The sequence below is a fragment of the Typopeltis vanoorti genome, chromosome 2, assembly GCF_054136105.1.
Source record: "Typopeltis vanoorti isolate ZY-2024b chromosome 2, IOZ_Tvanoo_1.0, whole genome shotgun sequence".
Taxonomy (NCBI): Eukaryota; Metazoa; Arthropoda; class Arachnida; order Uropygi; family Thelyphonidae; genus Typopeltis; species Typopeltis vanoorti.
In genome coordinates this window covers 8,643,959-8,716,047 of record NC_143550.1, presented here as the reverse complement: position 1 = coordinate 8,716,047, position 72,089 = coordinate 8,643,959, and the positions used below count along the sequence as shown (strand labels likewise).

General features: G+C 35.5%; 1 protein-coding gene across 1 annotated transcript; it reads right to left on the bottom strand.

The window, feature by feature from the left end:
* Positions 1-34,412: 34,412 nt before the first annotated feature.
* Positions 34,413-60,914, bottom strand: LOC150108808 (prolactin-releasing peptide receptor-like). Its single transcript, XM_090414277.1, has 2 exons — positions 59,279-60,914; positions 34,413-34,563 (listed from the first exon to the last, which is right to left on the bottom strand). Exon 1 carries the CDS (start codon positions 60,912-60,914, stop codon positions 59,655-59,657), a length of 1,260 nt encoding a protein of 419 aa, XP_090270403.1. The 3' UTR covers positions 34,413-34,563; positions 59,279-59,654.
* Positions 60,915-72,089: the final 11,175 nt, after the last annotated feature.

Sequence of the window (72,089 nt, the reverse complement as noted above, 5' to 3'; positions counted from 1 at the left end):
TGGCTAAGCGGCATCGAACCGCGTACAGCACACAGGCTCATCCTAATAGGAGACATTAACATAAATACTCTTGACCACGCTTCTTCAACCACTAACACATATCTTGATATACTAAGTCAGTACCACATAAACCCTACCATTAACTGCCCCAACAAGAGAAGAAATACTCAATAACTCACTAACACAATCATGCATTGATCATATCAACATACGGGCTCCCATCCATACATATACATCATCAGTAATTAACGTAAAAATTGCCGATCACTACTTTGTCTCAACTTAGTTTTATTACTTTTCCTACCCCTCCCCCCGTCCCACCACCACAAAAGTCGACAAAACTCGATCATACTAAAGAGCATTGTCGATAACCAAGTAAAAAATTCAGATTGGAATTCTCTACTTAAAATAAACGATCCTGTAACATTATATGAGAATTTTCAACTAACGTTCACAGAAATATACAAAAAAGCAACAAAACCTACACAAACGAGGTGACAAACAGACAATAATCCATGGATAAATGACGACATACTAAATACTATTACTGTAGAAGAAAATCTATGAAAAAAAACTTAAAAAGTCACCCAGTAACACACATTTGCAAACCTTATACAAAAACACAAGAAATAAACTAACAACAAAAATTCGTAGGGCAAAAAGACGCTACTACTTCCAAAAATTCATGGAATATAACGACAACATTAAGCAAACATGGGCTACACTCAACAAATTAGTAACCCGAAAAAAGAAAACTTCAGCCCAAGATTTTATTGCAAAAAGCTTCGGTCGGGACACAAACCAAGAGGAACTAGCAGACTCATTCAACCATGCTTTCACAAACAACATCACACAACTCAAAAAAGACAAACTACCAACGATCAACAAGAAACTACCAACGATCAACAAGAAACTACCGACACAAATTCAACAACAAACGATGTATTTTTCCCCCATAACAAAACAGGAACTGAAAGGATCAATCATACAACTAAATTATTTTGTCTATTCCACTCCAGGAATAGACAAAATAAGATTCACAGACCTTATAACACACTTTGAACAAATAAATGTAATAATTTTAAAACTCGTGAACATGATATTCCACACAGGCCTTATTCCACAACAACTAAAAACTGCAGTAATTACGCTAATATACAAACACGGCAAAAGAAACGATGCTCAGAACTACAGACCAATAGCTATACTACCAGTCATCTCAAAAATTCTAGAAAAAATAACACAAACCAGACTACAGAACTATTTATAGAAGTACACCATCATCTCACAAAACCAATACGGCTTTCAGAAAACCAAAAGCACCGTTACTTTATTAGAAGATTAGAAGACATCGCCGACACAATAAACAAAGCTCTCGACAAAAACAAGTACGCCGTCCTTATACTGCTGGACCTAACCAAAGCATTAGACACACTTGAACATGACATACTACTCACCAAACTATACTCAATAGGTATTAGAGGAACAATGCATACATGATTCAAGAACTACCTCTCAAACAGGACACAAGTAACAAAAATAGGTACATGTTACAGTCGGAGTATACAGGCAAAACACGATGTACCTCAAGGTGGCATATTATCACCCACTCTATTCAACATATACATTAAAGATGTTCATTACATATCCATAAGAAGTCAAATATTTCAATACGCAGATGACACTGCACTACCAGCAATCCACACAGACATTAACACAGCTCTTTGCAAAGCACAACAAGACCTAAACGAAATCACAACATACTTCCACCAAAACCCAATTCTAATCAACGGCACCAAAACACAGACGTTGATAATACACAAACCAAGAATCATACACCCTGCAACACTATCGATACATTGTCACACATACCGCTGCATTAACAATAAAAATACCTGCCAATGTTCCGAAATCAAACCTGTAACACACGCAAAATACCTCGGTCTCTATATAGATTCCCACCTTAAATGGACAAAACATATAGAATACCTACACACCAAATTCCGGATCATCGCAGCAAAACTTTTCCAAGTTAAAGACATTATTCCACCCAACATAAAAAAAAAACTCCTATATCACGGTATCTGCGAATCCCTACTCAGATACGGAATAACAGTCTATGCAAATACATCAAACAGCCACCTAACAAAATTAGAAACACTACTCAGGAAAATCGTGTCAACAGCGATCTGAACACCTTACACGCAATAACCAACATCCGTCAAGCACATGGCGATACACACAATTCTGAGCATTAAATACCTGAAACACTACATGCCATTAACAAGGAATTACTTCAACATTACCTATCGAAACAACAGAGACACATATCGTATAACACGACCTACAACAAGTCTCTACAACCCCACACCCTTCAACAACTCATACGGTTCTTTTGTGAGATCACATCAGATACCCTCGCAACTCAACAACCTACCAAGAAAGTTAAAACACGTAGATAACTACAGAACATTAAAAAACAAACTCTGGAAAATATACCAACAAAGTTAAGAAACCGTTAACACTAATATACACATCACAAATCACTAGCATTCAATGCCTACATCCCATACATAAACAGTAGCAACAACACAAATATTGAAGGCTAAATCCCACTCTCTTCATAAAAGCTAACCCAAGCTTCGAAGTAGGTGGGATTAACTTGCCTCACTCATCTACAAGTAATCCTTATAAGCAAATACAGAAATTTGTATGTATAATCACTCTTTCTCGAACTTTAAAAAAATAAAATTAAAATAAAATAAAAATTATATAAAAAATTCTGCATAATCTTCATTGTTAACATTAGAAGAACATGTGTTGTAAATACATAATATAAAGGCAAAAAAGTATTATTAAAAATTTTAATTAAAATCCAATGTAGGAATTGCAGCACTTAATGCTGAACTCTGTAAAATTATCAGGTGCAATGTCACACAAGATGTTTATTGTATGTATAATTATTTTAGCAATCAATAAAATATATTTTTATTATAAAAAAATTTATTAAAAACCTGACTCCATACAAGAACTACACAGAAATATTCCCCAATCACAAACATTATGGTTCCCAATCATAAAAGAAGCAGAACCTCTGTCTGCAATACATCAAATCAAACCAAACAAAGGCCCAGGAATTGATGGTATAAGACCTATGGATGGGGTGCAATCCTAGCTCGCCTCCCCGTGGTACATCCTGGATAACGCTAAAGAGCTAGAGTGACTTGGAAACCAGACTATCTTTTTGATCCCCTGGATATAGCACATATGAACTGAAACACACGAATTAGCTCTCTTAAGGGCAAGATGACCAGGAATATTGGACCTGTAGTTCGAATTTGCCAAATCAACATTGAGGGTATATGTAGATCAAAATGTGAATACCGCTCAAAGATTTTATATGACAACAATGTCGACGTTGTTCTTATTCAAGAGACTCACTGCAAGGATGAGGATCAGCTCCACCGCTGGGGCCGAATTCCTGGTTACATTATCATTGGAGCCACTTCCCATCATGCACATGGCCTTGCCACCTATGTACGTAATACCCTAGAAGATTCCCACCTCGTTACAACCAGCATTGTCGGCGGCGTGCATCTTATAACAACTATGATAGGGAACATAGCCATTAACAACGTGTATAAAACCCCCTGCCCTCTTGTGGCCTCCACAAGTTCTACCAGTGCACAACCACCCTGCGATGCATATAGGCGACTTTAGCTGCCACTACACGCTATGGAAATATACTTCCAACAATGAATGCAGAGAGACTTTGACTGAATGGGCAGAAATTCACAACATGCACCTAATTTTCGATGCAAAAGATAGATCTTCCTTCAGGTCAGCAGCTTGGAACAGGGAGTACAACCCCGACCTCTGCTTCGTCACTCACGACAAGAGTGGACCACCGTTACTGCATCGAGAAGAGTTCTCTCCAACTTTCCCAGAAGCCAACATAGACCAATTATATTAGAGGTAGGTCTGCGGGTACCCCTTGTCAGATCCATCCAACTTCCCCGTTGGGACTTCCAGAAAGCCGCCTGGGATACATTTGCTGCCTGTCTTGAAAAATATGTCTGTTGGATCCCTCCAACAAGAAGTAATTACAAGAGATTTGCGGGAGCTCTCTTAGCTGTAGGTAAGAATACCATACCAAGAGGCTTCCGGAAGGAGTATATCCCTGGATGGGATGATGATGGTAATAAACTGTATCAAAAATATCTAGAGTGTGGCGATCCTGAAATTGCAGATGAACTCATTCACAGCCTTGACACCAACCGACAGAAGAAATGGACTAAAGCAGTAGAAAGACTCGATTTTCGGCATTCCAGTAGAAAAGCATGGAGCCTTCTAAGAAAACTAGGTAGTGGCACCCTGACTGTGCGGAACAATCAGCTATTTCTCCTAACCAATATGCATTATATATTGTCAACACTTCAAGATATACCACCAAAGACAAACAACACACTCTTTAAATAAAAAGGGAACTTACATATTTGAAAAATAACAGACCATCAGACCCTCTATATTCACTACCCTTCACTCTTGAAGATATCAACACTGCTCTAATGGATTTGAAACAAGGCAAGGCTCCAGGTTTCGACGGAATTCATCCTGATTTCCTGTTGAAGACAGGCCAAAAAGCTGGACAGTGGTTGGCTTGCTTTTTCTCTGACATCCTTCAGACTGGTAGACTTCCAAAAGAGTTTAAGAGGACAAAAATTATCCCTATCTTAAAACCATGAAAAACCAACAACAAACCAGAAAACTACCGACCAATCGCCCTGCTTAGCACCTGTTATAAGTTCCCAGAAAGGCTCATCCTTAATAGAATTACCCCTAAGGTAATAGAACAAGTCCCAGTGGAACAGGCCGGATTCAGACATAAACGAAACTGCTGTGATCAGGTTCTGTCACTCTTCGCACATATAGAGGCAGGCTACCAACAATGCAGGAAAACAGCTGTAACTTTTGTAGATCTTGCCGCAGCTTATGACACAGTCTGGAGTCATCGCGCAGTTTGCAAGTTGCTCCGTGCAGTCCCATGCAAAACAATAGCAAAGCTAATGGATAACATGCTAAGCAACCGCCTGTTTCAAGTGTGTATGGACAAGAACAAATGTAATCAAAGAACACTGGATAATGGATTACCACAAGGGTCAGTTCTGGCTCCCCCTCCTTTTTAACTTATACATCGCGGATATGCCTTATACAGCCTCTAAGAAGTTTTGCTATGCTGACATCATTGCTCTAGCCACCAGAAACACCAATTTTACTACAATGGAAGATACACTAACAAACGACCTTGCAGTTCTAATGCACAAATGGAGATTACGCCCAAATCCTAGCAAAACACAAGTTTCATGCTTCCACCTGAACAATAACCAGGCTAACAAAGAACTCATGGTCTACTTCAACCACAAACTGCTACACTACAACAGATTCCCGAAATATGTGGGCCTCATTCTAGACAGAACACTATCTTTTAAACCACATCTCATTAACACAGCATCCAAGCTAAAAACAAGAAACAATATACTGCAAAAACTATGTGGAACAACTTGGGATGCCTCAGCAACAACGCTTCGCTGCACTGCTCTTGGCCTCGTTTATGCTACAGCTGAATACTGCTCACCCATATGGCGGAACAGCGCCCATGTGTATTTGGTTGATGCCCAGCTTAACACCACTATGCGCCTTATTTCTGGAACTGTAAAATTAACCCCAACCTACTGGCTCCCAGTGCTAAGCAACATCTCGCCTCCACACATCTGCAGATCCAACTTTCTTCTACATGAATACAGCAAAATCATGGAAATCCAAAATCTTCCGATCCATGAAGACATCTCACCCCTAGAAATAAATAGGCTAAAGTGAAGGCATCCTCCAATCTTAACAGCAAAAACTTTTGCAGAGACAAGTTTCAACATGAAGGAGGAGTGGAAAGAGTCCTGCTGTAACACTTCAACGGGGATCTTCCATGAATTAGTGGACCGAACTCAAATACCTTCGGGTTTTGACCTACCTCGGAAAACTTGGTCTGCCCTTAACCGAATCCGCGCCAACCATGGCAGATGTGCAGACCACCTTTACAAATGGGGCATGATTGCTTCACCCAGGTGCGACTGTGGATCACCCCGCCAGACAATTAATCATATTATAGCAGAATGTGTCCTACGTGCATATTGTGGAAACCTCTCAGACTTCATCCATGCTACACCAAGTGCAGTCGACTGGATAATTAACTTAGACATTCAGTTGTAGCCTATTCTTGATTCATGAGTGCCTCTTTTATGACTGTATTATGTCTTATTATTGTACATATGCCTATTACAATGTCCATATATAATAAGGATTACTGTAATGTAATCCTTATTATATATGACCATACATGTGTGAGCCATACGCTAAATAAATAAGGAATATCAAGCAACATGCAACTAGCTTAGGAACTATCCTACTAAAATTAATAAATAAAATATTTAAAACAGGACAGATACCAAGTATGCTAAAGACCGCCATAATCACACCCATATACAAACATGGAAAAAGAAATTTAATCAGCAATTACAGACCCATAGCAACATTACCAATTATCAATCAAATTATGGAGCGGATCGTACTGAACCAACTCACAGCATATACAGAGACCTTTAATATTATCCCCAAAACACAAAATGGTTTTCAGAAAAATAAGGGAACAACATCTCTCTCTTGGAAGACTTTACAGACGTAATTAATACCGCCTTAGACAAAAACAAAATTGCCATGGTAGTCTTTATTGATCTAACTAAAGCATTTGATACACACATCAAACCTTATTAGAAAAGCTGAGGCATTTTGGAATAGACAGGCATCTGCACAGGTAGTTTACAAACTACCTCCAAAATAGAAAGCATATCACACGTATCGGATCAAACCGAAGTGGAGAGCTACCAGTAACCTGTGGAGTACCACAGGGAGCTGTACTCTCCCCAGCCCTATAAAACATTTACACGCACGATAATAATCAGCTACCCCTCAAAGGTAAGATACTCCAATTTGCAGACGATACAGCTATAATATCTATCCATAATAACGCAAGCATAGGCCAAACACATATGCAACATGACCATAAATCCGATCACAGAGTGTCTCACAAAAAAACTCCATACACCTAAACTCAGATAAGACAAAATTAATGATATTCAGAAATCCACTGAATCGACCAGTTGACAACAAATATATAACCATCCAAAATCCACTTTCCAACATAAAAAACACACAGAACAGCAAAAGCAATACAGTCACTCAGGTTGAAACAATACGATACCTTGGAATTTACTTCGATGCAGATATGAACTGGAATAGCCACATAAACCATCTACACAACAAACCGTGAACAATAACTGGCAAACTCTTCAAGTTAAAAGACAGTTCCCCCCCCCCCCCCCACATACAAAAACAGTAATATACAAAGCAATATGCCAAAATATACTAAGATACGCTATAACAACGTATGCTTTCTGTGCACCCTACAAACTAAATAGATTAATGTCATTATAGTACAAAATGATAAACTGATGTTTTGGGACCAAAGAGACAATAACGACTTTATATACACTGCGATGTCAGAACACAAAATAATGACACGAAAACATTATGTCACTATGCAGATTTGCTAAAACATTATTCCAATGCCAACTACAGGACAGTCAGAAATACATACCGTATAACAAGACCACAGTGAACTAATTATATCACATATAAATGCAATAATCACTACGGAAAGGCCAAGCAAAACTTCTACATCCCAGTTATGATAAACAAATTACCTTTTGAATACATAAACCTTACAGACTACAATAGCCTGAAAAGATCTCTAAGGACATACTATGAACAAGAAACACGCACCCAAAATACCATACAAACTTAATGAAACACAATATCTTCGTCGTTCAGGCCTTCAGTTGCGTGCGCGTGCGTGCGTGCGTGTGTGTGTGTGTGTGTGTGTGTGTGTGTGTGTGTGTGTGTGTGTGTGTGTGTGTGTGTGTGTGTGTGTGTGTGTGTGTGTGTGTGTGTGTGTGTGTGTGTGTGTGTGTGTGTGTGTGTGTGTGTGTGTGTGTGTGTGTGTGTGTGTGTGTGTGTGTGTGTGTGTGTGTGTGTGTGTGTGTGTGTGTGTGTGTGCGTGCGTGCGCGAATTTCTCAATAATAGACTTCCTAGCTTCCCAACACAGCAAACAAACCAATAACCAACTGGTGTCATCCTCAGATAAGTTTACAAATAAGCTTCGAGGATCAAAGCTGAGAAATTACATCTCATTGAAGACAAAAAAATAAATAAATAAATATATATATATATATATTTCTTATATATATTGGAGATGTGTTTTGGCATTAAGGGTAAATATAAAGATTAGTGATCAGAGCTCATGCCACCTTTACCACGAGTTGCCTTGGTCTTGCACTACCTGTAGGATCAGCTAGACTTGCATCACTTGCAGGTGCAAACTTGACTTATTTGTCTGTTTGTTTACTTGGGAAATGGAGTAAAACCAGGTTTAAAAATTGCTTGGTTTTCTTAACATTTATTATGCCCAAGGTAAAATACTTTCTATATATATATATATATATATATATATATAACTAAATAAAGAAAAAAAAGTGTTTATCATAAGTAACCAAATGCATGTAAAGTACGTATCACATGAAAACCAATGTATGTAATGTAAGTATCTATTGTAAACAAACGTAAGTAATGTTGTATCGTATGTAATCAAAAGTATGTAATTTAATATTAATAAAATGTAAAAAAAAATATTATTATTATTATTATTATTATTATTATTATTATTATTATTATTATTATTAGAGGGCGCTGTGTAAGCATACGAACGATTGCATGGTCGTATCGCTGGTCCCGTTTTTATAGTTTTAATGTGGTGCTAATTCCTGTTTTTTAATTTATAAGTGTCATAAAGAAACGCTACTTGTCAAGCTGAAGACAGTGACATATAATTCATCGACATCGGCCAAGTGGAATGCATAATCTGAGTGTGCTGAAAATTGAAGCGTACACCACGGTTGCTAACGAGTATAGAACAAAGGACGTCGCCATCTTTGCAACTGTCCAAAGGAAGAAAGGTGAGTCATGAAGTGCAACAAGTGCCTGAAGGAATTACCGTCCGACGGAAGTCATATAACCTGCAGGAAATGCCATAGGAATCGTCACTTTACATGTTCCGGACTTTCAGAAACAACTTGGCAAAGTAAATCCAATGCCAAACGAGAAGAATGGAAGTGCCTAAACTGTAGAGAGAGAGAACAAAGAAACGCCGCCACCCACGGCACAACTGATTACACCGGAGGCAGAATCGGACGATGAACTGAACAGACAACAAAATACCGGTGAGTCTTATAATTTGAATTCCATAAATTTATTGCTAGAAAAAGGTTTCGAAAATATAAAAGCCAGCTTGGTAGATCTTGTCCAAGAACTATTTGATAAACAATATAAAGAAATGACAAAAAAAATTAGCTAATATGAAGAGTTTGTTACATTTAATAATTCAAAAGTCGAAGAAGTCTTACAAACGGTAAAAGACATTAAAACTAGCATTAACGCATTAACTGACAGGCAGCACAAATTGATAAAAGACACATCGGAACTCCGTCAAGAATTTAATTCCCTGAAACTACAATACGAAGTTTTAAACCAACAACAATATAAAGAAGATCTTGTCATAAATGGTCTTCCAGAAACCGAATCCACAGAAAATCTCAGAGACGTAGTTTTAAAGTTAGGCCATGCAATTGACATCCCCCTAGAGCATAATGATATTTAAACCATAAATCGGTTTCCCAGGAAGAACAGAAAACAAGGCTCACCATCACCTACACCAGTCAAAGTTCGTCTGGCAAAAAAGGCTACAAGAGACAATCTCATAAAAGCCAGCAGACTGAAAAAACCAGTAGTTAAGGATTTAAATGCATCGCAAGACAATACGTCAATCTTTCTCTCTGAGTATTTAACACCTTTCAATCAGATAGACAGGTTGCCAGAGTGAAACAAAAGACTCCAACTTAGTTCAATAAGAAGATCTCAACACAACAAAAATGAATGTGAACCTTCAGATAGATGTAATTACACCAGAATACATCAGTAATTGTACTTTCGAATCGCTTGATGCATGAAAACAAAACACAGTACAAGCGAGAGGTCTCTCAATCTTGCATATTAACATCAGAAGCATCCGAAAACATTGGTTATTGTTACAGCCTTATCTGAGGAATTACACTGATATTATAGATATATAGGTTCTTACAGAAGTATACATAACTAATGACGAAGCGATTGCTTTCCAATTTCCAGGCTTCCAACAAAATAGATCATGCCACCAAACAAAAAGAGGGGATGGAATATTAATATTTATAAAACAAATATTAATAGCAAAAGAAACGGCCAATCAGTTTGAGCATGCTGAAACCCTTTGCGTCGAAATCACTAATACCAATAACACACAGCATCCCATAATACTAAATGCTATTTACAGGCCACGAAACCAAAACATGATAAAATTTTTGAACGAACTCAATTGCTGGCTTTCAAGCCAAGAAATATGCTCAACCGAACATGAAATGATAATTGGTGACTTAAACATAAATATTGCAAACAAAAACCAGAACAACACTGTACAATACCTAGACACACTATCAATGTATAATCTGATACCAACAATAACATCATGTACTAGAGAAGAAATATTCGGAAATACTATCACTGCCTCCTGTCTAGATCATATAAACGTCCGAGCACCACCAAATAGTTACACTGCATGAGTCATTAAGTGCAAAGTAGCAGACCATTACTTCACTGCTCTAAACCTGCACACCAAGACAATACCCATGTAATGTCCCACAGAAGAAAAGCGACAGAAAACAATAATAGACGAAGAAATAATCAACCACGAAATAAGAAAAACAAACTGGGAACACCTGACATCAGATGCAGCAGACATCTTATACAACAACATTAAACGCACACTGGAGGAAATATATAAGAAAGCTACAAAGAAAATCCGAATTCGTTCAGAAACAATACAAAATACTTGGATAACACAAAACTTAATCCTAGAAATACACAGAAAGGACGCTTTATGGAAAGAATTAAAGCGATATCCAAATAACACAGCTTTAAAAACTGAATATAAGATAACAAGGAATCGCCTTAAAACACAAATCAGAAAAGCAAAAAGAAGCTACTACAGAGACAAACTAACCTCTGCACAAAACAACATGAAACAAACCTGGCATCTGATCAATGAGATGCTAGATTTTGTTCCCAACACCACTGCCTCCGAAACCATAAAACACAGCTTCATGAAAGACGCAAAACCTATCCATCAACTAGCAAATGACTTTAACCAATACTTTGCAGACTCCATCCAAGAACTACAGAAATATTCCCCCAATCACAAAACGAGACCCTCCACTTGGACCACAATCAAAACAGGCATTATGGTTCCCAACCATAAAAGAAGCAGACCTTCTCTCTGCAATAAATCAAATCAAACCAAATAAAGGCCCAGGAATAGATGGTATCAGACCTAAAGATATAAAGCAACATGCAACTAGTTTAAGTCCTATCCTACTAAAACTAATAAATAAAATATTTAAAACAGGACAGATACCAAGTATGCTAAAGACCGCCATAATTACACCCATATACAAACAAGGAAAAAGAAATTTAATCAGCAATTACAGACCCATAGCAACATTACCAATTATCAATCAAATTATGGAGCGGATCATACTGAAGAAACTCACAGCATACACTGAGATCTTTCATATTATCCCCAAAACACAATATGGTTTTCAGAAAAATAAGGGAACAACATCTCTATTGGAAGACTTCAAAGACGTAATTCATACCGCCTTAGACAAAAACAAAATTGCCATGGTAGTCTTTATCGATATAACTAAAGCATTCGATACACTTACACATCAAACCTTGTTAGAAAAGCTGAGGCATATTGGAATAGACGGGCCTCTTCACAGGTGGTTTACAAACTACCTTCAAAATAGAAAGCATAGCAGACGTATCGGATCAAACCGAAGCAGAGAGCTACCAGTAACCTGTGGAGTACCACAGGGAGCTGTACTCCCCCAACTCTATTCAACATTTACACACACACGATATTAATCAGCTACCACTCAAAGATAAGATATTCCAATACGCAGACGATACAGCAATAATACCCATCCATAATAACGCAAGCATAGCCCAAACAAATATGCAACATGACATAAATCTGATCATAGACTGGCTCACGAAAAACTCCATACACCTAAACTCAGAAAAGACAAAATTAATGATATTCAGAAATCAACTGATTCGACCAGTTGATAACAAATATATAACCATCCAACATCCACTTTCCAACATACAAAACACACAGAACAGCAAAACCACTACAATCACTCAGGTTGAAACAATACGATACCTCGGAGTTTACTTCAATGCAGATATAAACTGGAATAGCCACATAAACCATCTACACAACAAACTCCGAACAATAAGTGGCAAACTCTACAGGTTAAAAGGCATAGTTCCTATACGCCTAAAAACACTAATATACAAAGCACTATGCCAAAATATACTAAGATACGCTATAACAACGCATGCTTTCTGCGCACCCTACAAATTAAATAGATTAATGTCGCTACAATACAAAATGACAAAACTAATCTTTTGGGAACAAAGAGAAAATCACGACCTTATAAACATTGCAATGTCAGAACAAAAAATACTGACAGCAAAACATTTATGTCACTATGCAGCTTTGCTAAAACATTATTTCGATGCCAACTACAGGATAGTTAGAAATACATACCCTATAACAAGACCTCAGACTACTAATTATATCACATATAAATGCAATAATCACTACGGAAAGGCCATGCGAAACTTCTACATCCCAGACATCATAAACAAATTACCTTTTGAATACAGAAACCTTACAAATTACAATAGCCTGAAAAGAGCTCTAATGACATACTATGAACAAGAAGCACGCACCCAAAATACCATACAAATTTAATGAAACACAATATATTCGTTCAGGCTTCCAGTTCAGCGATGCATCAATGCATTCAAAGTTATTGTGCGTGCGTGTATGTGTGTATGTGTGAATGCGTGCGCGCGAATTTCTCAATCACAGATTTCGCAGCTTCCCAACACAGCAAAAAAAAAAAAACAATTCATAATAACCAACTGGTGTCGTCCTCAGATAAGCTTACATATAAGCTTCTAGGATGAAAGAAAAGAAATTAGTTCTCATCCAAGATGTATCATATGCAACCAAATGCATGTAATGTACGTATCACATGAAAACCAATGTATGTAATGTATGTATTATATGGAAACCAATGTACTTAATGTAAGTAACACATGAAAACAAATGTAAGTAATGTATCATATGTAATCAAATGTATATTACATACATTTGATATATAATTTGGTATATAATAACTGTAAGAAATGTATGCAATGTAATATAAAAAAAAATTATTATTTGTTGTTAATTTTGAAATATAAATGTAATAGGTAGAATATAGAAAAAAAATACTATATATATTTATACAAGTTTAATCCATAACCAATATTGTCATAATGAAAGAGATTATTCTTAGCATATTGTATTAATCATTGTAAATATGTATGTGAAAAAAAAAACGTAAAATAGAGTGTTATCGTTAATAAAATATATTATTAATATTATTATTAATATTATTTTTCAATTTAAAAATAGCATTATGAAAAAGTGAAATGAATCCATTTATCATTCTCTGCTGATACCAAAAAAAGAAACTATGAAAATATAAATGCAAATAACAAAATGCTGGAAAAGAAATTGTGTATATTTATCTAAAAAAAATTATTCCATAACCAATATCGTTAATATGAAAAATCTCTCTCTTTTAACACACGAAATGAATAACTGTAAATATGCATGGAAAAATGGAAAATACATTGTTAGTTATTATTATTTATGTATTTACATAAGATATTCACTTTACATTAAATACAGAATATTTGTAGTGAACAAAAATGTAATAGTAATACTTCAATTGTATATTTGTAAATATTTTGTATATTTGAAGAGGATAATAAACTTTGTCAAAAAAAAATGTTACTGTTACCTCCATGGAGTCTGAAGACTCATCACGAGAGACCCAAGCTATCCACACAGTATCTGTCATATCTCTCATTGAAGCCATCAACAATCACTCACAACTGTCTCTGGAGAAGCATTCCCGCAGACCACTCAACATCTTGGTCACTCAGCTTTGGATCCTCTCCACCACTTACTCATCCTAAAGAAACCCAGGAAACCAGACCTGAACACAGTAATCCAGGTGTGGATGTATCGAAGTCTTATAAAGAGGAACAACAACTTCCTTGTCTCCAATTGTTGAGTTCTTCAATAGCCAAGGAATCCTATGAGCTACCTTGGCAATCTTAGCAATATGGCCTCTGAACTTCAACTCTCCATGAATTACCACCTCCAAATCTACTTTCATATATTTCGTGGAGAACAGTTCCAAAAATGTGGTACTCATCTTGTAATCCATTTATCTCAAAATGCATAACTTTATATTTTGTCACATTAAACTGATATGAGTTATGTTTTGCTCATACTAACAGCCCATTTAAATCATTCTGCAAGTTCTCCGCATCGTCATACTTAACTATTACTCTGCCCAAATTGGTATCATCAGAAACAACTGAATATTTCCCTTCAAATCACTTCCTATACGCTTGGCAAACAGATCAACAATTTTGAAAAAGTAAAGACGTCTACAAAATGAAGAATACTTCTTCAGGAAGAGGAGTCTTTTGTCTTTAGATTACTTCTAACATTCTACTTGAATATTTTTTGGCCATAGTGTTCAACGGTATATGTAGTTCAGCTACCGTACAGTACTTTGGCTATAATTAGTTAATACATAATGCATAGTAGTTTAGCTACTGTGAAGCCTAATAGCTACTATAAATTACAAACAGAAGTGCTAAGCAATTAGAATATTTTTAATGCGGCTTATAATACTTCTATTACAAAATTAACTTAGCTGCAACACAGTTAGCTCCTCTCAACTTTGAGATACATGATCACCGTAATTTTACTTGTGTGCAACTTATTAGTGTTACATGACATAACACTTTCATAAGTAGAAGACAAATTTTTACCACCCGATACAATGTACCGGGTGATAAAAATGGGACAGTTCCACTGTCTACTACGAAAAACAAATACCGGAGGGAAAGTAAAGAAACTCCTACGCCTGTTAAATATGTCAGTTGTATGCATAAAGAGAGAGAAAGAGAGAGAGAGAGAGAGAGATGTTTTTCAGCAGCGAAACTTGAAGGTTAAAAAGAACAGAAATAGTTGGAATTGATGCCTGTGTCAATGACCTGAGACTAGTCAGAAACTCCTTTGAGAAGATAAATCGATTGACCTGAGATACTTCGAAAATGGCGTTCGTCTCAAGTAATAGAAGAAAGACCATTCCAAGTTGTGTGCTAAATATCTCTGGCTATTTTTCTTTCGGTTCCGAAAACCTCCGCTAAGAGACTCACGTTTCTCAAGCCTTGTTCTGTTACCTAAGATGATTAATGGTTCGCAGTTAGCCGATGCACAGACGAGAGGTTTATCGATCAGCATTAGAGTATTGCCTAGAGTGAGGATACACGCATTTACACAACGAACAAAATGCTTCGGAAAGGAATGCTATATAGACATCTAAAATATGAAAAAAAATGGCGATCCAAACACTCTTCAGTAGAGGAAATTACATCCTGTTTCAAAGCGAGATGAAAATTACTTCGCCTAGGAGGGAGCTTTTGAACTGCGAAACATTTTTCCCCCCTTAGATTTCAAACTAGAAGATTCATAAAACATACAGGTGAAATGAATAATCATCGGTCATTAGAGATTTATACCAAAACAAAATATTTTTGTTATAATTACTTAATTAAAACTTAGTCTTATGACATTTCAGTTTTCCATTAAGATTCAATTCTATTGCTTAGCTCTCTTATCTTCCTATTTCATGATGAGTAGTGTAGCAGCTATAATTTCTATAATTTTATGATAATATTAATAATTATAATTATAATAATAATGATTATTATAATTATAATTATTATTATTATTATTTTTTTTTTTTTATTATAGTAAGCAAGCTTAGTTTTTATGTGGACCCATCCAAGCTGTCTCGCATTAGTACCGTATGTACGAAGAATTTAATAACGGGGAACCTGGCTCGGTTGCCTAAACATAGCGGTGCTTTTTAAAGTCGCATCATTCCTCCATTAAGTGGGATTACGGTCTCGCACCGAGTGACGAAATTTATCTTCCACCTGAAGGCATTAATACACATTCACGTAGTAGTGGGATTCGATTCCAAGCGCTCTGCGAAGATGCCATCCATTAGTACAATCAGGCAGGTGTTGTAGTTTTATTTTCGTTAATCATCAACGTCCCCCAATATTCGTCCAAAATTTCTGGAAAAAAAAATGTAATAACCACAACATCATCAGATACTTCCGATTCTGCTTTACTGCATGTATACAAGCAAGTACACTGTTTGAATATTAATTCAAGTGTTTGCCACCATAAGTAACGCTTGGGAATTTATGAGTATTCTGTACGGAAGAATACTCATAAATTTACCCATAATATGAAACCCAGCTCCTAGGAGCTGTATTACTGTTGTACATTATGAGAGAAGGTCATTATCCAGACCGGTTTCAACCTTTATTCAGGTCTCATCAGTGAGTAGGTAGACCCAAATAATACCAAGTTTGTAGCGAACGGAACTTACATGACCTTCATGTCGCCAAATTGAAGACTTTTGGCTCTTCATATAATTAGTAATTTATTAGGACACCTTCTTGGCAATTCTCATAGTAGGGTATGTAAGTTCTGTTCGCTACAAATTTGGTATTATTTAGGTCTACCTACTCACTGTTCATTAAATGTGTCTAACTGTTCATTAAATTGAATGTCCGAATGTAGATTCAGTGCAATGCTAAGTTTGAACAATGCTGGATGCTATCACGTTCATATATTCCGAGGTCTGACTTGGGTATATTTTTTATCAATGCTGACCAAACTTGGTGTAGTATTAGGCCCTGGTTTTTGTTGCATTGCGTTGGAATTCTAAGCATGTTTGCAGCTTCTTTAAATTTCCTCATGTAACATTTATTTTCAATGTGAGACATGTTTGTTTTTTGCCAGAGTACATTATGGCCGGTGGAAGGTGTATGGTAAGCTAGGCCTGATTTGTGTTCCCTTCTTTTTTGCACGTCTTTTTGGTGTTCGTTCATGCGAATTTCCCCTGATCTCCACGTCTAGCCTTCATAGAAGATGCCACAGTAACAATGAATTTTATGAAAACCTCTACATCATCCTTTAAAAAAACCAGGTGTAGAGGTTTTGGGGGATGTAGAAATCTTGAAATTTTTTACAGCTGTTGAAAAGCCACTTTGATGTTATATTTGTTTAGTAATTTGGCCATTTTGTCTGTAACATTCTTGATGTACGGAAGCGTGATTGCGTTCTTGAAATCTTGCTTTTGTGAGATGCTTGTAGAGGATCTTTTTGATTGTCTTAGGTTCATAACCATTTTTTTTTTTGAGGATCTGTGTTAAATATCGAAATTCTTCATTTCTTTGGTTTTCTGTGCTGGAATTATTATAAGCTCTGTCCCTCAAGGTTTTAATTAAACCTACTTTTTGCGAAGGGTGGTGGTGTGAGGCCGCATTTAGAAATCTTCCGGTGTTGGTGGGTTTTCTATAGATGAAGAAGGATAATTTATTATATTTTTCATTCACTTCTATTATGGTATAAGAAAAATAAGTTTTTTATGTTCTTCTTGTTCCAAAGTAAATTTTATGTTGTGTGTATATTATTCAGGTAATCTGTAAAAGCAGTTAGTTCCTCTGTTTTTCTTGGCCATGTGATGAAAATATCGTCTACATAGCGTAGCCAAATTTTCGGATTTTTATGATAATTGTTTAAAGCATTGTCTATTCGGTCTGCAATGTTACACTGCAGACCGAATAGACAATGCTTTAAACAATTAGGTAAATCAGGTAAATTCCTGTGTCTTAACACAGTCCTCTTCACTAGAAATGCCCGTCATTCCTCAGCGAAGGTATTAGATATTAGATATTAGAGCAAACTGTACATTCAATATGGATATAAATTCAGTCAAGCGACACTATCCACAATGTATCGGTTGATGAATTTAAAAAAAATAAAATTTTGAAAATCATTATCACAGAAGAATTCTTGGGACTTAACATGACTGCAGCTTAAAGACATCCATATAACTCTGGAAAAACGATATCTTTAGGTAGGAGATGATTTTCATCGCCCAGTGTGAGACCATTTCCCGGCTTATTATAGGCCTGCAATTAAAAAAAAAAACACCACAACAACTAGAAGGTGCCTCTGCAGTCACTAAGTAATGATAACGCATTGGCTAGAAAGAATGAGTCTGAATCGCGCGTAGGTCAGAAAATAAAGTTTGTAACGATTTTGCCAACAATTAAAGTGGGTGATCTAGCCATTTATGGAGGTGGCGGAGCTTTCCCTATCAAGGCTTTTTTTTTTCCATTCACTTTGCAAAACAACAAATCCGCAGAAATTAACAGGTGTAATATGTACTGGTCTCGTAGTCTTAATTGCTTAAGCCATATTTCCAAACAGAGCAGAACAAAACTCCGTTTCTATGACGTCGTATCTTATCAGGTTGATCTCAGAGAGATGCGTATTCTGCAGAGAGCATATTTTTGGCGGAATAATAACTGTAGATTAAATAGAAGACTCGCTAAGAGGTTTTCCTCTTTACGTATTTGCTATTAGCTTACGTATATACTTCTTCATCTAGTGAATGACTGTAGTAACGAAAAGACCTGACATTCGAATGTATCCTGGAATGAATACTTCAGCAAATGCAATTTGTGTTACCTTTTGATGCAGATAGGAAACGTACACAGCTTTTGTGTTCGTCAAAAAGATTAACATATTGTTTTTCCAAACTGAACAAAAGATTCCTTGATTATTTCATTTCAGTGCAACAAGAAAATGTTTATGGCATCAAAATAATCTTTTGTCCTGGCTGAGAAAAACGACCACAGTTGAAAAACCTTTGCATTGAATCTTTGCGTTTGATTCCTCCATTGTAAACGCAAGCAGGTCTACTTAAAACAATCCTGAGTATGATGCACATCATAATCCCTGCAACGTACAAATGTGTTATAGAGTCCACACCACGCCGCATTGCGGCAGTTCTGGTAGCAAGAGGGACAGGCCTACAGACTATTTGGTGGGCAGTCGCTGTATTTTGAATTCTGTCCACATATGGACTCAGTATTAGTCTTCAGCCTTTTCGGATAATCAAGAATTCCAGGTAGCCTCTAGGGAGATGTAAAAAAAAAAAAGGAAACAGTGCTGACAGGATAGTGAAACTGGCGAAAGGTCGTAATCATATATATATATATATATATATATATATATATGATCTTTAATTAATATCATGAAACCAGCGTATAAATCTATTAACTGCATGTTTTATTGCACTGGGAAAAAAAGCAAGAAAAGAGTCACTTTCTCAATATAATGATATGAGAATTAGTGGAATGTGTTTGCTGAATTTATATTTTGAATAATAATAATAATAGAGGTCTAGGAGAAATTGGAGGATTTCTGTTATGTTGGCTTCTCTATTTCATGGTCCTAACCGCGACAAAAAACAGAGTTAACTAGTTGTGGTGTCAGTGCCTTAATTAAACTAACTGTCTCGAATGAGAAGAGTTCGGGAAATAGAACTAAATGTTAATTAAATGATATTCTTGTTCAATATTTTTTTACACAAGTGTAAAAAAATAAGACTTGCGTGTCAAGAGTCTTCACGACTAGGCTACTTGTATATGGAGACATAACTTCACATCACTTGTCTTATTGTCTCAGTATCGCATAATTCTTTGCTTCATTACACTTTGGTAAAGGATTAAAGATGAATATAATTTTTTGGCAAGTACAATTTACTTTTGTAACCAAGTGAAAAAAAAAAAAAAAAAACTTTTACAGCTAAATTTCATAGACCCAGTATTTAGCTTTTGATCTGGTAATTCCGACTGAAACTTGATTTTATTTTTCTGATGAAAATAAAAAATAGTAAAAGCCACTTTCTGTGTGATTTTCATTAAGCTCTGTATTCCGTTTTGCAGGTGAAATGGCAAAAACGCGTCCTTTTTTCTGTTGATCCACCAATAATAAAATAGTCAGCGATCGCATTTTTAAATTAATTAAAATGAATCAGATGGCAAGCATCTAGTACAGTACTAGGATCTACATATGGATAAAATTTCCCTTCCGAAATACTGCTCTTAGTAGCCGCTAAACCACCATTTTGAAGCAATTTCAGACTCATTTTAAGAATGAGCAGAAATACGAATAACATTGCACATGCTTCCATACTTACGCAGGATCAATCGACTTCAAAATATTTACTATATTCAAAAACCAACGGATAAATGAAGATTTATTTAAGATAGTCAAAGCGTTCGCTGAGAAAAAACTACAAATAATGTTACTGTGGATTATATCTCCTTCTAATTATGGCATACATCTTGAGCAGCTCATTAGAGTAAACGCAGCTTATTTAAATAACTTTCACGGCTTGAAATGTAACAAAATTGTATATACAATACATTAAAAGAAAAAACTTTAATATATTTTATTCAACGTTACGTGCACATCGTCATGGAGATCGGTTGTTAACTACATTCGAAAAGATGAATTGCTATAATGAGTCATAAATCATGCGTGTATTAGCTTTTTTTTTTTTTTCGTCACACCTGAAATCTATTATATCACACTATTAGTAAGTAGTAATACACTATTAGTATTAATAGTAATTCATAGGCAAAAAATATTTAAAATAATTATTAATAATAAAAAAACTTAAATTAATAGTGATCACTTCCCAAAGCTTGAATATTGGCATGCAGTCTGATCGGTTCGGGTTAGGACAACTTCGTAGCGTTTCATATGTTTGAAGGAAAACATATCCAAGTTTTGATAAGTGATGGCTATTAATTCTTCACTTTTTTATTAATAATTCTTTTAAATAATTTTTGTCTACGCAACTGACTACAATTGTTCCTTTGAACTCTTATACAGTAAAACCTCGATATAACGAACTAATTTATGCGAGGGATGTCCGTTAAATCCGAAAGTCCATTATATAATAAAGTATATTTTCTGAATGCATCGGCGGCATGGGTTAAACCCGTTAAAACTGCCGCAAAAAGTCACGCAACGCGACAAAAGAACCAATTACATGGCGATTGGTGTGATCACGTACTAATCATTCGCCGAACATTTTTTATGAGCGGTGACTCATTTATGTCGGCTAAATTACTAGTGTTTTTCCAACATATGATAGCCTATTCGCCAAAATTTGTTAAACATAACAGAAAATTATAACAAAAAATAACCCGTTAATTTAATTATAAGCAAATCTTGGTTAAAAGCATTTTAAAATTAACAGGGTGTTTATTTTCACATGTGACATAAGGAAAGGAAATTTTGTCCGTTAAATTCCAAGTACGTTAAATCGAGGTCCGTAAAATCGAGGGTTTACTGTAGTGTAATATCATAGACTTCAGCACCCACCGAGATACAAGCTAATACATGCTTGATTTCTGACTCATTGCTGCGATTCATCTTTTGGATGTAGTTAACGTCCCGGAGGATATCCACGTAAGGTTGAATGAAATACACCTATTGGAGCTTTGAATAAATACTATATAATTTTTGTTACATGTATAAGCATGTAACAAAATTATTTGAAAGTTATTTTAATATGTCTAATGCATACACTCGATTAACGATATTAATTAGAGTACACATAGCGGGGTTTTGTTCTTTAACTGTAATTGAAAAAATATAATAATAATAATTCTTGGTGCAGAAGCAAACATAGTTCATCTGATGTTTGCTTCAGTGGGTAACAAAAATGTGATGTGATTTTAATTTTTTGAATTAATTAATTTTTGGAAAAAATTGAACGTCCAGTTTGTCCAAAGTCAATAGGAAAAAGAAGAATACAAGTACATCCGTCTTATATTCTTCACAACAAATCCGATAAGTCTGGATTGGCGCAACACGGAATAGAGGCAAACCACAATATTCTCTGCTCTAAAACACGACTTCTACACAGATGTCAATATACATTCGTACGCCTATTTAAAGAAAGTGATGAGGCCTTACTTCACTGACCTAACTTGAATCGGAATGACTGCCTATCCTTGAGAAAAATATGGGAAACTTCTAGCCGAATAACACATTAACACTTTTTGTTTTCTAATTAAGGCCAATAGTAAGATTTAGAAAGATAGAAGTTCCTAAGAAACCACTGGATACTACACTTATCTAATGATTTGTTTAGCATGATATTATAAATTAATTTTTTTGGATGATAATATAAATTATATAATTATTTTATAATCACGTTTATGATTAACCTTTTCTTCAGTGAAACATAACGCTATTTACAATTTAACATCGCACGACTCGTACCATTTTGAATGATTCAATTGTTTGCATTCTACCTTGTAAAAAGTGTTGTTCGGTCCACTGATGATAGTTTGTTAGTTTCAAACTGAAAAATTTGGCAGTATATTTAATAAATATTACTTCTTGCGTTTACGGGTAATTAATGTATGATAAAACTATGGCACAAGTTTCCCTCAAAACTAGAATTCTATTTCTTCACGGGGAAATCTTTACCGAAAAGACTGGTAAACTGTCTGTATTACAAGGTTAACTTCGAGCGAAGATTACTTTTTTAAAAAACGCCGCGACCTTCAGATTATTCCAAACTTCGCTAAGATAAAGGAAACGATTAAATCACCTCGTGCTCATACTTTCTACCGGAACCAGCTTGTCTTTAATCCGCAATCAACTCAGAGCAGCTAAAAAGATCTTGCCATTAATATTCGTCTTGTTACTGAACTGTGAACGTTTATCTCCTCAACCTTAATCCACAACTTTCCTACATCGTTCTTAATGTGGCTGAACGCTCGACATCGAAATCGTAAATTCGATGTTCTTGTTGCCATACAAATGAAGCCACTCTATGTTCCAGAGAAATGGGTGGATTATCCGTTAAAGGGCGTGAAACACTTATTCCTTCACAAGGATATGAATTCGCCATAGTTCCAAAAAAGATACCATATTTAGATTTCCTCTCTAACATCGAACGATACTTATTTCACATCTCCAGTGAAAACGCTAGAAGTTTCATCCATCGTACTGAAAGCCAAGCTTCCTTCATCGAACATATCTGTCTGAAAAGAAAGCTCTAAACTCTTTAAGACTCAACATTACCTTGTTATCACCAAAGCGGAGAAGGGAAAAGCTACAGTAGTTATGGATTCCTCAAACTATAAAAGAAAATTTCTCTTTTACTACGGGGTCGCTCAATCTACCAAGAACTGGATCACAACCCCACTAACACCAACTTAAGAAATTAAATTCACTTCTAGACGAAGTTACAAATTTATATGCAGACACCATAGAAAACTTAAAAACACATTTTTCAAGAACTCCTATGTTTTATGGTCTACCTAAGATCCACAAAAAGACATTGCTATCCGTCCGATTGTGGACTGTATTGATTCACCTACTTACCGCATAGACAAACATTTAGCAAAGCTATTGAAATCACATATAGGCAATTCTCGTTCTTTTTTAAAATAACTCGCCAGATTTCTTAGACAAATTTAAGAATGTCTCCATACAACCTACTGATCTTATGGTGAGCTTTGATGTAGAATCTTTATTCATGAAGATCCTACACCTCTATACCTCTCAAAGAGACTTTACAACTGCTTACTGATATTTTCCCACAAGATATCGTAAGACTATTCCAATTCATGATGCATTCCGTATATTTCCTGTTTCAAAAGAAATTCTACAGGCCAATAGAAGGAACTGCAATGGGAAGTCCACTCTCCCCTGCTTTAGCCAACTTTTATTTAGAGCACTTAGAAGACATCCTTGTCTCATCTATACATTCTGAACCTTCATTTTGGATTACATATATACACGACATTTCTGCTGTGTGACATCACAATTTGGATTCCTTACCTATCATTTTGGGTAAAATCAATACGCCACACTCTCGTATCAAATTCACTATGGAAATTTAAAAAGACAACAAATTATCCTTTTTAGATATTATTCTCATCCGCTCACCATCAGGTAATTTAGCAACAAAGGGTTTATAGAAAACCCACATTTGTTGGACGATACATTCCCCAACAATCTGAACATCATCCTTCTCAAAAGACAGGAATCATAAAATGTTTAATTTGAAGAGACAGACCTAATTGTTCAACTCCCCATCAATTACAGGAAGTACTCTCTATTATCAAACAGCATATAAAACTAAATCGCTTCTCCGAAAGAACTACATAACGTTTTCTTGACTCCTACAAACCCAACCAAAATAACAAAGAATCAATAAGTCGAGTTCCAATCCCGTACATCTCCGTCATATCACAGCCTATTTCAAGAATTCTGAGGAAATATGATTTAGTAGCTACTTATATCCCCATTAATAAACTATCCACGTATTTCCCATCGTCTAAACATAAACACTCAACTATGTCTCTTCCTGGTGTATATAAAGTCCCATGTGACTTCCAACTTTCCTACTTTGGACAAACTGGACATTTAGCAGAAAAAAGAATACAAGAACATCAGTCTTATATTCTTCACAACAAATCCGATAAATCTGGATTGGTGCAACACGGAATAGAGACAGACCAAAACATTCGCTAGTTTTAAACTCGACTTCTTCACAGATGTCGGTATAAATTCGAACGCCTGTTCAAAGAGAGTGCCGAGGCCTTACTTCATCGCCCTAACTTGAATCGGAATGGCTGCCTATCCTAGTCATCCTAGTCAAAAATATGGGAAAGTTTGATCCGACATATTTTTATTTTTATTTTTAAAAATTAAGGCCAATAGTGCCATTCACAAAGATAGATCCGAAGATAACACTGGATACTACATCTAGCTAATGATCTGTTTAGTATGATATTATAAATTTAAATTTTTTGGATGATAATATAAATTATATTATTTTATATTTTATAATCATTTTTATGACCGACCTTTTCTTCAGTGAAGCATAACGCTATTAGCGATTTAACATCACGCGTCTTGTACTAATTTGAATAGCTCAATGTTTGCATTCTACCTTGAAAAAAAAATGTTGCTCAGGCCACTGATGATAGTTTGTTAGTTTCAAACTGAAATATTTGGCAGTATATTTAATAAATATTACTTCTTGTGTTTAGGTGTAAATAATTTATGATAAAACTATAACACAAGTTTCCCTCAAAACTAGAATTCTATTTCGTCACGGGGAAATATTTGCCGGAAAACAAAAATGGGGCACAATATATGCATTTATTTAAAATAATATAAAACCGTAAATGAAACAAAAGTAGGATATAAATACGTTTGATGCGTTTGTTGCATAGACAAAACTGTAAATTTATACCAATTTACAAAATTTCCGTCCCACAGGACAATTTTCTAAAATGCAGGACTCCGTCTGAATTGACAAGTCAGACAGTTTGCAAAAGATTGCCACAGAGAGAGAGAGAGAGAGAGAGATACAGAAAGATGGAGGTTTCATATTGCTAAATCGATTATTGTTATCATAAAATGACAAAAACGCCTCTGAATTGCCCAGTTTAGAACAAACCAAAACAGTTTGAAACGAAATTCTGATATTTAGGATAGATATTTTCAATATTTAGTTTATAAAAATGAAAACCAAAATGAAAATGAAAAGATCACTATAGTAATCGATGAGCTCTTCATTGGTATTCATTCCCTTTAAGTATTCAGTTTAGTAACAGCAGTATTATCTTGAGTATTTGGAACTTTATCAATAGAACTAATAGGAATGAGCAAATTGTTAACATATAGACTTTTACTGACAATTTTATGTTTTCGAAATGTATGGTAAAGATCTTGGGAATTTTTCGCCTCATCTGTGAGAAACATGCATTATCATGAAGTGAAAACAATGGTTAAGAACTTCGAATATGTTCAGAAAAACAGTTATGGATTTAGCCTTTTTACAGAATAGCGTGTAGATAGTGACAATCAATTCAAGTAGTAAACAAAGTTCACAAAGAGAGAGAGAAGGGGAGCGGGTATACAATTTAAAGAATTGTGCGCAAAACTTTGATATGGTTTAATGTTATCATAGTCTGTCATAATAATCATGTTTATTTCTGCGATTGCAACACGGTTGAAAAGATTCTATAAACGATGCAATCAGCGTTTCAGTAGCAGTGGAAGTTTGTATGAGAGTATTAGATACCGGACTTCGTTTTCATGGAACAGCATACAAACCAGCCCCTCCCCGCCAAAATAATTCATTTTCATAGTGTAGAGTGTTGCATGATTGGACATCTTGTTATTGTTAAGCTGTGGTATGGCATGATGAATCCTTAAATTAGAAGAACATATTTAGGATGAGCTGCCACGAAAACGTTATATACCAGATACTATCGTTACATCTGCTCAGTGTAATGTAATTATTGTAATTAATTATAGTAATTCCATTATAATGTGTGGGGAAGTTTCTTTTAGTGTGGGCCTACATAAATGATAATCGAATATAATATTGACTTCGAAGCAAATTCTGTTTTGACAGCTCGTTGGATGTTTTATGGAAACGGCACAGTCGAGTAAGTATTACCATGATAAGGCACAGGTCATACTGTAAGGGAAATGGGAATAAGCTGCCCAAATAGGAGTGCAACGATTGGAGGAACAATACGAGTTATTGTGTGATTCTCACATATCTGTAGAATACCTTCCGAATTCATATAAATGTCAACTCAAGATGAGATTAACGGCCGTACTTCACTACAAGAAGAGGCTTCTATTTTAGTGGGCCAAAATACCTTTATCAGCATTTACAAGAACGTTCATAGCGGAGTAACATCTGTTATTTAGATCAAATAAACGAACAATGTTCGTGACCCACTAAAGTGTCGAATATATGTCACGCATAGCAAAGTTGCCCAGTTTTTCTGGTGTTAGATCTGTAGATATAATTATGAAATAAAAGCCATGCCGCTTTTTGTCGACGAAGCAAATTATATAGAAATAGTGGATATTTCCGACATTGTTTCAAAGCTGAAAAGATGTAGAAACTTCGAAAGGTTCGAAATTTTGACCAGAGAGCTTATGAGAATCCAGTCCTCAGCATCGGAGTTATCTTAGCTTGCACGACTTAAAAGATAAAAGCGCTGTCTTCCGTATAATCGCCTTTTCTTAGTGCATTTAATAAAGGTTACTTAAATTAAGGGGATATTAAATCCCACATAGTTTTAAAACCGAATAAGAAACTCAAAGATCGGAATCAGAGAGTTTCTTGCCGAATATGGTAAATAAAAATAAACTATTTTGGCAAGAAACTGTCTGATTCCGATCTTTGAGTTTCTTATTCGGTTTTAAAACTATGTGGGATTTAATATCCCCTTAATTTAAGTAATGTTTTCATTGCCGAAATGAAGCTTATTAGCTCTTTATACTTAAGTAACTTAATGGTTGCACCTGTTTGGATAACTCGTTCGCAGAGTATATAAGTTCTTTTCGCTATACACTTTGGTATTAGGTCTAGCTACTCACTGATGAAGCCTCAAAAAAGGCTGAAACCGGTGGGGGCTATTATGAGTTCGCTCCCTTGGGGTTTTTGCCTTAAGGGAGCAATTTGAGTCTCCGGGGAAAGTGTTCTCCGGCACGGCCCGCTGAGGGGCTTTGTCGGTGAATGATTTTCTTCGGAATTTGAGCGGTTCTGCTCGGTGGTGGCGTGTGGGTGGAAGGCCATCACTGAGTGGAGCCAACGCTGAGATGGACGGTCTTTCGCCCACGATTGAGTGGCCTAGGGATCGTCCGAATTTTTAGAGACGGCTTTACTTACTCATAAGGCTGAAACCGGTCTGGGTAGTGACCTCCCTCCATAATGTAATAACAGCATACATTTCCTAGGAAATGTGTTTTTACATTATGGAAAATACCTAAGAATAGCGAGCTGAACTTCCCCCACCTTTGCAACGAGTTGCCCGGTATTGTACTACGTACTAGGATCACTTGCATTGGCTAACGCTAGTGTCGCCGATACTTTATAGTTTACTATATTCGGCAAGAAACTCTCTGATTCCGATCTTTGAGTTTCTTATTCGGTTTCAAAACTATGTGGGATTTAATATCCCCTTAATTTAAGTAATGTTTTCATTGCCGAAATGAAGCTTATTAGCTCTTTATACTTAAGTAATTTAATAAAGGTTTTTTCTGGCCTAAAAGTTTTTTCAAACTGCATAGAATAAGCAGTCAGGTTTGTTCAAATTGTCAGGTTCCAAAAACCTGTGAGTGAACTAAGAAGGTCACTCCTCAGGTAGCTCCAAAACTGGATCTCTTATGAATCTCTGAGCTCTATTTGATCACGGAGCCGAATTTCCGCACCGTTCAACTAAAGGCAAGTGCTACCACCGCGCTAAGCCTTCGCTCGGTGAAGCAGCAGACAAACCGCCAGAGTGAACGGCCTACTGTTCTTTTCGGAAACTAGGCAGAAACGTAAGAGAACGAGAACTCTCATTCAGTACCAAAACAATCCGATGTCAGAGAGTTATATTCTTCATAAGTGAACCCTCAGTCGGTGAAAAATATTAATTATCTGTTAATATATACTGTATATTTTTCAGATAAGAACAGAGTTCAAATCTTGAGGGTCCCCCCCCCCCCCCTCAAGATTTGAACTTTGGTTGAAATATTATTTTTATCTCACTTCATGTCTAAAAAAATGATCGAAACGCAGCACGGGGTATTGATCAAATACGAGATCACGAAATTGGAATTCTAAACTGTGGCCTTCTTAACAACAAAGAATGAAAGTAACAGCATTTGTTTCATACATAACTGAAAATAATAGCGATCCACAGTTTCTGCATTTTTACTGATAGCTGCAGATGATACCCAAACAACTAATTAATTACTGCCACATATCAAAATCAAAACTTAGAAAACAAGGAACTATCTGCACTAGTCCATGTCATGTCGCTGTCTGCGTAACTTATATACTTCTATCTCCACACCAGCTTTTAAACAGTTTATCTCGGAAATGCTCATGTACTGGAAATTGCTGTACGGATAATCCGTCGTATGTTCCTATATATCGTATTAAATCTATATATATATAGAGTGAGTTTCATATGATATACGGGAGCACAATATCCAGTTTATCAGCTACGTAATAGGATAATCGCATTACGAACTCTGCGATGTTGATCGTTCAACATTGCAGAGATAATAAACAGAACTGTTGCGTCTATGAGAGTAGAGTATCCATATTCGCCCAAAACGCCGAAGAGACCGTCCAGAACTTAAGGATTGCTAAGGCCGACATTCCTTTTACTTGAAATTTCAATGACAAGTCATGCGTGACGTATATGTGCTTCAGCTATCTCGTCACACAACGGTTACAGGACTGCCAACCAACCAACCATCCAACCAATCAACCAACCCTCATATTCAATCAGGACGGGTATTCTACTTGCTGTTCTCCTGATGGCTGTGATAGTCGCTTCTTGCTTGATGACTAAGTGATGGACAATGGATGGGTAGAAATGTTCTCGTCGACGCCCTAAGTTATCTGCGGTGTTATGCCAAATACAAAGTGTACTCCATAGAGATTCAGGATATCGTTCAACTGAAAGTGCACATTACATCAGCACTGTATCCTCTAATGCGAAAGACAACGAGTGGATGGAGAGAAAGTGATTACGTTTTGGCTTATTCGGTGCTGCAAATACACATTACTGAGTGCCTTTGAGCCACCAGAGATATCATATTTTTTTACCAGGATGTTATGTTCCCATACAGAATATGAAGTGCAATCCTAATGCCTATAATTAACACGTGAATGTTTTTATTATTTTTATTATTATTATTTGTATTCTTCAATGAAACGTTAAGGCTTCAAAATTATATATTTTTAAGTAGATCTCGTATATATCGCATTCAAAACTCTATAGCGTATAATCTTAAACTGACTTTAAATTACTATGTTGCTTTGGTTGCTTCCTTCTTGGAAATCTCTGAAATGAAATGAAAACATAGTGACTTAATTTACGTCTTTGCTGTTAATCAGTATGGGAGGTACCTCAACATAAAAAAATGCACAGTTCAAGGATGATACGTTTAAAGTTAGTGGTCTTCGTGGAATCAACATATAAATATTCCTATATGAACATATGAATTCAAATAATATTTTTTCTTCGATTTCTTCATTTTCTTTAATTCAAAATAAATAAATAGAAAAATTAAAACGGTATTCTTATTTAGCGCCAAAATTCTTCAGTATTCTACTTACTTTGAATTATTTTTAGTAATTCAAATATACAATAGAGCTTTCGTCGCTCAGTCGGTATAGACAAATCCCTTTGGTAGGAAAGATGTGGGTTCGATTCTCGTCAATGAGGGGAGGAACCTTTATCTGGTCTCCTTCGACTAAAGGTGAGTTAGCCGGTTTCATACCGAGTTAGAGGTGTTTTTTTTTTCTTTTCTTTTCTTTTCCTTCTTTTCGGAAACTAGGTTTTTTCGTCTCTCAGAAAACAGGCAAACCGGCCTCGTGAACACGAGCTGCTACAGTAAAATAAAAATAATAAAATAAAATAAAATAAAATTCACCTCTTCTCCCAGCGGCAGGCCGGGTGAGGGTTTTTCTGACAAAGTCGCATCAAATGTAACAGGCGGACTTTGCACTGGAAGGGGGATAAACGCGCAGAGTAAGAAGAATTCAAATATACAATGATGACTGTACACTTGAATTGATAAAATTTTTGAATTGAAAAAAACAGAGTTTTGGTATTAGTAGAAGATCCTATTGTACGTGGTCTTCTTAACTGTATGTTTGTTCGGTTCTTCAACTGAAAATCCATTTTCACATTTCTTTAAATAAAAGAAATGTGAAATGCACACACACACACACACACAAAGAGAAATGTTTCTTTGTGCACAAATATGCAACCACAGCACACGCATGAATCACAAATCCTCATGGGCTACCCAGAAAAATGTAATTATATATATATTAAGGATACGTAATTTTATAAACTTGTTTTTTTACTCCTTCTCCCAAGTAAGCAAATCAGTTAAGTTTGCGCCTGAACGTAGTTCAAGACTAAAAGGTAGTGCCACATCAGGGCAATTCGTTGTAAAGGTGGGTAAAGCTCTGATCACTATTCTTAGTACTGAGCTTTACTCACCTTTACAACGAGTTTCCTGGTGCTGCACTACCTTTTAGTCTTGAACTACATTCAGGCGCAAACTTAACTGTTTTGCTTACTTGGGAGAAGGAGTAAAAAAACCAAGTTTATAAAATTACTTGGTATCCTTAATATATATTATCCCCAAGGTAAAAAAATTCATATATATATATATATATATATATATATATATCAGACTACATAATCTGGTAAATGGCTTTACCCACCTTACAAAAAAACAAATAATCATCTCACAGATTGCAATAGATGCATTTAAGATGTTTACAGGAGGGGAGAGGAATTATTTAAGTCCTTTTTAGGACTTCCAGGGTAACAATTAGCAATGCTGAACCAAGGAAGTTAACTGAGGTTCGGCTGTTGCTGTTATCCTGGGTGATGAGTTTTTGAGTTCGCTCTCGTAAGGTTTTTGCCTTAAGGGAGCACTCTGAGTCTCTGGGGAAGGTGTTCTCCGGCACGGCCCGCTGAGGGGTTCTTGCCGGTGAATTATTTTCCTCGGAATTTGAGCGGTTCTGCTCAGTGGTCGGGGAGCCCGTCACTGAGTGGAACCAACGCTGAGATATGGACGGTCTTTCGCCCACTATGGAGTGGCCTAGAGATCGTCGATTTTTTGAGATTTTACCCTTTACTTACTAATCAGGACTTCCAGGGTAACAAATGGCAATGCTGTACCAATGAAGTTTAACTGAGGTTCGGCTGTTGCTGTTATCCTGCTGAGTTTCGAGAGTTCGCTCTCTTAGGGTTTTTGCCTTAAGGGAGCAATTTGAGTCTCCGGGGAAAGTGTTCTCCGGCACGGCCCGCTGAGGGGTTCTTGTCGGTGAATTATTTTCTTCGGAATGAGCGGTTCTTCTCGGTGGTCGAGTTTCACTGAGTGGAACCAACGCGGAGATTTGGACGGTCTTTCGCCCACGAATGAGTGGCCTAGAGATCGTCTGATTTTTTGAGATTTGAGATTTTACCCCTTTACTTAAACAGAGGGTAACAAATGGCAATGCTGTAGCCAATGAAGTTTTAACTGAGGCCCGGCTATTTCCGTTACCCAGCCATGACTAGAGCTTTTTAGCTCAATATCACTCCATCCACACAGATTTTCTTCATTCAGATGATGGGATCAGATGACGGGATAAAGAGTCAAGGACTCACTCCATCGCCCAGTTATTTTAAGAACTTAAGATGTTTACATTTTGACCTCCTCTTAATTCAGCTTCTTGCCTATCATTTTATACTACTTTTGGATTCAGGAGCTGAAGTTTTAAGTTCCTGGAAAATGGCGACGACTTCTCATATAATTTATTAGTTTAATTCTTTTCAATCTTCATTACCAAATAAATTGTTTAACATTCGTGAAATATTTTAGTTAAAAACTCAATTCTTTCCGATGGTGTTTGCTGATGAAATTTAATAAAAAAAAAAGGTAGACACTTTATTTTAAAATGGTTAAATTCTTCTTCACTGTACTGTATTTATTTATTTATTTTTACTGTGTGTGTATGTGCGTGCGTGCTTGGGATCCGTTTTTGAATATCATCACAAGTTTAAAGAGATTTATTGTGATCCCATGCAAAAACCCAAACTGCGTGTGTTGCAGACTTGTGAGGAAAGTGTTCATCCTTAACATAAGCGTTCTGTTTACGAACTGTTTTTAATACTCAAGGCACGTGTTTAATACTTTTAATACTTAACAGACGTGTTTAACGTATTTAGAGACTGATTTGAAGAATTGTTTGATTTTAGACTAATTAATAATTTTATTGCAAACATAATCGTTATAATACAACTACTAAATATAATACTTTCAGGCATAAAATATTAATTAAAAAACAAATAAATAACAACTGTTTATAACAATGAAAGAAAACAAAATGAATCGTGAATTAGTCATTCCAATAACAGAGATTTACATTATTTCGTTATATATATATAATTTGTGTTACAGTTTTATAAGTCTCATACAGTTCAATCCAAGTATACAGTAAATAGTATGCATGTTTATGGCATGCAAATTAGAAGCATATATAGATTTTGCTACAACATGTAATATATGCGGAATATATGGCTCATAACAGTCTATGCTTACTATATTGATGAAAGCCAACCGGATTATTGGTCTCGGCCGAGATCGAGTCTAACTCTCCTTGCCACTCAGAAGATGAACCAATGCAATAGAAACGAATGGATACTTCTCACCGTTGCTCCTTCAATTAGCTCCTTCACGAAGCGCCGGTCTAGAACGAATATGTAGCCCCGCATTATGCGCTCATTTGTAGAAGGATTAATGGAATTTAACTCGTAAATATTTCATTTTAGTGAGCAATACACAATTATTCACATTCAAATACCCACACGTGCGCGCACACACACACATAAATAATATTATATTTGTATTTACAGAATACTTTTCCTCCTCTACGAATCAGCGGATAATGTCCATATTCGTTAAACGGCGCTCCTACAAGAGCAACAAACCGAATCAAGGAAGGAACCTGCCTTTCTCTTTTTTCTTCTGAGTGAACCGACCGATTAACTTTTGTCTGTTGCTTCCCACTGTCTTCATTTTATAGCAAATATGGAAATGCTTCGGTGTTAGTATCATTTAAAACTCCTTGTTTTCACTAAAGGTGTAAGAAACTTCGCTACGTTTCTTCTTTCATTCATTACATAACTTTCTGATAGTTTTTTCCTAACTAGATAAAAGATAATCTCCTCATGTTTATTAAAATAAACATACGAAACTCTATATTTGTTTAGTAACGACAAATATGGTTAAAAGCTCTGGTCTTCAGCATGAGAATACATTTATTGTTTCATAAAAATCGTAATTTCACTCTGGATATTAGCACCTGAGTGATTTTGAGACGTGTTTGAATGGCATTTCACCATTGGCAAAATAAGGCTTCTTTTGTCTGATATCCTCGCTCGTTTTTTCATGTATCCACGTGTCCTGCAATTTGTTCAAATACGAGCACAGTGTTCTAAGTAATTAAATATATAAGTATTTATCGTGGGTGAAGACTTCTCGGTTGTTTGGTTGATGATGTATTTACACTTTTCTGCACATCGCGATATTTTACCGTACTCCTCTTCTATTAATTTGTGAAGGTCCTTTAATACGAAACAGCAGATACCTGAAAATGGAAAAACAGGGCATTACAAGGAATGCTGATAAATTAGCCATTTAAAAAAGCAGCCAAGAACGAATTGCAAATCGTAACAAAACTGAACACACACTGATTAAATTTATTACAACTGCAATGAAAAGTCATTTATTGAACCGATCATTCGATAGAAAGGCACACATGTTATTCTTAAAGGGAAAAATCCAAGAATCCAGTTCCGTAAACCTCTTCACCTGTACTCAATACAGACTAAACTGTGCGTGTATGTGTGTGGGGGGGGGCGGGGGGAGAGTTAAATGATAAAACGCGAGTGGATCATCACATTATTGTTCTTGTCTGTATTTTCAGATAATCAGGATGAAAACTTTTCCCGAATGTTAATAGTAACAAGTAGTCCACCTGCTGATTTTGTTTGTCAGCGAAGTCCATGAAATAATGCAGGAACAAAGGGCTGCCAACAACACCAATGAGACAGACCACGAACAGACAGAAAACGCAAATGGCCGCAACCAAAGCCAGATAACCATTGGGCCAACAAACAACCGCGTAACAATTTCATTATTTCCTGTTGTACCCTTCCTCTATGCGTCATTGGACTCCTTGGATGTGACACAAAATAATAATAAATATTATTATTATAGTGCAGCCGAATTCATTCAACTCAAAATCTGTTTATTTATGACAATCCTATCCCCGAAGATGGTTGAAAATCTTCGCTTTTCTGTTGGTTATAATATAATACAGCACAACAGAGATCTAGAGACCATAATATTATAAATCCTCATTATAGAAAAAATGAATAATTTCAATTTGCAGCTTGTCAGCTTTAAATGTCAGAAACACGAAACATAACCTAATACGCTTTTCAGAAGAAATGGTTTAATTCTTTGGACTTTTTTTTTAATTTTGCCCATCAATACTTTTCGTGATTACAATGAACGTTTCAGTTTATTCGTCTATTCTTACTTAAACTCATTAACGAATCTTTTTGTAATTCAGTCATTCGTATGAATTCTAACGTAAAAAAGGAGGCGCAATCACTTCCATTAGCAGGATCTTAATCCTACTCAGTAAAACAGCTAAGCGGATTAACTGGCATGTGCTCCTACGTACGCACGCACGCTCGCACACACACACACGAAAGAAAAATAAAAAAAGAAAGAATCAGGTGTAACAATACCTGACCAGTACGAAGTTTTCTTTGTTTAATAAACAGAATTTTTATGGTTCCTTATTTTATCATATAATCGAATTTCATCGTTAACGGCGGATATATTAAGAAACTCTCAATATTGAAATAAAGAGATCATTCTGGCAAAGTAAGAAATATTCTTGATTTGAATTGAATCGAAATGATTTGAAGTGAAAGGAGTTTATTACTACTGCCTTATTAATACTGTGTACAAATGAGACAAAATTTACAATATGGGGTGATGTACAATATAAGAGAAACATCTACGATGTATGATGATAAAATATGCAAGGTAGGATTTGCTATAATGAATATAGCAAATGTGCGTAACCAGGGACGATTTATATAATTTATTATTTTTAACTCTGCTAAACAATTTTATTTTATGTGCCTGAAATATAATAATTCGCAATAATTTTAAAAAATAGTTTCTCGACATTGTTAGATATTTTTTACATGCGTAATCGGAAGAAACAACAACGTTTATATTGCCGGGTAATTTATTATAGGTATATTTCGAAATAAGTGATATTATATATCCATTTATTTTTTTTAAACAGATGCATAAATTTGAATCTGTCTAAAAATGTAAGCTTCAGATGGGGATTGCAATGGTTAGCATTATTTAAAAGACATGAACTCAGTCCACGAGCCCATATATTTGCTTTTTCTTTTTATTAGTGCATTTAGATTTCACTGGCCAGACAGTTATTTCGAACTGTTGGTTCTCATAAAAAAAAAAAGGGGTCAAAAACCCTTTGTCTAAGCGCAACAATTGTCTCAGGGCAAAAATTTATTGACACCCCGGTTTTATGGTAGTGCTAACGAAGGCAATCTCGATGCAGGAGGTTATATCTTCATAAGCGCTCAGAAAACTTTCCAGTCTTGATAAAAAAAATAATAAAAATAAAAATAAATAAATAAAAATAAAAATAATAAATAAAATAATAAATTGATATATAATAACCTGTAGAAAATTACTAATTTTGCCAAAATGAACACTCTTCTCTTCATACCATTCCATAACAGCTGAAGCTTTGCAGCATGGGTATTGTCGTCTTGATAGTAACACGGATCCGTTCCATAAAACACAGTGTAGGTAGCACCTGATTATTCAGAATATCAGGTACTGAGCTGCCTTCAGGGAATCACAGACAACGACAAGTGGCTCCACTCAAATCACCTGAATGCACTCCACACCATTATTCCTCCACCACCAAACTTTACTGTGGTAACAAGCATGCACCAGGCTGCCTTCACACTCACACCCTGCCATCAGACTGAAAACAGGTGAACCTTGATTCATTGCCCCCAGAGTACCATTGCTCTTCCGTGGAAATTCACTAAATGAAGTTCTCTAGGTACAGTATTAGTGATAACCATAGTGTTACTGGCGCTCTGGAACTCATCGGGGATGCTGTGTGCCAATTGTAGCCAGTGTTTGCGTTCCACCCGTTTTAACAACCTCTTGTCCCTGTCAGTCATTTAAGGATGCCTCCCTGAGTGTTTTTTCTGCACTAGTGATGCCAGAACGTCTTCCTTTGTGGATTACATCGCCAACTGTAGATTTTGGATGCTCCAGTTGAGCGCCAACGGCACCGTATGGGCATGCCAGCAATGTCACGGCCCACGATTATACCTCTCTTGAAGTCACTGAGTTCGTGTCGTGTTGCCATACCATCTATATTCAACTGCTATGATGAAATACTGTTTCCTACTGTCTGTACACTGGTTGCTGTGTTATTAAGAAGTCTGGAATGTTGCATAACTCCACATAACAGGGATGTACAGACAATTATTGGTAGATTGTGTATATTAACTCTTTTTTTTTTTCAAGTTAACATGTTGAGGCGAGTGCACATGGCTCAGTCAATTAGTATACCTGGTAGATATATTTACTGTATTAAATAGTCTTAATTTATCTTTACAAGGCAAGGAAATTTCTATATTTCATGTCCAAGATAAAGTGAACGCCACGTTGGCAAAAATGAAGTTATGGCAAAAGCGGATTGGTAATGGAGAATTTGACGCGTTTCCATTGCTTCATGAATTGCTCGCAAGTTCAAATGAAAAAATTGATGATGATGTGAAAATTACTATCATGCAGCATTTAGAAAGCTTACAAATGAATATAGAAAAGTATTTCCCTGAATTGGACATTAATATTGAGTGGATAAGATACCCTTTCAATATAAACAAATTTATGCCAAAGGGTCAAAGATAAATACAGCGATAATACGTTATCATCATTTTGGCTACAAATACAGAATGAATTAACAGCTAAAGCTCTAAGGTTCATTTTTCTATTTCCAAGTTCATATCTGTGTGAAGTTGGATTTTCGGCCCTTGTAGATATTAAGACGAAGAAGAGGAATCGCATTATAGATGTTGAACTGCATCTGAGATTGAAATTAACAACTATAGAGCCAAATTTATATATATATATATATATATATATATATATATATATATATATATATATATATATATATATATATATATATATATATATATATATATATATATATATATATATATATATATATATATATATATATATATATAAGCTTTTAAGCTATATGTATGTGTTTATAATAATAATAATAATAATAATATATAATGAATTTCACTACACGGACTAAGACCACCGTCTTGTTTATAGTAGGTCTGAAGTAAAAAGTTAGATTAAAAGATGTTTGGTCTCAACAATTTCATGTGGTTAAATTCCATCTTACGCATTCCATTAAAAGCCTTAGTCTCCTTTTCTCGATATTCTTGACGTGACGATTCTCGTTGTGTTGCCATACCATCTGTATTGAACTGGTACGATGAAGTACTGCTTCCTACTATCTTGACGCTGGTTTGTTTGCTATTTACACGCCTGGAATGGCGTGTAAATAGCAAAATTCCATAACGTTCTATAACAAAATTCCAAATCAAATAATAGGGGTGTCTGGACAATTATTGGTAGATTAGTTCCTACTGAAACATTCGACAAACGAATTATCTTATGTTCTCGATAGCCTACGTAGTAATATCTGAATTAGGCTATAAGATTAGTGAACCCAAAAGCAGTAATTCTGAGAAACCAAAGTGGAAGTATCGGCTAGAGAATAAAATTCTTAAACTTAGTGCCGACGTCAGCACTTTGAAACACCTTAAGGAAAAGAAGCAGATAAACACAAAAACCTTAAATAACCTCATAAAGAGGTATAAATATTGGAAAACCTATTGATGAAGTACTAGAGGAACTGAAGCAAAAAAATAGTTGCAGCTGCAGCTAAAATAAGAAGATACAATATACATTGAACAGTAGAAGCAAAATCTGATGTTTCGCGCGAATTAGCACCAATTTTACAAGAAAACCGATAGCTGCAGGAATGATAATCTTTAAGAAAATATAAATATAAATATTACAGACGAAGAAAAGACACTTAAATTTTGGCAAAACCTATGGGACAACCCTATAAGGCAAAGTGAATTGAACAAATTATGAACGAATCTCAAGAACGAAAAATGAACCAACTGAAAATAACAACTGAAATGGTTAAAAAGCAAGCTAAAAGAATGAAAAAATTGGTCAACTCTTAGTAAGGATGAATTACACGGCTACTGGCTGAAATAACCGACAGGCTTACAGGAAAAGCCTTGCTACCAATTTAACGATGTTTTAGAAGAACAAAGCAAAGAAGAGTGGCTCACAGCAGGCAAAACGTTTTTGATCATAAAGGATAAAGAAAAATGTTCAAACCCAGAAATCCTCCGACCAATAACCTGCCTGCCAACAACTTTTAAGCTACTCACAGGCATACTAGTTGACAAAATATACAGCTATCTTAGAGCAAATTATTTTTTTCCAATTGAGCAAAAAAGTAGCAGCAAAATTTCGAGAGGCACAAAACACCAATTGCTGATTGATAAAATGATTTTGAAAAATTGCAAACGTAGAAAAACCAGCCTTACATGGCTTGGATAGATTATAAAAAATCGTTTGATTCAATGGCTCAGAGTTGGATTTTAAAATGCACAGAACTATTCAGTATTAGCGAACAAAACCTACAAAAAAGTTTTGATAACCCTCATGAAAAATTGGAAAACAATGCTGGTTTCTGAAAGAGAAGAAATTGCGGAATTAAACATAAAAATGGTTATTTATGTAAATCAAGTGGATATTAAATCCAGCATTATTTCAAAACCGAATGTAGAAACTATGAAAGTTTCTTAAAGAAGTTTACCATTTAGGAGTTGCCCTAGGTTCTTAATGTTTCTGCCTGGTCTCTGAAGACAACCAACCAGTTCGAAACAGCTGTCACGCCAGTATAACCTTATCAAAATGGACCAATTAAAAGTAAATATATAGGCGCTTGGGCGGCGCCGATGTTTTCTATATATCTTCTGTAAACCGATGTCTTCTATAAACATACAAAAAATTCAAGAAGACAATAAATGCAGATTGTGCAAAGAGAAGGAAGAAACGGTAGACCACGTTATAAGTAGGTGCAGCAAAATCGCACAAATTGAGTACCGGTAAAAGCACGATAATGTAGCTAAGAAAATTCACTGGCATTTATGTAAGTATCTAAAGGAAGTATGTATTGGAAGCATAAAGTTGACCAAAAAATGATTGAGGATGAAAACGCTAAAATACTCTGGGATTTCAAAATCAAGACCGACAAGAGCTTGGAATGTAGCAAACCCGATATAAGTGGTTGAAAAAAATGAAAACAAGGGCGTTCTATTTATCGAAATATCAGTGCCAGGAGATAGCCGAATTGACGAAAAAGAAACTGAAAAAAAATGACAAATTATCGCGAGTTGCAAGTCGAAATTGAACGAATTTAGCAAAAGAAAACGAAAGTTTTTCCCATAATAATAGGCGCCATCCCCAAAACTGAAAAAAACATCTAGAAGCACTCAAGTCAGATGGATTAAAAACATGGCAGGTTTTTAATCCATATAATATATATATATATATATATATATATATATATATTTATCATATCGTATCAGCCATCAATCCACCGTGATTTAGGTCGGCGTCGTGGTCGTTTTTCGTCTCGTGGAATGAATCTAGAACTTCTTTTGTCCATCGCTGATCCTGTCTTCGAGCAATATATGTGTGTATGTGTGTGTGTGTGTGTGTGTGTGTGTGTGTGTGTGTGTGTGTGTGTGTGTGTGTGTGTGTAGAAAAAATACTAATATTTCTGTGGTATGTTGTTGCCTATTCAGGCAAGGTGCTGATGTGCATATGTTTTGTCCTAATTCATGTTGTTCAATAAGAGCTCTTTCGTGAAATAATAATTTTTCACAAGTTAACTGAATATTTTTCGCATAGTGAATTGTCTATTATGAAGTACAAATAATACGCCTTTTCTTTAAATTATTGTTCATTGTTAATTCATATTTTTCATTATTTATATATATATATATATATATATATATGACAGAATGATAATTGACTCGGTTAACATACATAGTTTTATGAAAAATATTGAATGACTAGAACCGAGATTTAATTTAAAAGGTTTTAATATAAACACACTACTAGTTTCGGCCTGTAACAGCCTTCTTCAGGTGACATTATAAAAGAAAAAACACTAAACATTGAGGGTTAAAAGACTATGAACATCATAGACAGTCATTATACATAATTAGCATTAAAACGTTGTAGTTGTATTTGAAGCTGTTCTTTCATTTGTTGCATTGTTGGGAGAGTGCGTGCTTGCTGCATCACGTGAACGCCAGTACATGATTACAGCTGAATGACTATCCGGGAGGTTGTAGCTTAAGTTGTTATTTAGATGAACAGGATTGAAGATGATTTCTCTCGATTCCACAATTTTTCTCTCTACTTCGTCACTGCAACGGAAGATGTTTGTAGATTTTTCCCACCAGACTTTGTGACTTTGGTTATTATCATTAGGATTAGCCGAGAAGAGGATATGACTTGATAATGCACTTGCTCGCTGTCTCTTGTAAGTAATGTCTCTCATGTGTTCTTCCATACGCATTTCGACAGATTTGTCTGTCTGCCCGAAATAAGGAATATCGCAGTCACATAATATTTTATATACGCCAGGGTATTTGAGTTGATGATGACAAGGTTTTCGGTGGCTAATTAAGGAACGGATCTTTGGAAGTGGAGTGAACAAGGTTCTGATATTGTATTTTTTTAGAACTTTTGCTAATTTATGTGAAACAGTACTTATGTAAGGAATAGATATATTGCTTTTGAATCTATTTGTTTCTTCTGAGTGATGTCTGGGAGGATTAAGAAGGAATTTGTTAATGATTTTCTTGGAATATCCATTAACTTCGAAAGAAGTTTTCAGATGGTTTATTTCTGTAAACAGTTCATTTGTCATCATCAACTCAAATACCCTGGCGTATATAAAATATTATATGACTGCGATATTCCTTATTTCGGGCAGACAGACAAATCTGTCGAAATGCGTATGGAAGAACATATGAGAGACATTACTTACAAGAGACAGCGAGCAAGTGCATTATCAAGTCATATCCTCTTCTCGGCTAATCCTAATGATGAAAACCAAAGTCACAAAGTCTGCTGGGAAAAATCTACAAACATCTTCCGTTGCAGTGACGAAATAGAGAGAAAAATTGTGGAATCGAGAGAAATCATCTTCAATCCTGTTCATCTAAATAACAACTTAAGCTACAACCTCCCAGATAGTCATTCAGCTGTAATCATGTATTGGCGTTCACGTGATGCAGCAAGCACGCACTCTCCCAACAATGCAACAAATGAAAGAACAGCTTCAAATACAACTACAACGTTTTAATGCTAATTATGTATAAAGACTGTCTATGTTGTTCATAGTCTTTTAACCCTCAATGTTTAGTGTTTTTTCTTTTATAATGTCACCTGAAGAAGGCTGTTACAGGCCAAAACTAGTAGTGTGTTTATATTAAAACCTTTTTAATTAAATCTCGGTTCTAGTCATTCAATTTTTTTCATAAAACTATGTATGTTAACCGAGTCAATGATCATTCTGTCATATATATATATATATATATATATATATATATATATATATATATATATATATATATATATATATATATATATATATATACACACGATGAATTTTGTTTTGTTTTGTAGTACGCAGGAAAGAAAATGTAAAATTGTAAGCTAATATCTGGTGGCACTTTGAATTATTGGCTTTATCCCCCTTTTCCCCTTATGAACCACATTGCTCTTTCAAATTTATCTTCATTAACAATAAAGTGCATAACCGACAGTGATGCGTTTAAAGAGAACTTGCAGATTCTTTGAGTTCTCCATTTTTATTTATTTGTTTATTTACAATAAGAGGAAAAAGCCTAAGAAGCTTCCAGTTGTCATCGTATAGTTACAGAATAGAGAGCACATTACAAATCCATGATTATTTCCTAGCCAATTGCATGACCTCGAAACCTAAAAAGCTTCAGAATTAACAAGAGAGCAAAGTTTCGAATTCGATTATTTGGTTCTGAAATAATCATAGATTTATAATATCCGCTATTTCTATACATTTACAATTACTTTTTTTTTTTAAATCATGGTATGTCATGGATAAAGTTCAAAGTGGCTTCCATTTTAGTTTTACTATAAACTGAGCAAAATGCTGGGGGGGGGGGGGAGAGTCGCTGGTTACATTAGACAGAAAACTTTACATTAGCATGTCTTAACCGTTAAAAGAAATATCAGCATTTTTATACTAAAGATTTATTAATGAGTAAGTAGATCAGACATCTCGCTATTTGACAACCGTCATGCTTCCCCCCCCCCCCGCATCCTCCAATTTCGACTTCCCTCAGAGAAAATCAATAATCTCATTGCTTTATCAGAGTTTAAGAGTCCGGATTCTGATGTAAGTGGAAGCACACTCTTTTTGATGGTGTTTCTGTGAGCAACTGTTGGATTAACAAAGTCAAGAAATATGTCCACGGAACTTAGGTTGTTATTTTGGGAACAGATAAAAATATGTAATACTTCTGAATTTCAAACTCTCGTTGCCTTTTAAGTTAAATTTTAGTTCATGTACTCTAAAAACGTATAACAGAATAAAAAAACTGGCGAATGTGTTTTCTGGAAGGGTAGGTGTCATGCACAGCAGGTAATGGAATAGCCTGGTTTCCGTCTCACACAGCATGCTTGGGTACAAGAAAAGAAGTTTGTATGCTGTTTCCTCCTTGAAATGATTAATTTAATAAACGTCAATCGACAAAACGGCCCAACTTTAAAAATTTTAAAGACAGGTCATCTCGCTAATTAAACCATGAGGACTCCGTTTTTTATTCAGAATAAATATTTCTTCAAGATAATTGCTTTTGTCTGCACACGGTGTTATAATGATCATCCACTTTTGTTTCTTGTTCTCCATAAAAAGAGAGAAGAAGATGACATTAGGTTACTTTCAAATAATGCACAGAAACATAGAACTTCGTGATCTTGTCAAGTCATATTCCATGATCAAAAACAATTTTTGTACATGAAACATGTACAAATATGGACAGTACAGAAAGGCTTTTGCGTTTCCTTTTCATCTGAAAAATGCAGATTTTTCTTTCTGTATAGAGGAAATATATATGGCAGTTTCGTAGCTTAAAAGATAGAGTAAATTAATATACCGCAATCGTAAAGTTTTGAATCGCAATATTTAATATTGTGATTTAGAGTCATATTTTTGGGAGCGGGAGTTCAATGTGAAGTTTCGCGAGCGCGAATTCGAAACTCACGCTTTTAAAATGCTTTTTGTTGTTGTTGTGCATACTAACATTTTTGGAGTAATTGTAGCTAGAGGTGAGGATTGCGTATTGGAAATCGGCACCTTTCAAGCATATACCTGCTAAGTGGTTAGGAAGGATCGGATGGAACCAGATAGTTAGGAATGCTCTATCTAGCTGGAAATGATATCAGTATATCCCTTAAGCAGTTGAAGAACGTAATTGCTTACATATCGAAATTTTAAAAAAAATTAAAATGTATGTTGATGACATTCTCCTGCAATATAGTGTGTAACACCCTATTCATATTTTTAACAAAGAATATGACTGACTGTACCAGATTGTGTGTGTGTGTGTGTGTGTGTGTGTGTGTGTGTGTGTGTGTGTGTGTGTGTGTGTGTGTGTGTGTGTGTGTGTGTGTGTGTGTGTGTGTGTGTGTGTGTGTGTGTGTGTGTGTGTGTGTGTGTGTGTGTGTGTGTGTGTGATCCCCTATTATGCATATTTGAGTTTCTGAGCGAGGACTACTTGGTGGAAAAATCAATTTCGAGAAAATCTCAGATTCCAGATTCTCAGAATCTCCTGATGGAGAGTATGGAAATTATCATTTTATTAAATTATTAAATTATCATATTATTAAATTTTATTTTTATAAGAAATTTTAAAACGAAATGACTAAGGATACTGAACAGTGTAGAACAGTAGAGAGAAAATACAGGACCAGTAGAAAATAAGAAATTACAAATCCTCTAAAATGTTTACGATTATCGTAACCGTTCAAAGGGTAGTATGGTTTTACACAGGATCATGAAATTCATATATCTAATAAAGATATTTGCAAACATGCATGCTTGTAGAAGACGTCGAACCAGCAATCTCTTCTCGGACAGCGGAAGTGCTATACAACCATGATGGAATATATTAGAATATTAGTGGGTTTAAAAAGATAATAATACCAGAATTATTTCAACAATTCTGCAGTGTATTCCTGTACTAAACATTTATTTAACAAAATAAACTCATCTGCCTTCGATATGATCTCCATTCTCTGCCAACTTATCACTTCTCTATCTTGTGGTAAATTTCATGTTCCTGCCAGCAAATTTTCCTGCTGCAGCGTTTGATCAGAGGGAGTCATTTTTGCAGAAATCCTCATCAATGGGAGAGAAGCGTTTCTACGGTGCGGTTCTTTTTACTCAGGAACAGACCTCGAAGTCTGGAAAGCCTGTGATGTGGACTGTGGAGATGGGGGTAAGGAAGCACTTGCCATCCACACTTTTCCATAAGAACCAATATTTTACTTGAAACAAGTGGGCTCGCAATATCATGCATAACAAGAGCTTCGCCAGAGAACATTTCGTGTATTTTGCTGTATAGCATTCATTATATTTATATTCAATACAAAACACACACAGCGAATATTTCAAAAATCAAATGCAAATATAACATTTTTAGCACCTTACATACACATTTGACATGGCACATTATCTTATATTTTTATATAGATAGATATATAATCTTGGCCGTTTTAAATGAGCCCAAGATTTTGCGTTTGTAAATTTTTTTTGTGCTTTTTATCAATACCTTTGAAATTAAACATATGAATAAGCATATATTTACTAATATTCATTAAGCGCTGAAATACGCAGGAAGCAAGATTTGTGAGCCAACACCAATGTGTGATTTTTTTATTTATATATAAAAAATAACAATACGTTTCTTTTAAGATAAATATATCTATTTAGTCTTAAAACATTTTAAATTTGTTTTAATTATTTCACGGTCCCCTTAACTAAACTAAGGGCCCCAAAGGGGGTCGCGCCCCATAGTTTAGGAAGCGCTGAGTTAAAGGACTGTCTGGTGAACGACTGGTATGTTGTAGACGTAGATGCAATCCAACGCCTCATGGAATCTATTCCAAACTGTAATTCGGGCTAAAGAAAGTCCAACACGGTATTAAATAAAGTTTCTAATTCAGTGGCTGGTATGTGTACGATTTAAGAAGGAGATGTTGCCTTTTCAAGTTTGCTTCAAATTATAAATAAACAAGCTCAGAAATAGGCTAACGGAAGGAGTTCTTCGATGTACACTTTCCTCAATTCCTGCGATCACAAAATTACTTCTAGTGAAATAAACTCAGCCTTCCCAATACGTAAGTGATCAGCAATAACATTTTTTTAAATATCAAAACGGAAATAAATTCTAAGCTCACTTCATATTCTTTGTATGTGTGCGTGAGTGCGTGTGTGCATGCAAATTTAATTTGGAGGATGATTTAGACTTTTGTGTTTATAACTGAAATTTTTGCTTCAATTATCAAACAAATATTTACATTTTTTAAACTTTGTAGTTATTATATGAATGTCTACAATCATGTTGGTGTGGCGTGTCACCGAGCATCGGAGTGACCATACGGCATCTGGGGAGGTCCAGTGGACAAATAAATGGATGGATCATTTTTATTCTATTTAAAGAGAATTTTGTTTAACAGTAAGAAGGTCAAGGAATCTTCTAGATAAACGTGTATCTTCTTAAAGAAGATTACTAATATAATAATTTCAAATTTATCTAATCAAAAAACTAATCAAAATTATCCTGACGCCAGCTCATCCCAGTTCTCACTCTAACTATGAATGACATTAATATGGAGATTGTGAAATTTTGCTAGTGGAATTTATATATCTAAATATAGACATTCGAGCACTACCAAATAGTTACAACGCAGAAGTCATAACATGCAAAGCAGCAGGCAATTACTTCACGGCTCTTAACCTACCAACTGAGAAAAAATCTTTGCAATGCTCCGCATCTGAATTGCAACACAAAACAATAATAGTAGGAGAAATACTTAACCATGAAATAAGAAAACGATTGACGCGAAACACATGACGTAACCAGACTCAATGGATATTTCGTACAGCAACATTAAAATCACGCTGGAGGAAATATATAAGGAAGCTACAAAGAAAAATCAGAATTCGCTCCAAAAAAAAAAAGGCCAAAATCCTTGGTTAATATAAAATATAAGCCAAAGTATACACAAAAAGGGTATTCTATGGAAACAATTAAAGCGACGTCCAAATGATGAATATTTAAAACTGAATATAAGATAGAAATATAATATAATAGAATATAATATATCAAGAAAAAGCCTCACATATCATATAACAAATGCAAAGAGAAACCACCACAGAGACTAATTAACCTCAGCACAAAATAAAGCGAAATAAACCTGGTATCTGATCAACGAGATGCTAGAATGTAGTTCCAATGCCACTGCCATAAAACATTCCAATACCATAAAACACAGCTTCATGAAAGACGCCAAATCTGTTCTTCAACTACAAAATAACTTTAACTAGTGCTCTGTGGACTCCATTCAAGAACTACGGAGAAAGATCCCACGACACATAAAATGCAATCTTCCACTCTGATCACAAGTAAAACAGACATTATAGTTCCCGAACATGAAAGAAGCAGAAATTGTCTCTGTAATACATCAAATAAAACCAGAAAATATCGGTATGAGACCTAAAGATATCAAGCAACATGCAGCTAGCCTAGACCCGAACTTACTAAAAATAATGAATAAAATCAGGAGAAATTGTCAATTTGCTAAAGACTGCCATAATCACACCTGCATACAAACATGGGAAAAAGAAATTTAATCAATAATTGCAGCCCTACTGTATAGCTCACTACCAATTATCAATCAAATTATGGAGCGGATCGTACTAAGTAAACTCACAACATGTACAAAGAACTTTAATATAATCCAAAACACAGTACGGTTTTCAGAAGAATAAGGGAACAACATCTCTTGGAAAATTTTACATACTTAATTAATGCCGCCTTAGTTAAAAACAAAATTGTTATCGTAGTCTTTATCGACTAAAGCATTCAACAAACTCCTACTGAACTCTTATTAGAAAAGCAAAGACATGTTGGAATAGGTATGCCAGTGTACACGTGGTTTAGAAACTACCTTCAAAACAGAAAACAAATTGCATGCATCAGATCATTCTGTAGTATAAAGTTACGGGTCACCTGTAGAGTACCACAGGGTGCTGTGCTCTTCCCAATCCTATTTAGTATCTATATACACGATGTTAACCAACTACCTCTCAAAGGCAAGATCTTCCAATATGCAGACGATACAGCTGTATCATCCATCTATAATAATGTAAGCATAGCCCAAACAAACATCCATGACAGAAATCTGCTCACTGACTAGCTCACCTACGAGGGGTGGTATGGAAAGTTCTGATTAACACCTAGAAGAAAAATTGATTAATTTTATGTCTACTTATATATTCTAAAAGAAAAGATATTTTCGGAAAAAAACTTTTTTTTCATATGAAATAAAAATAGGAAAAAACATTCTTTTCTAGGTGTTTTAAAAGAACTTTCCAAACCCGCCTCATAAATTCTGATTGAAAAAATTGAAGCTATTCCGAAATCCAATGAGTCAACCAGTTGAAAATAAATATATAACCATCGAACATCCACTCTCTAATATACAAAATACACAGCACAGTAGAACCATCACCAAAGCTCAGGTTTTAGACTAATTTGATACCTTGGAATTTATGTGAACTGGAATGTCACATAAGATATCTACAAAACAAATTCCGAACCATAACTAACATACACTAAAGATTAAAAGACAGACTACACGCATAAAAAGAGTAATATACAAGCACTATGCGAAAATATACTAGGTTACGCTATAACAACGTTAGCATTTTTTTGCACAATTAAATATTGTGCATAGAGATTAAATAGATTAATATGATTATAGTACAAAATCATAAAGCCGATCTTTTGGGAACAAAGAGACAATATTGGCTTTATACAAACTGCACTGTCAGCACATGAAATACCAACAACAAAACACCTGTCACCATGCAGCTATGCTAAAATAATATTTTAGCATACGTGCAGAGTGACATAAAATTACTTTCTGAATACAAAAATTGTCTGACTGAACAATAAAATTTCCATAATACAATACGATAAAGCATTTGTATGTCATATTGATGGTTTTCGAATCCATGTTTCTTCCTAACTTTCCATAAATGGTATTTTAATTCATTAATTATAAAATTCAAAATTCTCTGCCTATTGCTGAGAGGTGGTAGGTACTGCAAAATAAAAAAGGAACCTGTTCTTTTGTAAATACTTTAATGCCCAACACATTACCTTATTGTTTCAAATACGCAGGGCAAGAGGGCGGCTGTAAAATGCATGCTCTGCTGTTTCCAATCGGTTACAGATGTCACATATTGGATCTCCAATGTTAAAGTACCTCCATTTGATGGTATTGACAAGGACGACAGCCACATGCTATTCTTCAAGCAGTTAGGGTACCCTTGGTATTGGCTGGACCAAAAAATTATACAAGCTTACTTATAATTGCTTTTCTTCAGCTTCAGTGATGTCTGTAATATGAGCAGGGAAGATTATCCTTTTAAGTACTTTGGCTTTAGAGGAAAAGGAAAGTGGGCCAATTTTCCACTCTTTTAAGGTTTCAATGTTCTTTTATATAAGTTCTTGAACTAGTAATATTGGGTAAGTGGAGAAAGGAATTCCAAGTATAATGAGTTCTCTCTTAGGGGTTAGTCCAAAAGGAATACCTTCAAGATCCCACTTTCCAAACACTTTTAATTTGGTCTTGTCTACATTTAGCAGTTAATTCACTGATCTTGCTGAAATTTTCAAAAAAATACCAATATATATATATATATATATAAGATTCAAGAACCAGTGCAATGAGCAATGGACAAAGAGGGCAACCTTGCTCGACTCCTTATTGAATTTTGAACAGGTCTGAAAAGAATCCATTAACTAGGAAGCGGGTAGTTGAATTGCTCCATTAATAATGGATAGCAAGTTTACACCTACATCAACTTGTTGGACGATGTGGAACAGAAAGGGATGCTGAGCATTATCAAATGCTTGAGTGATGTCTACTGATAACACTGCTACTGGCTGCTTTTTTGTATTAAATAAGCGGAGTAATCCGTGTACTTTTAATGGTGCATCTCATTGCTATTTTAAGCCTGTTATTGATAATGCTGAAAAGTATCTTGTAGTCAGTATTAGATAGATCTCCTGCTGCTGATTAAAGTGTAATCTCTATTAGGTTTTGGAATGAAGACGGTATGGCTTGCTAAAAATTCATTTGGTATGTGTCCTGATGAGAGAAAAGAACTAAACAATATAAATAGAATAGGAAGAATAAAATCTCAGGCCTCGCAATAAAGTTCTATCACTATACCATCAGGTCCTGGGGATTTTCTTATCTGGCATTCTTTATAGGGTGTGGTATAGAATGTAGTAACATCATTAGAAACATTAACTATTTATAATTTCCAATAGTACTATTGTCTTCAAACATATTTTTGTAGTATTTTTGAATGAAGTCAAGGATGTCTTGAGTGGTGGACATGTCTTCACCATCAACGCAGATTTGAGTGATAGTCATTTCTTTGCGAAATTTAGTGAATTGTCTATTGAAGAATTCAGCTGAACGGCTACCGGCTAAGTGCCCCTGTATTCTTATTTTAAAATTTCTTTCTTCTACTTTTTTCTGCCTTTCCACTTCTATCTCAATATTAATATTTATACTAATGTTGTTGCATTCTATACCATTGCGATGGTTTGCTATCAACGAGCTTCTCTCTTTATACAGGTCTTTCAACTGTTTTTCGTTTGAAGAAAGCTGTTCCTTTCCCCCATTCAATCATATTCTGTTTTACTGCTTGTTTGAATTTTAACCACATATCCCAGTTGCATGTAACATTATTTCACTTTGAAAACAGGGTCTGGAAATTTCCACCAAACTTTCCGTTGAAAAGATCAACGGAAAGTTTGGTGCAAATCTCCATAGCCAAGATCTGATCGCTACTTGCTCCATTGCAGTGGCATTCAAATAGAACTGGATTATGATCTGACATGTTGATGTCAAGATAAACATCTTGGATAACTGAATTATCTTATTTACAAGTGAAGAAGAGATATAAATTCGATTCATGTACATGTAAGCTTGGAGGTGAAGATTGGAATCCTCCATATCTACTAGTTGTGTATTATTGGGACATATTTTTAACTGTGCATAATCCACTTTTCCACTCATGTGTTGTCCTCCTGTTTGTCTAATTTGGGTTTTCAATACAATTCCAGTCCACAGTTGCTGTGATGTTCTGGACCCCGTATAATTGCAGATATATAGATACGGCTGTAATTCCTGGAAGAATTTTAGTCTAACTGTTTTACTGGATGGAGCATAAAGCATAAACATTATTACATTATTACACATCCACAGAATTTCCCGTCAAGATTCTCCCTTCTGTATCCCTTTGGATATTACAGAATGACCGAAGGAGGGAGAGCAAATATAAGAAACCCTACTGGGCTGGTTATTGCATTGTGTTTAAGGTGGTTTTAACATAAATGGCAGTGCCACCCACTCTGTAATCAAGTCAATGCATAACGCATAACGGTACTGACTTGATGGGTGAAGCATAAATGCTTTTCATATTCCCCTCCATCTGAAAAGGAAAGTTCTTCGGGTGGAGAATTATTGAGCTTTAAGCTCGCCCTGAAAGGGCAGTGAGATTAACTCTGTTCAGCTGATCATATAATTATTGAGTTCAGCTGATCATATAATATATGATCAGCTGAACTCAATAATTAACTCTGATTAACTGTTCAGCTGATCATATAATATATATAAATACAAGAGACTTGGGTCTCTTGTATTTGCAGAAATCTGCTTCATTATAGTCTGAAGCTTGCTTGATCAGTGGGTTCGGATGATTAATTGTCTTATTGAAGAACTTTTCAGCTAGGTCATGAAGAAAAGTTAAAAGAACTGGGCGATGGACTGAGTCCTTGACTCTTTATCCCGTCATCTGAATGAATAAAATCTGTGTGGATGGAGTGTTATTGAGCTAAAAAGCTCTAGTCAAGGCTGGGTAACGGCAATAGCCGAGCCTCAGTTAAAACTTCATTGGATACAGCATTGCCATTTGTTACCCTGGAAATCCTAAAAAATTTCGGTCATGAAGAAGCTGAAGTATTGCAGAAGTCATATTTTCATATACAAGAAGTTAAAAGGTGTCACAAATTATTACTGAAATACCCTTGATTAAAAGTTGATGTTAATTTATTTTTTATTTTTTGTAGTTGGTTATACTATAAATTTAAGATGCCAAGAAATTGTATTCTAGGTATACTTTATCCAATGCTTTAATACTTATTACCACATATGGGATACTAAAACAATTGATGTGAAGTCATTAGCCTCTATATACAAGTAGTCCATATAATAGGTTCTCTTCAATAGGTTCTCGACTCATTTTTGTACGGCAAATAGGATTTGATCTTCCAGAAACTCGGTTATTTAATCCCATAATTTAAAAAAAAAAAAACATTTAAAAAAACAAAACGTATGTGTATCATAAAGAATTATTGTTATATAATGTATACTGATAAAATGTAATTTTATTCAACTACTACTACAAACATTAATATTAGCAACATTTACAGTTACTATTATTAATCTATATATATAATTTGTATACATATATAATTATTCATTGTAAAAATCTGTATAATCATCATTGTTAATAATATATGTGTTGTGCATACATAATTAATGAAAATTATTATTATTAAAAATCAAGGCCAGTGTAGCCCTTGGGATATGTTTTTTGCATAGTTAGCGCTGGGAAGTCAGAAGGAAGACCATTATTATTTCGATTCTGGTCAGCGATAGCGGACCCTTTTCTAATCCATTCTTGAATAGGTTCTCGACTCATTTCTGGTAGGTCAAATAGGATTTGATCTTCCAGAAACTCGGTTATTTAATCCCACAATTTAAAAAAATAAAATAAAAAATAAATAAAAAAATCAACTGCCGACCTCAAACTATTTCTGACAGTAATGGATAATGTCCGGATGACGGATCACGATATGGTATCAAGTGTTTGCTGTACTTACTCTACTTTGCTAGTGCTTAAAATCATTGACAGGTTTGGACCAGCTGTCAGTGATTGGCTAAAAGTGCAAATCGGTTGCTTACTAGTCTTCAAAAGTTAGTCATTGCTAAAAGGTTTGTTCACTCCTTTTGGAGAATTTAAGGCGTTTGTGAATTTATTTATGAATTGAATTATTACCATCAGTCATCATTGAGAAATTCGAAAAGACGGAAATCAAGTCTAATGTGGCATGGATTGATTATAGGAAAACACTTGATTTTGTGTTTTACAGCGGAAAAAAAAAATCTAAAAATTTTTGGAATGGAACGTGAAACTCAAATAATAGAGAATAAACACCAAAAGAAGAACCTTTCACGATGCTTTATTATTGACCCTTCATCCATGAAACTTTTAATTTTATAACCTCAACTTGATTGAAGTTATAAAATAAAAAAACTGAACCTGTATATGAAACATCAAATCAAAGAAATCGGGGAAAATATATTTGTTGTAAATGAATGAGATAACGTTTTATGCAGAATAATCCAGAGATCACTGCTCTCACTACAGTTCGAATCTTTATTGAGAAACATCAGTATTATGATTGTGGACTTTAGTCAAAATAACTGACAGCAAAAGTACCAGGTTTGCAGATCGAAGTAGATTCAAATTAATCGGCTACGAATGAATCCTTCAAATATCTAGGAATTTTTTAAGTAGCGATATTTTGCTCACAGAAAGCTCTGAATGTTGAAAAGGCAGAAAAGTTTTAAAAGCCAAAGCACCTCACTATAAAAGCAATCAATGTGTGAGCTGTCCGTGCAATCATATATACTGCAAGAATAATTGAGTGGACAGCAGCGAATTTGAACTCACATGATGGGAAAACACGAAAATTGATGACGTAAACCATTCCTTGCATCCTCGTAGTGACAAAGATCGATTATCACTGCCTAGAGAAAAAGCATGGTCTGGATTTTTGCAAGTCAAGCAACAGCAGAAAAAAGAAATGAGGACGTTGAATAATTACATTAAGAAATCGGAATGATGTTAATTGAAGTTAATGGACAAAAAAGTAATTAATGCAGTTAAGTAAAAATGCAGTATACGGAAAAAGAAATGACAAAAAAAAAATAGGGATGCTTGAAAAATCAAGCACTCCATAGCCATCTGAAGGATATTGAAGAGAAAGTTGACAACTTCTTGGCTTTAGGAAAGTACTGTCTAGAAAGGAGATACAAGTCTTGATATTTGCTCTCAAGAATAACCTCTAAAATGAATGTAATATTAAATATTAAAGGATCAACAAACCAAACCAAACTATATGTAGTATGGTTCCCAACCTTACAAAAAAGAAACCTTGGCAATACATAATCGAAAAGTTGCTGAAAATTCCAAGATATTATGGAACTTTTAAAATTCAGACATTTGGAACACGAATATTCAAGGCATTATTATATTAGAACAACAACATGGATTGCTTATTGAGGCAATACCCTTAGTGGACAACAGGATATTAGAAAAAAAAATGACAAAACAATTACATAAAAAATTACAAAACCAAAAATATTAGGAAATTAAATATCATGAATCCAGAGGAGCAAAAGAACAACAATAGGAGAAAATATCAGTTGGCCCTGCTGTTGCTCTTTTGGAACATATTATTCGTCCCAAGTACATAAATTACCTAGGAGCAAACAGCAATACAATTTATGAAAAATCTGGCAAACTGAGCCTGTAAAATACTTCCCGATATCATTATTTTGGTAAGGACCATTAAAAGATGCCATTTTATTACTTATTTGATTTATTTGACTCTGAACTTTATCCCTTTAAGTACAAATGTGCATTGATAATTTAAAATTGTTTAAAAAATAATTTGATGTGATTTGTAGTGGCAGATAGACGTATTATTCCGTATTATTCAGATATACTGTATTATTTAAATAAACGCATCTATATCCGATGGATGCGTCATCTAGTGGAGGGTCGTGAATGAAAATAATAACAATAATAATCAACGATTGATAGGTTTTTATCAGAGAATAGATAAAAAGACATATTTGTAAATCATATTGATCTTGTTTTCTTATCTTTTGAACCACCTGAATAATTTGAAGACGTTTGATATAATAATGGTTCTTGTTTTTCATAAGTTTCCTATTTTGTTGTGCACTGCACACTTTGATCTTGGAAACTGAAACAATTCTATTCTATTATTATTGTTACGGCTGTAAGAATCTACAAGAATCCCCTGTCCCAGTTTTCCTATAAGTAAACCCTTCCCCCCCCCAAAAAGCGCCCTTAAACACAATAATATATATATATATACAGTATTAAAAGAAACAACCCGGGTTTCCAATTTATTCTTCCCACGTCAACCCACCCACGCTCCTTTCCCCCTTGTTATAAACAACCTTCAGCAGGAACATGGAATTTGAAGTATCAAAACAAGGTATGTACAAATTTTTTCCCTCTTTTATTCTGCTATAATTGCCTTCAATACTCATCCATAATGCCCTAAAATATATATAAAAATTTTTTTTGAGTAAAAATAGCCAATATATTTAAAATAAGGGACACTCCTAAACAAAAACAGGCTATAATAGAAGTAATAATAATAATAATGTTTAAGAAGAGTAGCATGGGCATTTTCCCAGAAACAATACCTAATTCTATTCTGTACCGAACGCCCTTGTGATACGCAGGTTCTCTATTGCAGTGTTTGCAGCATTAGTGAGCGAAGAGCTGTTACCATGGCATAACGTAGCTACAATTTTATTGCATAATGGGTATTGATTTCAAGTTTACGTTACGCAGTTGCATCGAAATGTTGTGAAGGGACATCATACCTATTCGCGATCAGTCACAGTCAAGATTTGTTAATTGCACAGTATGTTATGGTGAATGATTGAAGGAGACAATAATTCGAGATATATCCCAACATTATGATTTCAGAAGGATCTGAAATTCCAGTTGAAAGCAGTGAGCACAAAATGTTTAGAATTCGACATTGTAGCATTATCACCCTGTTTCTCTAATATCCTCTATTTCTAAAGGAAAACGAATTAAATCGATAAAGGCTCATTTAAACAAATCTAATTTGTATTTAAATGGTGAAACATGTAATGACGTTATATTATAGAAATGCAAAATGATATTAAGGGAAAATAAAAACACCTTTTTTACTGACATAACGCTGGAATTCTGACCACCCGTCTAATAATGTATTGGGCTGCATTTCACACCGAACAGCGGTTACTATTCAACTGGTTTAACTAGATGTTCGCTATGAATCTACAGCCACGATGCAACTTGCAAAGCATCCCTCAGTCCGTGAGTAAATGAGGACAGTGCACAATAGGCTTGTCTGAATAAAAGAGAACACGTGCCCATACAGCATGCTCCAAACAGTTGAACGTTTATTAGGGTGAGATTCAGTCATTTCGTCGATAATTCATGGCCGGCAAAGTACTTGCGTGTTTCGTGCATCAGATATTTAGAGAATGTGCAAGTGACATAATCCATTATCCTCCTAGACGACTCGGTCGTGAATAGGTGCAACACAGGCAGAGATCACCTGGTTCACTACGAGCTTCTGTAGACGGCACGTATTATACATTGTTCGATGTGCAATAGAGAAACTAATTCTTAGAACCAAAATCTATAGATTTTTATTCAATTAACGAGTGTATATATTCTTTCGAATGGCAGAAGGATCATGAACGAGGGTCATTCAAGTCGCGTGGTTGTGGTCCGCGCCATACGTATAACCATCTGTCTGCTTGGTGAGCATGAACCGCTACTCCTGACGAGTACACCTTCCACTACTGCACTTTTGAAAACTCTATATACTGTTGACTCCAAGCGACTACTTCCAGCAATAATCTTTGGTGATTTGAGGGCCTTTCAGGCCTTCCGTTCTGATATTTCGTATGTGAGGAGTGCAAAGTATTGTCATTTCAGTGAGGAAAGAGGAGTGGAGACAGTGGAAGAAAAATATGATAATATTGTTCCTCCACTTTGAGTACAATTAAGGCCTCTGATGGTGCACTTTTAACAACCGAGAAGGATATCCTTCACAGATGGAAGGAATACTTTGAGAGCCTTCTTAACCCGGGTGGCGCAGCAGTTGTGGACATCCAAGAGGCGCAGATCGGGGCAATAACTAGTCTCACAGCAGAAGAGGTCCACTTAGCAATAAAATCGATAAAATCGGGCAAGGCTGCTGGCGATGATGAAATTCGGCCCGAAATGCTAAAAGCCTTAAATCGAGACGGTTGGCTGACTCGAGTGTGTTAGGCTGCTTGGATATCTGGGCGTGCATCAAAGCAATGGCAGACAGGCATAATAATACCAGTCTTCAAGAAGGGAGACCAGAAGGATTGCAGTAACTATCGTGGCATCTCTCTGCTCAGCCTGCCTGGGAAAGTGTATGCTAGAAAGACGGTGCAGGAGCATAGTTGAGTCAAAGTTCCAGGAAGAACAATGTGGCTTTCGTCCTGGTAGAAGCACAACTGACCAAATCTTCACTTTAAGGCAAGTCTTTGAGAAATCTTTGGAATATGCCAAGAATGTCTACACATATTTTGTGGATTTGGAGAAGGCATATGACCGGGTTTCTCGGGATAAGCTTTGGCAAACAGTACAGGACTATGGAGTGGATGGCCAACTATTAGCTGCCATCAAGTCCCTGTATGAATGCCCAGAGTTTTGTGTCAGTGTAAACAGCACAAAATCTGAACCTTTCACAGTCTCCATTGGCCTCTGCCAAGCGTGTGTTCTGTCACCCCTCCTTTTCATAATATTTATGGACTAGATTGATAGGCACAGCCGAGGCAGTGAGTGTGTCAGAATTGGAAGATGTAGCATTGGACGTCTGCTTTTTGCAGATGACCTAGTTCTGATCAGTTCTTCCACAGATGACCTCCAGCGGACCCTGGATAAGTTTGTAGCTGTTTGTGCCGACGCCAGAATGAAGAACAGTGTGGCCAAAATTGAAACATTTGTGGTCTCAAGACAATCATCCCAGTGCACTCTACATGTAGGTGGAGTCCCAATTAGGCAGTTGGAGAAGTTTAAATACCTTGGGTCCATATTCACGAGTGATGGAAAGTGGGACGTAGAGCTAGATACTCGAATTGGCTTAGGACGCTCAATATTGCGGGAGCTTGGCCGTTCGGTAGAATGGAATTGAAGCGGGAGTTAAGCCAGAAGGCAAAGCTGTCTGTCTTCAATACAGTCTATGTCCCCATCCTCACCTATGGTCATGAGAGTTGGGTAATGACCGAAAGAATGTGGACAAGAATCCAAGCGGCTGAAATATGGTTCCTTCGAGGGGTTGCAGGGCTGACAAGACTCGACAAAGTCAGAAGCTCTTCAATTCGGGAAACCCTCAATACTCAACCGCTGCTTCTCCGTGTTGAGAGATCACAGTTACGTTGGTACGGGCACCTGGTCAGAATGCCACAAGAGGATCCCTCAGCAGGCCCTCTTTGCCAAGCCAGAGGGTGGGAGGCCACGTGGAAGGCCAAGGACTCGCTGGATAGATTATATCCAAAACCTTGGGTGGACACGTTTGGGAATCCCACCAGAACACCTGAGCTTGGTGGCAGAGGATCATGACCATTGGAAGTTCCTCTTGCAGCTGTTGCCCCCACAACCCAATTAGGAAAGGTGGGCCTTGAAGATGTATGTATGGTATATGAGTGTCATGTAAATAAAATACTTGCATTATATTATTATTATTATTATTATTATTATTATTATATTTTGTAATAAGATGGTAATGATCACTATTGAAGAGGACAAAACTTACCATCGCATATCATGGCCGTTTCTCTTAAAATTCATGCAAAAACCGCAATATAATGTAGATACAGTCAACAGATAGTTCAGTTTCTGGCATTTCCGAAAATAGGTGTAGTGTTCTTAAAGTGACGTTTCAACCATGAAACACACGAAGCTCAATTCTTCAATGTCGAGGAGAATAGGCACGGTTTTATAGAAATACGAGGGATGCTTTGACGAAGTTTGTCTCTACTGACAAGTTTAAATATTTGGTGCTGTGGATAGTCATGATAACTAATTCTTTTTTTTTTCAATGAATGCAACACAACACATCACAGGCAGCACGTTCAATATACAAACACTCACACACATCACTAAGTAAGGTCGTGATTTAGTATCTATAATTAAATGGTTTCTATTTCATTTGAAACGATCTGCAACCTCACAGTATCCGTTTCTGTTATGTACTTGACCGAAGTCGCCTTTTCTTTTGTTGATTTATCATCTTTTAAAGAGCTGTTCCTCGGAAGGATGGATTCTTGGAGTGTGTCATGACCATTGCACGTCCTATCTTGTTTGGCACTGTTGATGCGACGGGACGGCAGTTGGTTGTTAAAACAAGGCAACACAGTCTTAAATTCCTTGCGGAAGTTTTCATTCAGCCAAGCGTAAAGGAAAGGGTTGTAGCAAGTAGAACTCATGGCAATCGCGTGGGAAAGAAAGAAAAAGGCATTCAGATACTTCCAAGTCGACGCAGGAATGTAGAAATCTACGACCAAGTTATAGACATTCAGAGGAAGCCACGACGCTCCAAAAATGACGACCATAGCAATGAGCATTCGATTTGTACGGCGGGTTCTCTCTCTCTCTAGTTCTTCTTTCTTTTGTGATTTTGCTCCAGGTTTCGCTCGAGCCCTATCGCGCAACTTGCAGCAGACGCGGAGGTAACAGAAGGTGATAATAATGAAAGGAACGACAAACTGAAGAACCGAAGTGGAAAAGCCGAAAGCTTTGCGCACATCCTCGTTGGGCCACCGTTCATCACAGTACCAACGTTCACCGTCAGCCGGTAACAAGTCCATAAATATCCCATAGGGCAAAGTAAGTGAGGCTGCCACGACCCACACCGACAAGATTATTAGAAAACAGATATTAATCCGAAGACGTGGTTTGAAGGGATAAATGATCACAAAAAAGCGATCTATCGCTATCGACATTAAGGTGAACGCTGATATATAAACACTCACCCCTTGGGCGTAGGGAACCAAATGGCAAAGAACACGACCAAATACCCACTCTTGCATGAAAAGATAAAGAGGGGTGAAGGGCACAGCAAACGTACACAGCAGTATGTCAGACAGCGCAAGATTAGTAATAAAAAAGTTGGTCACCGTCTGCATCGATCGGTTTCTGAATACGACATAGCAGACCAGGACATTTCCGCAGATCCCTAGGATGAATATGATGATGTAGACACAATAGAAGAAAGCCTTGACAGCAGGAAGACTGGTGACATAGTCGCCTGGAATAAGCAATGGTTCCTCGTTTCTGGTCGCGTTGGAGTCGTTTGTGAAACTGGCGAAATCAAATGTGAAAGTTTCATTTCGAATAGCCGAAGCCACATAGTTGCTGACGTACAGTCCATTGACTATGTGGGTTGCCATATTGAGCAATTAGACAAGCTGAAGTCGAAGCAAAGTTAGCACCACTTTTACGTTAAGTGTTTATTTCACAATTCACACTGTTCTGACATTTTTTGCACTGCTACTTTATTCTTCGGAATCCAAGCACAGTCTTCGGTAGCATTCATCTGAAAATATATAATTTATAATGCTAATAATCAAATAATATCTGTTATGTTCTCAAACAAAAATTTTCTAAAGTATTATAGATATATAAAAACAAACAAATAAATCACTCATATATTAAGAGATCTTATGATAATTGAAAGAACTGAACGGCCGTTTTAGTTACTTGCAATTGGAAATGAAATCTGAAATTTGGTACACACAGACATGGAAGACAACTAGAAGATGATCAAACATTTATAAATTCCAAAGAGTAATTACAGCAATTGGCGGTATCTTGGCGAATAAGAGAATTGGTTTACTGATCTTGATTTTTTTTTTTTCCATTATATTTTAGCTGGCTTAAGAGCGCGATTACAGAAATCTCGTTTCAATTTCACGCCGAAACAAATCCATCGGATTTCTAGTGTAGATGTTCAAATCACAGAAGAGAAGTGAACAAACTCCCGGATCGAATAATCACCATCTTTACGCCATTTCAGCAGCACTCTTAATCTACTAATATTTCAATAATTAAAGTGTACAAGAGGATTATCGGAAGAAATTCCAAAGACGAAAAGAATAGCGCAAACCGTGAAATTCTGTTTCTTCAACTTCCCAGAATTTTTATTTTAATCGGAATATTACTTGTTACACCTAAATTAGTTTTGTTTCGTTTAAAAATGATATGATATGATATGATATGATATGATATGATATGATATGATATGATATTTAGACTAATATGTTCTTATCAGTCTAAATTTAATTTTTCAGACGACGTTCTCTCAAAATTTGCACGCTAGGGAGTAAGTTATTACAGAACATTTCATCGTATTTCTCTAATTGACTGTTTGCCTGTGTCAGCTCTGAAACCTTCTTCTTCATATAGAGTGACGATTCACGGTGAATAAATCATGTAGCGGATGTACGGAGAGATTTCTTAAAGTAATGAACAACAAATATGTAGAATGATTCCATGAAGTAGAATGTTTGTCGACGTGCGCGAACAAACTGTTGAGTCTCGATTTAAACACATTATTGCAGTATCCTTTTATCCTTCGCTCTGATAGACTGCAAGACTCATACCATTCCAAATTGCATGGAAAAATATTTGAGACTACTTCTAATTCTGGACTTGTTTGTGGACGCTTAAACCAAAACAAAACAAAACTCAGATAAGAGAGACACTTTTAAGCTGCGATGTACTCTCAGTTGCCAACATACTATACATTTTACCAAGCCAAATGAAATCCACCAGTAAAATGGACTAACGAGCAGACATTGGCTAGAGGTAAATGGTAGACCTCTCGGGAAGAGAGTATCTGCTTTCAAATGTATGGGACACATAGCAAATAGTCGCAGTGGGAGAGCCAGCATGGCTGATTATTTTACGTGTATCTTGAAACCCACTGACCTACTCAGATTGGTTTTACAGCCTAGGCAACTAAATCTATGAGGCCAGTGTATTATATCGGCTAAATGTGTAATCAAATTTTAGCTTTTCTAATTTATGGGGTGAAAAGCCTTTCACTTCCATAGGAGAGCATCTATGAGCATCTAAGAGCATCTCTTAACTCCCTTCAGTTGAACAATGCTATAATAAATGTTGGCATCCTAGAGACCGAATTGGGAATACTCTTTCTAACTATTTTCAGATGCCTCATAGCCGTCGCAGAGTTCTACCGAGGTGTTGCTCTACAGGAACGATTGTTTGCAGTGTCTTGGGTATATCGAAAATCGCGTGATTATCTGACAATCTGACAACATAAAATAAACATTCGGTATATATATGAAAGATTTAATCGGTGGGAGATGTAGATGGAAGATTAACGACCATCTGTTGACAGTTTTGTTTCATCATCGGATTTCAATCCAGTTGAGCGTCTTTAGTGACTGTTGGCAAGAGATTTTCGTGAATGGGACTTAATGCTAGAAAATGTAATGAAAATGCAAGTTTCATTGTGTCTGCTTGGGACGAGCTGCCATTGGAATCTTCAAAGAATCCGATGGAATCGATGTTTCTATATAACTAAGCAGTTTCTGAAAGCTAAAAGTGGTTGTACAGGTTACTAGGGAAACTAAATCTACGAGGGGTATTTCTAATGAACTAGCTATCCAGTGTAGTGAGGTCTACAGAAATTATTTTCTACTCTATTATGGTTGGAAAAGTTCTTCTCTTTTACATGTGAATCATTTCATGCTTATTTAATCAAATAAGTCAGATTTAATCAAAATTTGAAAAGTTTTTGTTTTTTCTCCTGTCTTGTTCTCAGGTCATTTTCAAGTCCATTATATTATTCGTGCACAAATTTCATTTTGAAGTTCAAAGTGAGGTGATACAAGCACACTACCTATCCTTTAACTAGAAGAAACCATTAAAAACCTGAAGCTTAAGTAAAGTTATCAACTTTTTGTCCTATATGCTCAAATAAAGCCGTCATCATATAGATGCTTACTACTTATAAATACTATATTGCTCCATGCACACAGCTGTGTGTACTCTCTTTCATGTGTGAGACTGATATAATTAAAAAATGCAAGAATACTATAAATAACAACTAGGAAAACAAGCGTCCCGAATCCAGATGGTGAAAGTAAGTTTATATTAAAAGTAAATATTAAATGAAACACCGTAAGCAAGATACAGCAATTAGTAAAATCTACGTTTTCATCTGTCGTTTTAAATAAATTCGAATTGCAAAGAAACTGAAATGGCAACTGGATGGAGATTGAAAATAGGACCACTACAGGTTCATTATTCAAATTAAGTGGATACTGAATCCAAGATGATTTCAAAGCCGAATAGAGAAACTGCAAGTTTCGTGCCCAATATAGAAACTATAAAAGTTTTGGCGGATCTAAGCGTAAGCAAACCTTTCATGACAGAGGCAACTCGCAGTAAAGTTGTGGTAAGCTCTGATCACCATCCTTAGTATTTCCCATAATGTAAAACACATCTCCTAGCGGACATGTATAACACTATAGATTTTTTAGGATTAAAAATACAGTAACTCCTAAGGAAACCATATGTCAAAGAAGCATGTAACCGGGTACATCCTATTTAGTAAATTTCACCTGAATACAAACCACTTTGCAGTACGGCATTCTAAGTCGAGAGAAGACATCTATCAGCACAGTACATTGGCACCTATAATATGACTAAAAAATAAATTTAATGCATGTGTTATGTATATATGTATATAAATATAACAGGAATATTGTTACAATATAGCTTATAATAGCTTATAATAGCTTATCACTTTCATGATTATGTGTGTACAGGATACTGTGTTGTGTGTTTTCCTTCAACTCATTGGTTGCAATGTTACTTTACTAGGGGATTATTATTGAACAAGATTGTTTCCCGTTGTCTTCCTTGAGCAACAGTATCCTACGACTGTAGATATATCTGTTCAGGGGGACGGTATGCCTATTTTCAGGGATCAAAACCCAAGTTCTCAGCGAGAAAAATCTTCCAGGATACTCAGGATTCTAAAAATATGAAAATTTTTAGATTACTTTTGAGATAAATAATCCCAAAAGTACAAAAGGGAATACTACATGCACTGTGTTTATCTATTTTTTCTTTGCAAAGCAACCTTGGTCCTTATTCCTGGACATTGCAAAGCAAATTGAACTGATAATTTTATTTCCGCTCATTAAAGCACGGTTATTTTATTGATTCATAACTCTTCGAGATAAGAGAAAACTTGCATAAATGTACGCACTAATATTACCACTTCAGATTATTTTATTCACAATTTAATTACAAATAAAGTTGGAAACTAAACATGCAGTTAAGATTGATTTATTTATTTATTTCTAATTGCTTTCCTAAAGATAATAAATATTAAGGAAATATTTCTCTATACAAGATAATTATTACAACTATTAATGAGTACTTAACGTCATGTTTAACATTCCGTTACTAATAGGTCTCTGTGCAATTCTTCCTAAATGTCATTATTGAAGTCTTGTAGACAAAGCTCGTTTTGTAGACAAAGCCCTCCAGGTAAAACCTTTCGCTTTAAAGAACTACCACTTATCGTCAGGCCATTATGAGACGCTACAAAACACTGTTGCAACGGCTGTTGAGCATAAAGTCCATGGGCTCAAGCAAATTGTATTGTGTCGCTGCATCAAAACGAACACAAAGTAGCAGCCAAGGATGAACTTTGTGTATACACAGGCTACTCAGCACCTTTATAATCATCTTATGGAAGAAGGTACTGAAATTATAGAAAGAACAACGGATATTTTAAAGATATAAACTTTGAAAGTATAAATATCAAATTCCTCTCAAAATATAGGACATATATTATTATGTGCTAACATTCATCATCTTTATGTGCGCTAAAAATCATATTTGACACCGTGTTGAATTTTGTTCTCGTTTACTTGTTTCCTATGATTTAACTCAAATATTAGACGTATTTTCTCTAAATCAGAAAGACCGAAGGTGAATTAGTTTCTCTCCTTCCACGTCAAGTATTCGCCAAGAAAATTATAATTAAAAATGATATGGACCAGGAATTCAGGGTAATTCCTTATTTATGATTATTTATCCATATATTTGAAAACACTGACATGTGCGTTTTCAAATACTGCACAGTACGGCATGAAACCAAATGAAAAACTTTTCATTAAAGATGGAGTGACGAAAACTACAAATACGTTGGCGACTATTATTGAAGTTCGAGATAAAAGTATTAGGAAAAATTCACTATTATGACAGTATGAACAGTATTATGAAAATTCGAATAGCGCACCGAAACACTCCTTGTAAAACACATATATATATATATATGATTATAGATTTAAGTACAGTCAGCATGGGGATTCCACCTTTTCATTCTTTTGTGGAATTCACGGTTTTATCTTTTTTTTTTTTTTTTTTTTTTTTAATAACGGAAACATATTATTATTAAAATCTTCGATGACCTTCTTACCTATGGCGGTAAGATCTAATTATGCAATAAGCGATATGTAATATTAGTTAATGCATATTATTATTAATACTGATATACAATACTATTATTATTATTATTATTATTACGCAGCACCTTCAGGGAGGCCAAAGACTCATCGAGGGAGGGAACTACTCTACAACTCTTTGTCTCCACCAACGCCATCTATCGCCCACCACTAGTATTTCTACAGACAATCACAAATATCCATGCCCACGGCGGGATTCGAAGACGCAGCCTTTTGACTGGAGAGCGGATACGCTAACCACACGGCCAACCAGGCCGGCAATATAAATGATCAATGTCATCTCAGAACATACGCTTCGGAGATGCATCCGGTTGTATTGAAAATTATGTGATTATCGTAGGTATCGCCCTTCAAATACAGCATTGTAAATATGTTTGAAAGAAAATGTATTATGCATGCATATAAATTTATATAAAATATTTACTTGGCGCTTTTACTGGTTTGTTTGTTGAACAGAAAATGTAATAATAATAGTAATGCTTCAACTGTGCATTTATAAATGCTCTGTATATATATGGGGATGATAATAAACTTTGTCACTGTCAAGAAAAAAAATATTGTTTTAAATGTTTGCTATACACTCTTTTTAACGTGATTTTTTCATCATATTTCACCATGAAGTGAAATGGAACAACGAAAAGATGATTAATCTTCACACATTTAAAACCTCTCCTGTTGTTATAAAGTTCAGAATATTATGAAAGCAGTATTTTATTTCTCGTAATCTGCAATTAAATCAATCTTTTCACGCGACACCTGTTGAGAACTTTCTACTGGCATTATTTTTTCCTCCATTCAGCCAACAGTTGTATAGCAAAGATCATGTTTGTCGCTGATGAAAATGTACCGACCATTTCATCCATGCCAATTACCACTGAATAAACTATTTATAATAAGTAAATAAATTATGTCAAGAACAACTGAAGAATGTTTATTGTATTGCGCAGTACAATGAAGGTGTTTGTTCGTTTTTTGTTCGAGGAGATGTAGAATGACCCATCCAACTTTGTTTCGCAGTTGCTTAACGACATTTGCTTTTTGCATTCGAAATTAATAACTCTATTATACAGTCGCTGTTTTGTATTCATGAAATTCAGTTTTGATATTAGTTTGTTGGGGTGATACATTGTGTTGTTTTGTATCTCGGTAACCTACTTAAGAATGATTTAAAATCCAGTGTGTGAGCATCCATAAAACAGTTCGCCAAGTTTCCTGTGAAACTTCATTAAGAATATGTAAACTTACTCTCTGCAAGGATTACTCGGTCGATAATACCACAGCCTTCTTCTGGTTCGCGGTCTATTATTATTCACATCATAACTTTTTGTTTAATCGTTTTCACAAGTCGACAAATTACCGCTCATGAAATAGCACAGCATATGGATGATCTATGGCAGCACAGCGTAACTGCACGAAAGGAAATGGGCCGTATTTTCAGACAGAAATAAAAAGTTCTTTCCTGAAAGTTTCACTTGTTTTCTATATATTCTTGAATAAAAACCTCCACCCTCTAGGAATGGAAGTGACTCCGAATATAAAATAGTCATAATGCTGGCTGAAGAAAACTTAGTCAGTGCAATTTTATTGATTATTGTTATTTTTTCTTTTCTTTTCTTTTTTCAGGAATACCTTAACTAAGGCATATCCGAACATACTCTGCGATTGTGATGTTTCATCCAAGGGGAGAAGGATACGATTTCATAGATTGCTGCTTGAAAAAATGCGTCAATCAAATTCTCTCGACATCAGCTGTAGCGAGAGAATTTGATTGAGTACTTCTATAAATATCCAATAAAAATGATAATTTTTCTACATAATCTATCTGTGCAAACCATGCTGAAGCATTTACCGACTGAAACATCACGGTTATCAGATAATCGGTCCCAAACAAAATAAAACAATTGCTCTGGGTTCTCTTAATCTTGGTTTTTAACAAATTTAGTGAAGATTCCCTCCATTATTGAGAACAGTTTTGAAAAATTGCAACATAACATCTTGTTTATCTTTAGTTTTGATCCTGTATCTAATATTTTAATTTAATTAAATCTTAAACTGACCGGTTCGTTTAAAGTTTCAAATTAGTTACAGAATTCCTGGTAAATGTTGTAATTAATTTGGAATTATATAATAATTTTGAAAATGTTGGTACATGGCTGACAAATCATGACTTTCAACCAGAATGTAATCCACAGTTTCTTTGGGTTTCAGTAGCACTTATGCAAACGCGTGTGACTTCATGCAAAGTAACAAAAGTCTAGTGACAGAATCGCAGTGATAGAATTCACACTAGTGAGCATTTATTAATGCTGACGTATACAGCGTGCCGAGTTTAAACGATAATAAATATTCATTATTTCGGATAGATTTGAAGAACAGGCAATAGTTAAGTAATTTAGTAAAAAAAAGTTTCCCTGGTTACCCATGGACGGTTAATTTTCAATATTTACAATGCAGCTCTATTGGAAAACCAATGCTCAGATAATGGGGCGTATTCAAATGAAGAGGTCACTACAAACGTGTTTTTTTTTTAAATATTGAAAACTAATGATGCAGATAATGAAATAAATATAAATAACAGAAACTGCTACGAATCCAGCTATTTGCCATTTTGTTTATTTTGTATAGCCTCTGTGTTCGTTGTGCTCGTCCAGTGGTCCAGGTTGAGAGTTTAACTATGGGGGTACAACAGATACACAAATATGTAAGAGCAATCTGAAGTTTAATCTGTTGGTAGTGGGCGGTGGATGGTGCTGTGAGTTAATGGCAGTAATGTTTGTAGTTGCAGGATTATGTGGAGGAGACGAAAAGTTATGTAGTGGAGTTGTGTGCCGGCCCACAATGAGCCGTTGGAATCCTTGAAGGTATCACAAAATAAAGGTGGTATAAAACTATCCCCGTAGTCATATTTTGCATTATCCATGTGTTTTAAAAATTTATATTTATATTTATAAGTTTAAATACTTTCAGAAATGAAATACGTTGTTAAGGGAAAATAAGGGCAGTAATTATTGTGTGTCACGATTACTGTTGGGAATGTTTTCAGGCGAGCTTCAAAGTCTCGCCTGAAAACATAAACATAACATCTTGTTTATCTTTAGTTTTGATCCTGTATCTAATATTTTAATTTAATTAAATCTTAAACTGACCGATTCGTTTAAAGTTTCAAATTAGTTACAGAACTCCTGGTAAATGTTGTAATAAAGTTGGAATTATGCAATTAATTTTGAAAATGTTGGTACATGGCTGACATATACGTAAGAAATTAAAGCTGGTTGATCCATCGATCGGGCTCGACACAATTTGGTGGAACTGGTCACTGGGATTTCTTTCCAAACGATGCGACTTATTTCCGTTTCAGTTGCACGAATTTTCTTTACTGACTTATTAATAATAATAATAATAAATAGGTACGAATCTGTATTCTACAGAAATGCCCCACTTGCGAGCGCGCAAGTGGGAGCATGAAATTACTGTCATAATGAATGACGTCACAGGAACATATTCCAATTAACATTGTGTATTAATAGCTTTAAAAAGCAAATATGACGACGAGGAATGAAGTACAAGAATTTATTCTCTATTTGCCTTATTTATAGGGCACATTTATTGCTTTGTGTACTTTCCTCGAGTTTCACATTTATCTGTGAAGGTCACGGATAGAACGAGTTGCTTATTCAACCGGAAACATGCGGGATATATTTCATTCGAGCCCTGAATGTATACGACGAGCATCTGAAGATTATGTTTGGAAACGATGCCACTATTTAGAGAAATAACACGGAATCCGGGTACTTCGCCTTCTATAAATATCAATCAGCAAAGTATGCTGCAAAAAATGCCATGCCACGCATATAATACTTCCCAGCATGTATTAGTGCAATTGCTTGCATTTACTCGATGATACAATAAATCATCTTTCTCACCATAAACAGACCGACCTTTTGTACAAACAATAGCAAAATTCGATTCGTTAAGCGAAAATAATATAAACTGAATGTTATTTTCTTTTTAATGGGGACATTTCAATGGCCATTTCAAATGATCCATGGTGGCCAATTTAAAAATAAGTCATACTAGAAACTTAAACACAAAAATGCAAAACCCATAAACATTAGCATCATGTGGGGAAAAGAATAATCCGATGAAAAGGAAACTCTGATCTAGAAAGCAAATAGTCAAATGAATTGGATATTCCCAGCCAAAACAGGCCTTAATGAAAACAACGTCAACCTAAACACATTCACAGACATCCTTACCACAGTGGTATCCCAACAGCCGTTTCGGATAGTGTATCAAAATCTTCCCTAAATGTCTTCCCTAAATGACTGTTTCTATTCAGAAGAGCAATCCCTCTCATACAGCACCTGCGTAGAACGACGGTACATTGCGCCCTTCGATTGGAAAAGGCCTGAGTTCGATTCCCGTCGTGACGGGAGGAATCTTTATATGGACTTTTTCAATTGAATGTGAGTTAGGCGATCTCCTACGAGGTAGCAGGTTTTTTTTCTCCCAGAAACTCGGGTTTTTCATCCCCATACAGACAAATCGACCCTTCAGGACACACGCAATTTACAGACAAAAAATACTTGTTATTGTGGTGGTGGGCGGTGGATGGCGCTGATGTAGTTGATTGGTAGTAGAGGTTCGATAGTGGTGGAGATGGAGAGTTGTACAGTAGGTGTCCTCCCGCGATGAGTCTTCGGACTCCTTGGAGGTGTCACGAATATTAATAATAAATAAACTCACTCCAATCGCTTTCTCTATAAATGTTGTTTTTGCGTTCTTTCTTTAATATAGTTATTTGCATGGGTATTCTTCGCAGAGTTGCCCATTATTCTTTGTGTGTCGCTAAGAATGTGAAAATATGAGCAAACGTCAGCTTCAAAGTTGATGAACAAACTTTCATTGAGCCTCTTTCATTACATTTGCTACAGTTCTTTACACGAAGCTTCTTCACACTGTTTTGCCCATGGACAAGCGGATCAAGCACCATATCAGTCAGTTGCTTCTTTTTAATCGATGACTTACGCATATATAGGGCATGTGGTGATTTTAGGTTTTCATGGCCTCTTGTGTTGTGTGGGGTTAATATAAAATTAATGAATGCTTTTGCATTTGAAATTAAATTAGTTCATTTTAATGACTGAATCAAATAAGGATATTTGTAGTGGATGTGGACTGGTTTCACATATCTTTGGATTAACACTAATCATTCAGTAATAACGATAACAAAAGAAAAATATATATATATAAACTGTCGTCACTTAATTGTCCTTTTGTAGCCGGTGTGAATCTCAGATCATGCAGTGATTGTTTAAAAATAAACGGAACATGGTTTGTACATCTCATGTTACAAGGAATCCTCCAACACAAACTGGAGGCTTTAAAGTTCTCTCTTGCGCTGAGACCCTCTTTAGTTTTATTATTTATTTACTTATTAATTACTTATTATTAGTTTAATAACAGTTTCAAAGTGATGTTTTGTTAACTGATGCATCTTGATTTTCGATGAAATAGAAATAGTTTACATCCTACCAAAAGCATTGTTTGTAACAAAGAATAATGCTGTATAATAAACTGACAAATTATATATTCTTAATCAAGAATATCAAAAACATGTCCGAAACTAAACTGTAGTAAGGTGTGTGTGTTAGATTTCAAATTAGGAATGTATTAAAAGGTAAAGAATTTGAAGTCTCATTAAAACAGAAATCTTGAAACTGACCAGAGATATGAAAAATTTGTGGACTCTGATAAAATTATTGCTGAGAAAAATTATTATCTTCAGAGATCTCCTCGAATAAGTTATACATCGCCCACACCAGTCATCATGCCGTTTCGAAATTCGTTCCTACTAGATGTACTCACTTCACCACTTCAATAGGTAAATTGTTCCTCTCTGTCGCCGACAATTCTCTCTTCAAGGGAAAATTCCAAATCTTACACTTTTTTTTTTTTTTTTTTTTTTTTTTACCAGAAAAAAAACTCAGCTTCTCCGGATTACACCTTTTTCTCTCCATTCTCTTTATGTAACGAAATATCCCTTCACCTGGT

Excerpts from the sequence above, each read along its gene's own strand:
- LOC150108808 (XM_090414277.1), bottom strand. The coding sequence starts at position 60,914 with ATGGCAACCCACATAGTCAATGGACTGTACGTCAGCAACTATGTGGCT.